At 40.0% G+C, this 72,089-nt stretch overlaps 1 protein-coding gene across 1 annotated transcript; it reads left to right on the forward strand.

Moving 5' to 3' along the window:
* The first annotated feature begins 23,059 nt into the window (after positions 1-23,059).
* Positions 23,060-60,376, forward strand: LOC126297846 (annexin B9-like). The gene is made up of 9 exons (XM_049989098.1): positions 23,060-23,160; positions 24,397-24,436; positions 24,511-24,687; positions 28,691-28,895; positions 30,608-30,687; positions 34,525-34,597; positions 56,539-56,712; positions 59,676-59,857; positions 59,941-60,376. The coding sequence occupies exons 1-9, from the start codon at positions 23,099-23,101 to the stop codon at positions 59,989-59,991; spliced, it is 1,044 nt and encodes a 347-aa protein (XP_049845055.1). The 5' UTR covers positions 23,060-23,098; the 3' UTR covers positions 59,992-60,376.
* The last annotated feature ends 11,713 nt before the right edge of the window (positions 60,377-72,089 follow it).

Below are 72,089 nucleotides of genomic sequence, written 5' to 3' on the forward strand. Positions count from 1 at the left end.
GTGTGGCACCTGACCAAAGGCCTTTTAGAGATCCAGGAACGCTAGATACAGTGGCTTGGCTCTCTCATGATGTTTCTCGACTAAGAGCCTTGCGACATGAATCGCATCAATTGTGATACAGTTCTTCAAAAATTCAGCTTGGTTTCTGGAAATCTGTGTGATCTCACAGATCCTTTGGTCCAGAACACGCTCAAAGATTCTCATGGCATGGCAGAGAAGTCGAATTGGTCTGTAGTTGGTGCACTCAGTGGGATTTGGCTGGCTCTGAGCTCTGAGCACTATGGGACTTAACATCTATGGTCATCAGTCCCCTAGAACTTAGAACTACTTTAACCTAACTAACCTAAGGACATCACACAACACCCAGTCATCACGAGGCAGAGAAAATCCCGGACCCCGCCGGGAATCGAACCTGGGAACCCGGGCACGGGAAACCGCTACCGCACGACCATGAGCTGCTCAGTGGGGTTTTCCTTCTCATTAAGGATAGGGAATGTGATGCTCTGCTGTCAATCCTCTTGTGTACGTCCCTCGTCAATGATCTTGTTGAAGAGTTCCGTTAACCATGCCATCCAATGATGGGAACACGATAAATCTGCTGGAAGGTCATCTGGGCCAGTGGCTTTCCCAGGCTTCATTTTCCTCAAAGGAGTCTTGAACTTTTCGACTGCAGGCCTTTCAACATCACGCATATTCACCACGAAGAGAAAGTTCGAGAAATTAGAGTCAATACAGCAGCTTACCGACAATGATTCTTCCCATGCACTATTCGCAATTGGAGCAGGGCTGGAAGGATTAGATAGTGGTACCGAAAGTACTCTCCACCACACACCCTTAGCTGGCTTGTGGAGTATGATGTAGATGTAAATGAACTGTGTTGCAATTAGCAGTTAATGGACATATTCCATTAAGAAGCTTGTCTTATATTGTCTTGCCAGGAACAATAAAAAATAAGAAAGGTTATATAAATGTGAATGATAACGGTCAAATACATTTTCTATGGGCTATGAAATTTGCTTTGTTCCCACACATATCAAAATGCGAATAGCGTTATAAGATAAAAAAGAGATGTTGGTCTTAATTAATCAGAAACTAGAAAGTTTTGAATTCATTTTGTGATTGATAATATGCCTAACATTGAGATTAAAAGTAATGTAACTATTAATGTTTATTCATTTGCTGAAAAATATCAAGTTTATCCATTAAGAGAAGAAAGAGAATCATTATAATTGGCTTTATTTCAAACATGGTGAAAAATCACACCATTGTCATACAAAAAAATTATCTAGGCTTTTTTGAGTCATATTACATGAAGAAATACAATATATTTCTGACACGTCTTTACACCACCTCAACAGTAAGGAACAATTAAATACTCACACAACAAACTGCTTAGTCAACAAAATATTAAAAGTAGACTTACCAGACAAAGGTTCCTATGAAAATTTTAAAAATTATCAACATACACAGAAAGTTCCATTCATTATTTATGCAGATGTTAAGAGCTTTCTATTAAAAATGTCTGTCAACCAAATTAAAAAACGACCAAGATATTTAAATTAATTAAAAAATATCCTATATTAACAAAGTATGATTTTCATAAATGTTTATATAAGGAAAGACAGATATAAATCTAGGAATGGAAAGATAAATCCAATAGAATTAAAATTAAATGATGAATCATATATTATGAAATATCGAAAACATGAAGCAAGTGGTTATTGTTACCATATCAGGGACATCAATGGGGACTATAAAGATCCAGTCATACTCTTAGGACCAAATTGTCTTGATAAATTCATTGAATATATGATAAATAAGGTTGAATGTATTGGAAGAATTTATTCTGAAACTGAAGACATGAGACCTTTCATAACTGAAGAAAAATCTATACATTCACTGACAAATGTGTATGTCCATTGTGTAATAGATGTAATTTACAACTGAAGTTGCCAAATTTAGTGCCAATTTATTCACAGAATCTCTCAGAATATAATTCCTATTTGATCACAAAAGAACATGGTTATGATAATGAAGTAATAGATTTGATACCCAACAATGAAGAAAGACATATTAGTTTTGGCAAGATTACAGAATATTTAAAGAGGTGGTTTATTGGTACTTTTACATTCATGGTTTCAGGCCTTGACAAATTTTCATAAAATTTGAAAAAGGATCAAATGACCAACAATAAAAAGTTTTTTCTCGAAAATGTAGTCAATATAGTGATCAACAAAGGCATCCATCTCTATTGTTATTTGGATAGTTGGAAGAAATGTGAAGAATCGGAGCTTCACCTGAGACAATAATTTTACATTAAACTGAACGTCTGTAAAATAACTGATGGAGATTACAACAATGCAAAATTAGTTTGGGAAAATTAAATATCTAAAATCTTTCTGAATATTGTGGAGTGAACCTTAAAACTGGTGTTTTTCAGTTGGCTGATATTTTTGAAAATTTGAGAAAAACTTGCATGAAAGCATACGATTTTTATCCATCTTGGTATCTTAAGTCACCTGATTTATCTTTGGATGGAATTCTAAAAATGACTGGACAGCCACTAGAATTATTAGATGATTACAATACGATTATAAACATAGAAAAAGGAATAAGAGGTGGTATATTTCAATGTTGTAAAAGATATATGAAAGCAAATAATAAATATATGAAATATTATGATGTGAAAAAGATATCAAATTATTTATCAGATTTAGCTGCAAACAGTCTGTGTAATCAATCTATGAGTCAATATTTACCACATGACGGATTGGCATGGGATGCCCTAGATCCATTTGATTCTAAAAAATGTGGGATATCACACACTTTTAAAATTGCATATATACTTGAAGTAGATCTAGTATATACTAGAGAATTACATGATTCATATAAAGACATGCAGTTAGCTGCTAAAAATAAAATTGTGTCTGAAAGTAAAGAAACTAAGTTGTCAAATACTCTGGATGATAAAAAAATTATATAGTTCACTATGGATATCTTAAACAGTATCTGTCTATAGAAATGAAAACAACAAAAACACACAGAGCTTTAAAATCTAACCAATTTGATTGGTTGAAAAAGATATAAATTTGAAAATCTAACCAATTTGATTGGTGGAAAAACATACAGATTTGAACAGAAAAAATAAGGACAAAAGCAAACAACGATTCTGCAGAAGATTTCTACAAATTGCTGAATAATTCAGTATTTGGAAAAGTGATGGAAACACAGGGTGGATGTAAAACTAGTTTCAGATGGAGATAAATGTAAGAGAATTATGAAAAAGCTAAATTTTTAATGGGAGAACACACTCTAATGGAAATCTTCCTGCAATTCATATGAATAAAACTAAAATTGTGTTTAATAAACCAATATACATTGGTATGAGTATACTTGATTTATCTAAACAACTGATGTGTGATTTTTCACAGCTACAACACACAGAGTGAAGTTTTCTATGAAGACATGAAATCAAAGATTGATAAATTTGATACTAATGACCATCCAAAAGAAAATATCTACAATATTCTACAATTAGACAAAAAGTTTTTAGGAAAGTGAAAAATTAAAATAATGGAATGATAATGGAAGAATTTTGTGGTTTGAGACCAACAATGTATGTTTATTAAGTTGACAGAGGGGAAGAGAAGAATCTAGAGTCAAGAAACGTCTAGTTAAAAATAAAATCAAATTAGCAGATTATAAAGATTGTTTGTTTAATAATATTTGACAAAATAGAACTATAAATTTAATAGAATGTTTTACACACAAACTTTATTCATCTGCGGTAAATAAGTAACCATCATGATAATAACAGGTATGTATTGGAAAATAAAATAGATACATTGCCATGTGGGGATTGTCAGCTAGTGCTGTCATCTTCTTCACCATCGTCAAAATCTTCTTCTTCATCTTTAAGAACTGAATAATGCAATTCAGGTTTATTGCATATCATTTCTGCTCTCTCTTCAACAGTATAGACCCTTACACAGTTTTCTTTGTTGTTGTCCATTTACACAGAAAAAAGTAAAAAATTAATTTAATTTTTATTAATAAAAAATTTTACTGTATAAATAACGCCCCTGCAGAAGAAGCTTAATAATCCAAGCAATTCTAATTTGTTTAAAGAAATTAGTGAGGTAGAGGTAAATGTCATGTACAACATTACTGGATGTAAATATTTTAATGTCAGATCTGTAGAAACCATTTGTGTACAGCTTAATGATGAGTTGAAGATATTTGAAATTAGTAACTAATTGGGATTCACAATTTCTTGGAACAGACTGGTTAAATTGAGGTAAAATGGACTGAAGAAAATGAAAAATAATAATAATGAATTTCATGATATAGAATTTTTAGTGTGAATGCAGTGGGTGCTGAATTCGATTAAAATTTTTACCTCACTTTATCTGAAGAGAAAATCTATTGATTACTACTAATAATATATTTATGCCTTTTTATAAAATTATAATGGTAGGATATTCTCCCTCTGGAATTATCAAAAAGATAAAAAATAAATAAAATAAAGAAAAGTACAACATATATTACACCTTAAATTGGTTATTTCCCAGCTCAAAAAACGTAGACTCACGACAAAAGCTTCTGAGTGCACTCAATATGCCTATTTACTATCGATAAAATAAATAATATATATATATATATATATATATATATATATATATATATATATATATATATATGTGTGTGTGTGTGTGTGTGTGTGTGTGTGTGTGTGTGTGTGTGTGTGTGTGTGTGTGTGTGTGTGTGTGTGTGCGTGTGTGTGTGTGCAAAACCTAAAACTTCATTTTCTGTTCATGTACTTGTTTATTTCTCTTATGATTGAGGTGAACTAGTTGAAAGATGTAGGATAGTAGATAATTTATGTAGATCCTGGGTATTTTTTCTTAAGAAAAAAGGACCTAAATCTAAGGGATTTTGTAATTCATAGAAATTTTTCTCTATGAATAAAACGAACTAGAACCTATATAAATTATCTAATGAAGAAGGTAGCTATAACACATATAAAATCACGTCGGAGGGGTATCTGGGGACAGGCTGGGCGAATATATGGTTCCTGAATTGGGACTCAGCCGTTTCAGTACTTGGAGAGACACCAATTTGGGCAAGTAGCCGATCTGGTCTTTAAAATAAGCCAATATGGCTTTGCTGTGTTAGTACTGTAAATGGCTAAAAGCAAGGAGAGACAGCAGCTTTTATATTTCCCATGAACACACTGGCCTACTTATTTGTTTATGATTATGGCATTTTATTAGGCAAAACATTCCTGTAGAAAAATATTCCTGATTAGGATCTCTAGGTGGGAACTACTCAGTAGGATACTGCCATCAGGAAACATAACAAACCTACATTTATAGTCTTTATATATAGAGAGAAAGCTTTTGAGAATGCTGACCGGAATCCATTCTTTGAACCTCTGAGCATTATAAGGGATAAAATACAGTGAACAAAAGAATCTCTACACTTCTACATAAAACCAGTGCGCAGCTATAAAACTCAAAAGACATGATTGGGAAAGAGTAGTAGAGAAGGGAATGATCAATCTGTACATTAAACACGCAGTAAAGGAAACATTTGAAAATGGGATTAGATGTCAGATAGAAAAAATAAAGCTTTAAAATTTGTCAATTATGTTGCAAGTCTCTCAGAGTTGATGAAGGACGTGTAAGATCAGCTGAATGGAATGGATAGTGCCTTGGAAAGGGGCTATAAGATGAATATAAAACAAAAATAAAACAAGATAAATGGAATGTAGGTGAATTAAACCTGGCTATGTCAAGGTAACAACAGCAGGACATGAGAAACGAATTTGGATAACAAAATTACTGACTATGGCTGAAGTAGAGAGCCTACTATAGGCAGACTGACAATAGATAGAAAAGCGTTTCTGAAAAATAGAAATTTATTGACGTGGAGTAAAAATTTAAGTGACGAAGTATTTACTGTAGGTACTTTACTGGAGTGTAGCCCTGTATAGAAGAGAATTGTGAATTTTTCTTAAACCTAAGCCAGACTTTAGTTATAATATCTTGTTCAAAAACATACTTACTTATCTGTGGGGATTTAAATGTAAGATCAATGAGGCCAGGTGATGTCTGTAATGCCTGCTTAAATATTCTATACAGTTATGGCATGTTTTCACTAGTTAATTGTCCCATTAGGCTAACAAAGCAACCTTCTACATTAATAGACCATGTACATAGCATTATATATATATATATATATGTGTGTGTGTGTGTGTGTGTGTGTGTGTGTGTGTGTGTGTAGAAAACCCACTTAAATTAAATGAATAGAAAATGGTCTTCTCAAAGTCAAATCTGCACCAAATTTTCATTCCAGTTACAATATGAAGTGTGGGAGAGAGGGTATGCTGAAAAAATGTGAACCTAGTGTTTCATAATTTCATATCCATATTTAAATTAAGATTTGAAGAAACATTTTTCAAAACAGTGCATTCCATTACAACTTCAGGAAGAACTATATAGATGACCAGAGGTATCAAGAAAATCCTCTGAAACTCTTAGGTACCTAGCTTTCATGAAGAACTGTCAGTCTGACCAAGTATTTTTGAAATTTTATAAAAACTGTAGGAGAATTTACAGAAAGGTATTTGTAGCTGCTAAGGAACTTCCAAACCATAAAATACTACTGAAGACAAGAAAAAAGCATAGCACCTGTGAATATTATTGAGACAGCAAATGCTAGGCTAAAACACCTAAATCCACAATTTAAAAACAAAGAATGTCAAATAAGCCACCAAAAAGAACCAGCAAACTTTGAAACAGCAAACTTTGTGAATGTTTACTTCAACTACTATTTTAAGAAATAACAACAGAAATTTCCAAACACATATGTCTTACCTACCAGGGTGGGACTACCAAACTAGATGGTAGTGCATCCAGCAACAGAGAGAGAAATGGCTCAAGTTATGTACCAATTAAAAAGTAAAAAATTAATTGGTCTAAAAAATTCCCATGTTGTGTTCTTAATGAATGTTTGAATACCATGAAACCTCCATTGACAAAAATACTGAATGAATCGTTCAAATCTGGCTGTTTTCCCAAGTACTTAAAGAAAGCGGAGGTAACACACACACTTAATAATGGTGATGTGTAAAATATATAGGACTATAGGCTAATCCCTTTTCTGTCCATGAAATCCATGAGTATTGAAACACTAATTAAAAGTAGGTTAATGACACACTTGAATAAGTTTTATCGTCTTTGTAATGAACAATATGGCGCCAGACCCAGAAAAGCTATAGAGTCTGCTACTACACAGTTTCCAAAATCACTCGTAAAGCACTCGGCAAAGGTGATCGTGTGAATGCAACTTACTTGGATTTATCAAAGGTATTTAACACAGTTGACCACAGAATTTTGTTGCATGAATTAAGTTACTATGAATAAGAGGTGTGGCTAAGAAGTGGTTTAAGTCATACCTAGAAAACTCGTTGCAACGAGTTGAGATCTCACGTTCTTCAATAGGATTTATTGTAAAACATTTATTAAACCCAAAATATATAAATACAGATGTCCTGTAGACACGGGTACTAGGCTGAATACTTTTTCTTAATTATATTAATGATTTTCAGCAGAGTGTCACATGTGGAGAACAATATTGTTTCTAATGAAAGCAACACAATGATCTAGCTAAATCTTCAATGAGTTGACAGGAAAGGGTAATGCAGCCCTCATTATGCCTACAACTGGTGTCGCTTAAAACTAAAATACCTTTAACTGTAAAGAATGCTAGTTGCATATACTTCCAATTGAATAAAAACAAATTTATGCTAGGTTAAAATTTTACAGTGATGTATTATAATATTAAAATATTAAAATAATTAGGGCCCAGGAAATGACCTAGGGAGGGTCTCTGCAGACTGGCATAAAATGGGGGTGATACACAATTACAAGAACTCAGCAAGAGAGTTCTCACAGCCTGTGTCACTTGAATTTTCCAAGTTCCTAGGTAGGAGCCCCTGTTAAGCCGAGCAACTCAGCAGAAGGTTGGGTAACCAACCCCAGTGTGAAACTAAATCGGTGAGCAGATAGGAGTTGGAAGACAGTGGAAGGCAATGGGATACCACCACTGAACTATCCCAAGAAAACCCCATGGCTTCACTCAGCTCAAAATGTTCCAGAGTTTCAAGCTCCAAACTCAAATCTCCGGGGGGGGGGGACCAGGTTGAGAGGAGCTTCACGAACAGTAAGATGGTAGATGGTGCAAAGAGAAGCACTGCACAGGAACATGGAATATAAGTGCCATGTATAAAGGAAAACTAGACGTAGTGAAAAGAGAAATGGAGAAAATTAACATCGACATATCGGGAATAAGTGAAATGAGGTGGACTGGTATGGGAGAATTTGCTTCGGATGGCCATATGGTGTATTATTCTGGGCATGATAACAACAGAAGTAATGGAGTAGCCTTCATAGTTAGTGATAAAGTGAGAAAAGCTGTAATGAGATGCAAATATAAAAATGATAGAATGATGTCCATAACACGTCAACTTCAGCCCCTCAACATCACAGTAATTCAAGTTTATGCGGCAACAACCGATGCTGAAAAGGAACTTATAGACCAGATCTATGGAGATTTACAAGAATTACCACTGTCAACACCAAATCGTCTTCATAGTTGGAGATAGGAAAGCAAAATTGGGAAATCAGCTCTTGGAGGTATAACAGAGTAATATGGTCTTGGTACAACAAATGAAGCAAGACAGAGACGCCTAGAATTCCGCCAAGAAAATTCATTGATAATTACTAATACACTGTATCAACTTCCAAAACGACGCCTATATACCTGGACTTCCCCAGATGGCCAACACCGGAACCAAATTCATTACATACATTGCAATCAGAGGTGGAAGAGCGCGGTTCAGTCAGCTACAACAAGACCTGGGGCTGACTATGGATCAGATCACGAGCTCCTGATTGCAAAATTTCGGCCGAAACTTTAGAATGTAGCAAAAAGTATCCCAACTTGCAGATACGACCTTAACTCTATACCCTCCAACTACACTGTAGAGGTGCAAAATAGATTTACTGTATTAGAGCTGGAGGACAAAAGCTCACAAGAGATGTGGACAGAAGTAGCTAATACCGTCAAGGAGGCCATAGAGAAACACATTCCCAAGAAAAGGAACAGCAAGAAGGCTAGATGGCTATCAGTTGAGGCACTGCAAGTTGCAGAAGAACAATATGTTTAAATTAAATAAAGATTTTCAGAAATTAGCTAGAACAGATAAAAATATATTCTTTAATGAACAGTGCAAGGAAGTTGAAGATAGTAACGGAATGGGGAAGACAAGAGATCTTTATAAGAAAATTAAAGAAATTAAAGGAAAACTCCAGGCAAAAATTGGAATGATAAAAGACAGAAACGGAAAAGATCTGAGTGAAGCAGAGGATGTTAAGGAAAGATGGGCAGAATATGTAGAAGACCTATTCAAGAAAAAACTGCACAATGACAGGGCTCCTACTGCTGATGTTAATGTTAATTTAGAACTAGAGCCAGATATTTTGGAGAGCGAAATCCAGTGGGCCCTTGAAAATATGGCTTATAACAAAACTAGTGGACATAATGAAATACCAGAAGAATTGTTTAAAGTCACTGGATAGGATGTAGTGAAAGTACTGCACTCAATATTTCAGAAAATATAGATGACACAGCAGTGGCCACATGACTGGAAATAATCAGCATTCATCCTCATTCCACAGAATAGAAGCTCCAAAAATGCTCAGATTACTGAACAATCGCACTTATCTCATACGCTAGCAAAGTAATGTTGAAAATCTTACAAAATTGATTTCTCCAAAATCTAGATCGAGAGCTACCAGAAGAACAAGCTGGATTTAGGAAAGGAAGAGGAACTAGAGATCAAATTGCTAACATTCGGTGGATTATGGAAAAAGCAAGAGAGTTCCAGAGCGATGTGTACCTCTGCTTTATTGACTGCGCCAAAGCCTTTGTGTCGATCACAACAAATTATGGAACGTACCGAAGAACATGGGTGTACCAGATCACCTCATTCACCTGATATGGAGTTTATACATTGACCAAGAAGCTGTGGTGAGAACTATGTATGGTACAACGAAAAGGATAAAAATTCAGAAAGGGGTCCGGCAAGGCTGCATACTGTCACCATACTTATTCAATCTGTATGCTAGAAAGAAGGTGAAAGACGAAAGTGAAAAGGGTGGTCTTAGGCTGAATGTGAAGGAAACGAAAATTATGGCAACTACACCTACCAATTCGTGGGATATAGCAGGAGAGACCATGGAGGTAGTGACCACATTCAGTTATCTCGGTTCCCAGATCTCTGCTGACGGCGACTGCAGCCATGAAATCCAGAGACGCCTGTTGCTCAGTAGATAGGCAATGTCAAACCTTGACAAGATTATAAGGTCCAGAGATATAACATTAACAGCAAAGATCCGTATGTGAGGGCTATGGTCTTTCCAGATGTGATGTATGAATGTGAGACCTGGATCATTAGAAAGGCTGAACGGCGAAGGATTGTCTCCTTCGAATTGTGGTGCTGGAGGAAACATCTTAGAGTTCCATGGACTGCAAAGAGAACCAACAGATCAGTATTGGAGCCAATAAAACCAGATTTCTCCCTGTAAGACATAATGTTAAAACAAAAGCTGACCTACTTTGGACACACAATGCTAAGGTATGCCTCACTGGAAAAAACATTAATGCTGGGGAAGATTGAAGGAACTAGAAGAAGAAGACGTCAGAGGATGAGATGGCATCACAGAAGCAATGTGTTCCAACGGGAGAAAGTGCAACACATGAAAAAGTGGCGTGATTTGGTTCATGGGGTCACGAAGAGTCGGAACCGACTAAACGAATAGAGAGAGAGAGAGAGAGATTAGAATATGTAACAGATACCAAATTTTTAGGGTTGAATGAAGACAGCCAGTTGAAATGGACAGAACATGTAAATGTTTTGGCAAAAACACACACAGCATGTTATGTTTTGTGAATCCTTGCACCAGTGCACAGTATTTAACACCTCAAAGTGACCCATTATGGATATAAATTCATTGTTCAGTTATGGAATCATGCCCTGGGGAACACATAATTGTCTTATAGGTACAGCAAGGTCTGTATGGGTAGTAATAAATAGTACCAGTATGGACTCATTCTGACTGTCACATGTAAATACATCTTCTATACTATAATTTACAGAACAAAATCTTCATCTGTACACTACAAGCAGTTCACTACACGACCATGAAAGCAGAGCCAGTTGCTACTTTACCTATATAGGAAAAAAACTAGTCAAAACACAGAATAATATGCTTGATATTGGGTCGTTGAAAAAAGAAAAAACACTAAGCTAGCACGTGAATTAGCATCCAGTGTGTGAGGAAATTCTCTGTCAAGTACAATACAAAACTGTGAAAATTATTGTGTGCAAATTTCGACAAAACAAGACAGAACACACTGTGTGGAAAATCTGTAAATAAATATCATTGTAAAACAGTAACGTTCAGGAAAAAGGACAAATGTGAAAGTGATTTCACAGAACAGGATGACAAAAATTAATTTCTTATCACTCATGACTCCATATCGAAAAAAAGGGATGGCATGCACTTTAGTAAACTACTCACAATGATTTTCAGTAAAATGATCATGGACACTTGTAAGTCAATTAAAAATAAGTGAAAATAATACAACTTGTAGCCTAGCAGAACATACAGGTAGTAATGTAACATGATGTAACACGTTAATTGTGGAAATGAAGATAGCATTAACAAAAATTGCATAGGGTAGTTAAAAACTAGGTAAGCCTAGCAGAACATACAGGTAGTAACTTGACATGATGTAACACGTTAATTGTGATAATGAAGACAGCATTAACAAAAATTGTGTAGGATAGTCAGAAACTGGGTAAGCCTATCAGAACATACGCGATTAACGTGTTACACCATGTTAAGTTACTATTTGTATGTTCTGCTAGGCTTATCCAGTTTCTAACTACTCTACGTAATTTCTGTTAATGCTATGTTAATTCAAATTAATCTACTTTAAAGTTTTTAGGCGCTGTTGGCTTCATTGATGCTTAGGCATACTGATATTACAGATCATTCCTGTAAATAGCCACACATACATCTATTAGTTAACCAGATAAAGTTTGAGCAATGTATTCAAAATTGAGAAATAATTTAGCCGAATAATAGCTAGTCTTTCTTATGGGATCCGAATCTGTTACAGAGGGTACCGATCTCTACAGAAGTGAGTACTTTTACATATTATGCCATTAAAGGTTTTAATAGTTATTATAATTCAATTCCTAATGTAAAGGTAGCTATTGTTATGTATCTATATTTCCATGCATGCATGCACATGACCATCAGCAAAGATTGGTACACAACTGCTCACCGCATTTAGTTCTGGCCCAGCACTTGTGGCCTCCCAACCTCGCCCACGCAGTGGAGCCTGCTGTTGCTCGTCAGCCCAAGTAATGTAGACATATGACTGGTTACTACAGTGCAACAGTTTTATACCTGACATGGCCAAACTTTGGCATGCAATAGTTTAGTGACACTGGCTTCTGAAGGAGGCCAAATTATTTTGGCTGTAATCTGGGTAAAGATTGGTTTCTATTTACAACTGAGGCTGGCGTGTTACATGGTTCAATTATCACAGTTGTTGACAGGACTGCACAATGTTAAAAACTCGGAAACTGATACGGTCTGCAGGGAGTGATAGTTCAAAAATATCTTCTGAAAATAAAATATGTGAATATAATTGTAATGATGAAGCACTTAAAATCATTCACAAAGACAACACAAAAAAGGGAATAGAACATGCTAAATGTAGTAATCATAAAGCAACATTTGTTCTTCAGAATATTCAGTATCTAGCAAATGAAGTGCATCAGCTAGAGGTTGAGGTGGAGGATATAGACAGATCTGTTGTTTGTATCACGGAATGTTGGTGCAAAGAATCAGAAGTGAATCATACGGTCTTAAAGTCATACAATTTAGCATGTGCATACAGTAGAACATCTACAAAGTCTGGAGACTGCTGTATTTATGTGAATCAAGGTTATCGATGGATTGTCAGAGGTGATCTATGTACAATCAGTGAATAGAAGCATTTTGAGTTGGCAGCAGTAAAATTAAGGGACCAATTTAAGTGTATAAAATGAACCATTTTATGTTTATACAGATCTACTACTGTAGAGATCAATAGCTTTCTGTGTAAACTAAATCAAAATCTTGGTAGAGGGAAGGAGAGGGAAAGATGAAAGGATGTGGGTTTTAAGGGAGAGGGTAAGGAGTCATTCGAATCCTGGGAGCTGAAAGACTTACATTAGGGGGAAAAAGGTACAGGTATACATGTGCGCACACACACACACATATCCATCTGCACATATACAGACACAAGCAACATATGTAAAGGCAAAGAGTTTGGACAGAGATGTCAGTCTAGGCGGAAGTACAGAGGCAAAGATGTTGTTGAATGACAGGTGAGGTATGACCGGCGGCAACTTGAAATTAGCGGAGGTTGAGGCCTGGTGGGTAGCAGGAAGAGAGGGTATATTGAAGGGCAAGTTCCCATTTCCAGAGTTCTGATACGTTGGTGTTAGTGGGAAGTATCCAGGTGACCCAGATGGTGAACACTGTGTCTGTATATGTGCAGATGGATATGTGTGAGTGTGCGCGTGTATACCTGTCCCTTTTCCCCCCTGAGGTAAGTCTTTCCCGGGATCGGAATGACTCCTTACAATCTCCCTTAAAAGCCACATCCTTTCATCTTTCCCTCTCTTTCCCTCTTTCCTGGTGAAGCAACCATGGGTTGCAAAAGCTTGAATTTTGTGTGTGTGTGTGTGTGTGTGTTTGTTAGTGTCTCTATCAACATACCAGCGCTTTTGTTTGGCAAGCTACGTCATCTTTGTTTTTAGATATATTTTTCCCACGTGGAATGTTTCCCTCTATTATATTCATATCATTAATTTGAACCCAACAATTACGTTTGTTATTGTCACTGTTGCATTTCAAAATCTTTTCCGTCATCTTACTTTCTCTTTTTGTTTGTGCAAGTAGTTTCACTTTGTATTCACCGTCTCCGTTTTAGCGTAATCTACCATACAATTTTATCCTGCCTGTATATACTCAATAATACGTAACCCACTTCCAAACCAGAACCAAAAAAATTTTTCCGCTTTGAAGACTACCGCTGATATAAAATCCACCGTTCCCAGTACACAAACAGTTCCTTTCACCTATTGAACAACCATTTCGGCTAGTTCTAACAACTTTCTCTTTATTTCCATTTCCATTTTTTCCATATCACTGATCATTTTTAGCCGCTTCCCACAGGTTTTAACGTCATTATTTCTTCATCAGACAATTGTTATCCTCATTTTCATAATGTGCCACCACAAAACCACTCCTTTTAATACATTTACACCCAGTTTTTTCGAAATTTTCCTGAATTTCTCCATCCTTTAACGTGTTTTGGAGGCAACACAACTACCTAACCTTGGTGCACATCGTTGTTTACCAACCCAAGTTCACTACAAGATCAACATAGCTCAGCTCTAACCCACACTTTTTCGACTTTTTTCACACCAGATCTCCAGTTCCTTTCTAGATCACCTTTATCTCTCCCCACATATTTTTATTTTCATTTTCATTTTCATTTCAGCCTCATGTTACACTTTCCTCCTTCTAACACCATGTCACCCTCACAACATCCCCACAACGACCCCAATCCACAGTTCTCACCCGCCTAATCCTTCAACTGAGCCAATGAATACACCCGTCACCTCCTATCCTTAATAGAAGTCCTTAATCTTTCCTCTCCCACATCCACACCGGCTATTCAGAGCATCCTCCTACAGGCCAACCGCAAATTAGAACAGCATGCCACCCTCCACCTCAAAAAACTATCCACTCTCCTGGTTTCCCACCTCTGGAAAGGCAACTCAATCACCCTCCACAACCTTTCCAGCAAACCTCAACCTCCTCTCATTGCGCACAGAACAAGTGTCTCCTATCTACTCAGTCTCCCACTTCCAGCTCCACCAAAACCTCAAAATTCTAATCAACACAATCTGGAACCACAACACCCTAATTCAGTAGTTAACCTTTCCTCCAAACCTCTTTCCCAATCCGAAACCTCTGTCCTATCCAAAGGCGTCACCTTCAGCCCTACTCCCAGATTCAACCAAACAGCCCTTGTCAAAGATTTACTGTCCTACACTCGTCCTCTCTGCTGGAAATATCACTTTGCCACGAAGAAAAATAATCCTAATGCTACTCCCAATGATCCAACTCCCCAAGACACTATTCAAATTGAAAAATGCCTGGAACAGTTCCGTCCTCCATCACAGAGGGACCCACCTCCTCTTCCTCAAAATCACCCTCTCCAAACCTTTCAGGAATTTCTCACTTCCACCCTTGCCTCTTAATCCCCCTTGAAAAACCTTAATCCTACTCCCAACATCACCACAGCTGAAGCCCAGGCTATCTGTGATCTGAAGACTGACTGATCCATCATCATTCTTCTGGCAGACAAGGGTTCCACAACCGTGGTACCTGATCATCGGGAGTATGTGGCTGAGGGACTGCGTCAGCTTTCAGACAACACTACATACAAAGTTTGCCAAGGTAACCCCATTCCTGATGTCCAGGCAGAATTTCAAAGGAATCCTCAGAACCTTAGGCCCTCTGCAAAACCTTTCACCTGACTCCATCAACCTCCTGACCCCACCGACACCCCGCACCCCTACCTTCTACCTACTTCCTAAAATTCATGAACCCAATCATCCCAGCCGCCCCATTGTATCTGGTTACCAAGCCCCACAGAACGTATCTCTGCCTACATAGATCAACACCTTTAACCCACTACATGCAATCTCCCATCCTTCATCAAAGACACCAACCACTTTCTCGAATGCCTGAAATCCTTACCCAATCTGTTACCCCCAGAAACCATCCTTGTAACCATTGATTCCACTTCCTTATACACAAATGTTCCGCACGTCCAGGGCCTCGCTGCGATGTAGCACTTCCTTTCACGCCGATCACCTGCCACCCTACCTAAAACCTCTTTCCTCATTACCTTAGCCAGCTTCATCCTGACTCACAACTTCTTCACTTTCGAAGGCCAGACTTACCAACAATTAAAGGGAACATCCATGGGTACCAGGATGGCCCCCTCGTACTCCAACCTATTTATGGGTCACTTAGAGAAAGCCTTCTTGGTTACCCAGGCCTGCCAACCCAATTGGTACAGATTTATTGATGACATCTTCATGATCTGGACTCACAGTGAAGAAGAACTCCAGAATTTCCTCTCCAAACTCAACTCCTTTGGTTCCATCAGATTCACCTGGTCCTACTCAAAATCCCATGCCACTTTCCTTGATGTTGACCTCCATCTGTCCAATGGCCAGCTTCACACATCCGTCCACATCAAACCCACCAACAAGCAACAGTACCTCCATTATGACAGCTGCCACCCATTCCATATCAAATGGTCCCTTCCCTACAGCCTAGGTCTTTGTGGCAAACGAATCTGCTCCAGTCCTGAATCCCTGAACCATTGCACCAACAACCTGAAAACAGCTTTCGCATCCCACAACTACCCTCCCAACCTGGTACAGAAGCAAATAACCAGAGCCACTTCCTCATCCCCTCAAACCCACAATCTCCCACAGAAGAACCCCAAAAGTGCCCCACTTGTGACAGGATACTTTCCAGGACTGGATCAGACTCTGAATGTGGCTCTCCAGCAGGTATACGACTTCCACAAATCCTGCCCTGAAATGAGATCCATCCTTCATGAAATCCTCCCCACTCCACCAAGAGTGTCTTTCCACTGTCCACCTAACCTTCATAACCTCTTGGTTGATTCCTATGAAATCCCCAAACCATCTTCCCTACCCTCTGGCTCCTACCCTTGTAACCAGCTACAGTGTAAAAACTGTCCCATGCACCCTCCCACCACCACCTACTCCAGTCCTGTAACCTGGAAGGTGTACATGATCAAAGGCAGAGCCACGTGTGAAAGCACCCACGTGGTTTACCAACTGACCTGCCTACACTGTCAAGCTTTCTATGTGGGAATGACCAGCAACAAACTGTCCATTCGCATGAATGGATCCAGGCAGACAGTGTTTGTTGGTAATGAGGATCCCCCTGCAGCTAAACATGCCTTGGTGCACGGCCAGCACATCTTGGCACAGTGTAACACCATCCGGGTTACCTGGATACTTCCCACTAACACCAACCTATCAGAACTCCGGAGATGGGAACTTGCCCTTCAATATATCCTCTCTTCCAATTACCCACCAGGCCTGAACCTCAGCTAATTTCAAGTTGCCGCCTCTCATACCTCACCTGTCATTCAACAACATCTTTGTTTCTGTACTTCCTCCTTGACTGACATCTCTGCCCAAACTCTTTGTCTTTACATATGTGGCTTGTGTCTGTGTATGTATGGATGGATATGTGTGTGTGTGCGCACGTGTATACCTGTACCTTTTTCCCCCTAAGGTAAGTCTTTCCGCTCCCGGGATTGGAATGACTCGTTACCCTCTCCCTTAAAATCCACATCCTTTCGTCTTTCCCTCTCCTTCCCTCTTTCCTGTTGAAGCAACCGTGGGTTGCGAAAGCTTGAATTTTGTGTGTGCGTGTTTGTGTTTGTTAGTGTCTCTATCAACATACCAACGCTTTCGTTTGAGCATAGCTCAAAGATCCAATTTAGTGTCAATGGTTTACAGGGCAACAAAAACAACAGACCAGTTAATGACAGATGTTGATCAAGTGTTAATGGATTTGTACAAAGAAAACTGTAGTGTTGGTATAGTAGATCTACAGTTATCTGACCACTTCAGTCAAGCAGTAAATATGACAGAGATTACAACAAAAACAAAGAGAATACACATATACACATGTACAAACGAATATTTTCTAAACAAGATGCATGATTTTGTAAAACAAATAACAAGTCAAACATGGGAAACTGTATACACAGTGGTAGATGCAAATGAAAAAACCCAAAATGTCATTACCCTGTTCAAATTAAAGTTTTAAGAACCTTTTTCCTAAAGTATTATGTCCATTATCAACAGTGAAAGAAAACAAATGGCTGTTAAAAGCATCAAAAAATTATCCCAGACACTAAAATATTTCAGTTTCGTTGAAAGCAGTCACTGTAATCCAGCTTTCTCACACTTATATGAACGGTATATGCAAACATCTAGGGAATGGCTGCTTGCAGTAAAAAGAGCTCATAATTACAAACTTATTCTTTCTACAGAAGACAAAAACAAAGCTTTGTGGAAAACTATAAAATAGGGAACAGTTACCAAAAAGATTAATGAATTAAGCACAAAAATCAAAGACGAGAGATGCTAATAAAATATCCAAAAGATTTGGCAAACTACATAAATGACTAATTTAGCAGTATATGACCAAAATCATAGGAGAAATTTCAAACAGCCCCACATCTATCAACTATTTGAATTAATACAGCCTCCGCTCCAATGACCTGTTCAGTTTCTGGTCAGTAAAAGGCACTGAATCAGCAATGGCATATCTTGCACAACATGTCCTAGAAGCATTCGATAAAGGCAACTATACAACAGGTATATTCCTTGATCTAAAGAAAGCATTCGACACAGCTGGCCACAAAATTTTGTTAATAAGTGAGATGAACTGGGAATAAAGTGGGTAGTGAAAAAGTGGTTCCAGTCATATATAGAAAATAGAGTACAGTTGACTGAAATTACGTATATATCAAGAAACTCTAAATACATTGAAAAATCTACCTATGATCCTAAATATATATAAATATAGGTGTAGTGCAGGGTAGTGTGCTAGGTCCCTGTTCCTAACTTACAGTAACGTTTTCCCACAGAGCATCAAACAATGCCAAACAACAGAATGAGATTTTCACTCTGCAGTGGAGTGTGCACTGATATGAAACTTCCTGGCAGATTACAACTGTGTGCCAGACTGAGACTCGAACTCTCCGCAATATCCTTTCTCTCAAGAGTGTTAGTTCTGTAAGATTCGCAGGAGAGCTTCTGTTAAGTTTGGAAGGTAGGAGACGAGGTACTGGCAGAAGTAAAGCTGTGAGGACGGGGCGTGAATCGTGCTTGGGTAGCTCAGTTGGTAGAGCACTTGCTCGTGAAGGAAAAGGTCCCGAGTTCGAGTCTCAGTCCGGCACACGGTTTTAATCTGCCAGGAAGTTTCAATGCCAAACAACGTTGTTTGAAGATAACTGTAATGTACTGATCACCAACAAGACACCAGAAGCTCTAAGAGAGCAAGCTGAAGAAACATTTAGCAGTACGCATAATTGCGCAGTAAACCGTAAAGCCACACTTAATATACTGGAAACAAGCACTATGAACTTCTACATAAACAAAAAGCAGATTACAATAATCTGAAAACAAATAATAAACTCATACAGTGTGCGGAAATCGCTAAATTTCTGGGAAAATGTAATGAATGGCAAATAAAGTGTGAAGAACATATAAAAATACTTAATAACAGAACGTCTACAGATTACTATGCCCTTTTAATTCTTACAACAGAAGGCTATATTTCATGTATCAGATCACCATATTTTGCTTATATTCATTCAATTATTGGTTATGGCATAATTTTTTGTGGAGAGAATGGGAAAAATATTCCAGCTACATTCAGATCGTAGCAAAGAGCAGTATGTATAATGACCAAGAGTGGCAACACAGCTCACTGCTTCAAACTTTTTAAAATGTCAGGAATCATAACTGCCACCTGTAAATATATTATTCAGAGTGTTATGTATGTAAGAAACATTGACTACTATGTTAAAAAATGTTTAGTCCATGAATATGAAACTATAAACAGCTATAATTTGTATCTGAGCAGGAAAAATAAAGTTAAAATTGTACAGTGCCATCAAATTATATAATAAATTGACACAACATATAAACGACAGACACTATCTGCTCTTTAAAAAAAACTAAAAGATTATTTACAAAATGGAAATTTATATACAGTAATGGAATGCCTGAATTAAAACAGCTTACCTATAATTACTAAGGCTAAAAAACAAATTCAATTAGATTAAAAGCAAATATATTTTCAGCTATTGTGTTGGAAATTAATTTTTCAATTTTGAATGACGAAATCCATACAATGTAAATTGTTTCATGGATTAATAAAGAAATCAGTCATTCAATGAACTACATACCTTTAACCAAAGCCTAAAAAGTATGTTACACTGCAAATTAATATTTCAAACAACTACAGATAGCCACTTCATATTCGTGAATGTCTCATGTATTAAGAAATAGTATATGACATAATTACAAATATTTTAAGACTAATTATAAGAACTATAAAAAATTATTCTGATCCATATATGCTTACTTAACAAGAAACCCTGTGGGACTCTCATTGTAATTTACAGATGATTAGGCATCCCTCTTTGTGTTCTCAAAAAGCCAAGAATAGCTTTCTGCATTCTGCCTCTTAGATAAAAGCTAAACCAGGCATGAATTTAACTATCTATTCTGTTAAAACTTAAAGAGTTATTGATGGTAGGAGAGGAGGTATTCAGTGGGGAATACAAGACAGGCTTGAAGACCTTGACTTTGCTGTCAATATCTGTCTGCTCTCGCAAAGATTGCGTGACATGGAAGAAAAGCTGGAAAGACTGAAAGAGGAAGCAGAAGTTGCAGGACTTAAAATAAATGTTCAGAAAACTAAGGAAATGAGAATTCGATCTGAAAAACAAACGAAGCTAACAGTGCATGGAAAGGAACTGGAACAAGTAGACTCCTTTGTATATCTAGGAAGTACCGTCTGTAAAGATGGAGGGGGCAAGGAGGATGTAAAGAGTTGGATACGGAAGGCAAATCGAGCCTTTGTACAATTATATCCTGTCTGGCGTAATAAGAACATCTCGAGACGAACCAAGCTGCGCTTGTTCAATGGCAACGTAAAGTAAGTCCTCCTGTATAGTTGCAAAACATGGAAGGTAACAAACATGATTATAAACCAGCTGCGAATCTTCATAAGCTGGTGTTTTCGGAAAATTATAAATGTGAGGTGGCCAGATGTTATATCATACGACGAATTGTGGGAGATGACAAACCAGCGACCAATCTGTGAACAAATAAATGAAAGAAAATGGAGGTGGATTGGTCACATAATACGCAAACAACAAGGAGCTGTCGAAAAGGCAGCACTGAATTGGAACTCACAAGGAACACGTAGACGTGGCCGCCCGAAAATGACATGGAAAAGAGCGGTGGAAGAAGAAGCTCTGAAAGCTGGTAAAACATGGAGTGAAGTGAAATGTTTGGCTGCCAACAGAACCAGATGGAAGGTCTTTACTGCTGCCGTATGATCCAGCAGGAACAACAGGAAATAAGCCAAAGTTAAGTCACCAACCTTTTGTTGAAAATGTCATTTTCTTTCAAAATCCCCTAGCCGCACTATTTTCTTTTTCATTTCATCACTTGACTAATAACAAAACGTGTAGCATTGTTAATACCAAAATCAGTCATATATGATGAACTGGTATTCCAAAGACTCATCTGTCAGAAACAAGCTAGAAATGTCGCTCTACTGTTGTACGTGCGCCCACATGGTGAAGTTGTGCTGCAGTGTCACACATTCATTGATTGGCCGCCAAAGTGTTCAGTTTGGCATTTTCTGTCGATACCTGTATGAATATCAATATGTGACCAATTAGCATAACTCGTTCATAGTGCATCGTTTAATTTCTTATTTTTAGAGTGCATTAAACTCGATTTTTTCATGAAGGTGTTTCATTTTCTTGACAGCCCTATGGGCATGTACAAAAAAATATGTTTCTTATTTTGCATTGCACTGAAATATGCTCAAAGACGATCAAATTCGAAATGTGTCTCTTGGATAGGTTTACTTGTAAGATGTGACAAAGGGTGGTAATTATTGACATTTGTGGAGTCATCCTTCCTACCTTCCTGTAAAGAAGTCTATTCAATGGCATATTTTACCAGAATGCTGTCACCTACTTCACACGATTTACGCAAGGTACTCATCTCTAAGCTATTTAACAATGTCCTGAAAACCTGTTTAGGTAGTACCTCTACCTAAACCCAGTAAATATCTCTCCTTCCCACAAAAATATATCGTCAGGTTCTGCGACTGAGGTTTGTGGGTAAGATTCTGTAGTTTATTATCCTAGAAGAAACCTTACAAAATTCGCAAATGACGATATCAGCATCGTTGCTTTGTCGTTTGTGTACACATTCGAAAACTGATCACTCAGCAATTCCTTACCTTGTTCAGCATGCATGTACAATGAGGGATACTAAAATAAACTCTGTAGCCATCTTTCATAACACCATGAAAGGTTTGTTCTACCATGGTGACTCGGTATATATTCTGCATTACAGGACACACGATCTGCATCACTGATTCATTCCTGTCATAGTAACTGCTTGGACTGTGATAACAGTTTGCTATAACGTATGGCGTGTATGACAGCAAGAGCAGACATGCTGCAAATTATTTTACAGATAGGAACCTTTTAAGGAATGTAGATACTGTCAGTATATACATCATTAACCGAACGAAAGAGATGTTGTAATGTCTACTTCAAAGTGAGATTCCCAGGTGTCAGATCTTCATTATCTGAAATAGGATTATGTATTACTTAAGCTTAAAACTGGATATATGATCAACTATTTGCAAATAGTTTAACAGAGCCCAAGTAAAAGTCATAGAACCAGTTACTTCATATTCGCCTATTAAACACAACAGTTTAACAGCAGACATATAATTACATATACACAGAAAATTAATTTTTGTGATTCTTGAGATCTCAGACGCCACTTAATCTATTTGATACAAGAGGTCGATGATTAAAGACATTTTTAACGTATGAAAGCTGCAAAGTTTCCTTTCTATGACAAAAACTTCGTTCAACTCCTGCTGGAAGACAAATATCCAAACATTGTTCAAGAGGGACATTAGACTGAGAAGAGAAATTTTATTTTCTAGTGTTGGATACCTGCGAATGGGCGTAGGTCTTACGTCATAAGGTTGCGGCTTTTATGTTGTCTGTCGAACTCTTATTGACTGCAGTTGACAGTTTGAGAGATTTAGTGTTGAAACTGTGTAAGTTTATTATGTTTTCCTTCCTCTCCTTTAGTATGTAGTAGAGTCTTATGTTCTAGTGTTTCGAATAGTATGTTAATTTTTGTGCTGTGTTTGTGTTGTTTGAAAGTTTTGGCATTGTTAGTAGTGCTAGTAAATAAAACTGACGCATCGTACAAAGTTCATTGGTACGGTTCAGAGAAAGGAAACGTGCAATAATAAATGTATTGGCACGGCTTTCGGCTGTGACTGCCGTAATTAATTTTCTGGTTTCCTGCGTGTTTAAAGTTGCACTGCTTTTTCCAATATCTGTATTGTCTGGAAGACTAGCAATTAGTGTGATAGAATGAAACTGTGCAATAAGCGCAGTTCACATTAGTTACAGAAAAATTCATTTTGTAAATTCCTTGAATTTGTCTTTCTGACGGCTGGTGTTACATTGAAAATTGTGTAATAAGTATCGCATGGATTGAGCGATTCTTTTGTGGAACATGTATCAGAGGATGCAAATACTGTTTATATATATATATATATATATATATATATATATATATATATATATATATCGCAGTTTGCATGAGTTTGTAACTAGTATGTTTCAATAATCGCCAAAGCGAAACAAGAGTTTCTGTAACTTGTAGGAAAACTGTAATCTGACTTATTGGAGAACAGGTGTTTTGTTACAGTATCGAATGTAATAAATTTAGAGAAATATTTTACTTACAAGACTATGTTTTGGCGGTGGTTAAACCTTGCTGACTTTGGATTTGTGACCTGTCAAAAAGACTTGGAGAACAGGAGCAGTTACAAATTCATTTCGTGTTTGTTGACCTTATGTTGCCAAGGTTCTATGAAATATACCTGTTCCTATGAAATTTGTAGCTGTGAGAGTAAATTTCAATAAAGGTCATGCTGCATAGCATAATGTTTTTCTGGAGATAAACTGTTACAGCTAATGAAATGTATATTGATGTCAGTGAGAGCTCTTTCTTTGTCCTGACATCATACTTTGAAACTGTGAATAGACAAAATTTCAGAAGTGGAAATTAGTTGTGTTACTAGTCGGTAAAGTTGTGTTACTGTATGCAAAATTTGAAGTTAGTATATTGAACTACCTGGCACTATTAAAACGTGTTGCTTATTTTGTTTCTCCAATGGAGGTTTTTGTGATTAGAGGTGCTTTAAAATTTACTAATTGTGTAATTTAATGTTGTGTACATAATTTTCTGTACTTACTGTTAAACTTTTGTTGTAGGCAAATTGTCAAAATGAGCAGCCAGTATTACCCTGCACAGGTATGTAAGTAGCTGATCAGTTGGCACGTATGGAAATGCTAGTTCCTTTTCTTATGACACCATGTTTCTTGCAGTGCAAACCTACAGTTTTTCCTGCTCAGCCGTTTGATGCAAAAGCTGATGCAGAAGTGTTAAGAAAAGCAATGAAAGGGTTTGGTACGGATGAACAAGCCATAATAGATGTTCTCGCACATAGGGGAATTGTGCAGCGGCTTGAAATTGCTGAAACCTTCAAAACTCTCTATGGGAAGGTAATGTGCTTTATAATGGTCGGTAGTTCAGAATTATTAAAATGCTGATGGTTAATGGTTGTAATTAAACTTGAAACTAGTTGCGTAGATAACATACTGGATTAGACTAATATTAATTTATATTTCATTGACTCAATCTGATTAGTATGCTGTTTAAATTCCTGTAAAGATTGATCGGCAGAGTGAATGCTTTGTAATATACCGGTAAAGCAGATGAATGTGTCTTGGCAAAATGCATGCATACATAAATCTTCCATAGATCATGTATACATTTCATGATGTGGGATGTTACTTTAACAGAAGCTTTCCTTACACAAAATAATTTTTTTTTTTTTCTTCTCATTTCAAAATTCACCTGACTACGTGTCAATCAGAAATTATTTCATTTTGCTTTTAATTTTGGTTGGCTGTCAGACTTTTAATGCTATATGACAAATTATCCCTTTCTGTGCCAATGTGAGATTTCAACCAGAATAGTGAAGATCGTCCTTTCTTTTATTGTTGCTATCTACTCTGCTGCTATTTTTGAATTGGGATGCGTTATTAACAAATAATTTAAGAAGTGAACATTGGTACTGTGAATAACCCTAGTTCCTTAAACAAATGTCTGCAAAATGATCTTGGGTGGGCTATAGCTATTATTCTCATTACATGCATTTGTGAAACGAATACTTTACCTCTCATAGTGACAAATTGCCCCAAAATATGCCACATGAAAGCTGTGAATGGAAATAGGCACAGTAGGCTAATTTAATGATATGTTCATTACCCAAGTTTTGAATAACCATGATAGTATAAGTAGCTTCCATTCCAATTTTTCATCAATGCACACACAAAGGATTTTGAATATTCTGCCTCGGCAACAGACTTGATTGTATACTATATTTATCAATGGTGGGTGTTATGGCATTTACTTTCCAGAATTGTGTAAACTGTTTCTTCTCAAAATTTAATGAGTCCATTTGCAGAGAACCACATAATTTTCTGAGGGATATTTACGATTTCCTCAACTGATTTCCAACTGATTGTTGGGTGTAATTACTATACTTATATCAGCAAAAAGAACTAGTGTTGCATCTTCATGCATATAGAGTGGCAGCTCATTATGTATCAAGAACAGTGAAGGGCCAAAGACTGAACCCTGTGAGACACCATTCTTGATACCTCCCCAGTTAGGACTCTACTGATGTCTTTGCAGAGTATCTGTACTATTAATTGCAACCTTTTGCAGTCTTGCAGTTAAATATGAATTAAACCATTTATGCACTGTCCCACTCATACCACAATACGTAAACTTATCTAGAATTATTTCATGATTCACACAATCAAAAGCCTTTGAGAGATCACAAAATATCCCAATGGGCGGTGTTTGCATTTTCTGTTGAAAAGCCTTTCTGAAAACTGAATTGATATTCTTAGTGCTTCATTTTTACAAATGTGATAAAATGGAAATAATCGTATGGCATTTATTGGCTGGTATATCCCCTTCGGGGTTGGGCTACTGTATTGATAGTCTTCTTAGCTGACACCATTTCGGCAACTTGTGTGTCAATTATGATGAAAATCATGCACACGAAACACTTAGTCCTTTGCCAGGAATTGAACCCGGACCCCCCTTGCATGGGTAGGCAGTAACGCTACTGCTGCGCTACAGATGTGGACTTACAAATGTGATACTACTCTTGAATATATTACTCCAAGAATGTTGAAGCTGTAAGAAGTGAGATTGGGTGGTAGTTGTTAGCATCAGGCCTAGCTCCTTTTCTATGCAATGGTTTAACAGCATATTCCAGTCTCTGGAAAAATGCTGTGTTTCAGTGAGCTGCTGCACATGTGGCTGAATCTTATTTGTTGGGAGCAAGCTTTAGGACTCTGTTGGAAATATTGGAAATTCCACGTTTCCTCTTACTTTTGACTGAATTTATTTTCATAATTTCAGAAGGAGAGGTGGGTTGAATTGCAATTTTGTCAAATTGCATAGGTATTGCCTCTTCCATATACTGCGTTGAATTTTATAATGAATAGCTGAATCTTTTCCTTTTTGCTCTCCACTGCACATGTGCACTTATTCAGTATATTTTGGAGCAAACTGTCTGAAACTGTCAATATACAGATTTAGCTGTACCTGAAATTTGAAACCATACTCTGTTAAAGGTAAGGTCACCAGCTCAGCTGGAACCTGTGAACAATAAAAAAAAAAAAAAAAAAAGTTCAAATGGTTTGAACATTAGTTCAGGTCCTGGAGGGATGAGAATTTGGTATGCAATGAGGACCACTGTTCTTCTGTCTTAAATCCATTCGAGTTGCTTCCCTGTTCAAAGAAATGTTTCCAGAAACGACAATGTCCATATGGAGTGGGCTAAAGGTAGTGCTCATCCCTTCCAGCACGAGAAGTATGAAAATTTAAACATTTTGACACGAATAAAGCTCTTGCTGCAATAGTTAAAAATTTGAATAATGTTCCTAAACCTGACTTTTCTGCTAAACCACTGCATCTATTGGAAGCAGCAAGATTTCAGTTGGAGGTGGACAGTGTCCTTGCAGCATTACAGTAAAGAATGAATGTTTTTGAGCATAGGAGGCTTTCATCATACTATAGTGCAGCATTTTGATCAAATTACCTTCACTGAGAACCAGCTGCTACTGTGATTGCAAAGACAGGTGATGGGCACTTGGGTTCCACTGCCAAGCATGTCATAAAATATGCTAAGAAAGTTCTCCTTTAGTTTCTCTCCCACAACCAGAAAAATTCCTGGTACAGCCATATTAATTCGTCTCCTGAGAACAAGGAAAAATTGTACGTGACAGCACAGCTGTAATTGCATTGCTCTGACTAGCTATTAAGAAATTATCTTGGAGTATATGGTTAATTGCTTCCCTGTCTAGAGCTTCAAGGAGTTTGTCCCTTTCTCTGAGTTTTCAGATTATTTAACCAAGGATAATGTGACCCTGCTGGAGGTAGGTTTGTCAAGATTAAGGCGAGCACCATGCGGTGATTATTTTAGGTATTTGATTGTAATGGGAGACATGTCATATGATAGTTCCGTACATGAGCTAATGAGGAAACATCCTTTGTTTCTTATGGTGCTTCTCCCCATAGTCTTCATTAGTTTCTGGTACTGAGTCTTTATTATGTAAATAAGCAAATTGTACCTGGTCCTACCTCCCCACAGTGCTACTTCCTCACTGCTACTTCAATATATGCAGACAATGTCCCATCCCTGGTAAGGTGTTGAGTGTCCTCAACTCATGGAATTTTGTTTCCAGCATTACTGAAAAAAAAGTTGGTGTGTGATGATGGGATTTGGTTGTAAATGAGAGCTTTGGATGTCACATTCCAAACTCTGCTCCTCCAAGTAAGATCTCCCTGTTGAAGTGGGAATTAGTGGCTAGAGTTGAGACAAGGTGGAGTGGATATTTAATTGGTGCTCTTTCTTCCAGTCAGTGATGGAACTGAGCTGCAGTTGCAATTTTTTGTGTAGGAATTACCCTTATGATGCTTTCGCAGCCCCATAACATCGTCCATCCACTGTGCAACCACTTTTACACATGTGCTCTCATTATCCATGCAGGAAAGTCGTGTGCACTCACAGCTCTTCAAAGTTGCAGTGTAGGATCATTGGCCCTCCCCCAGATTTCCTTCTCCAGCATTTTTCTCTCAGGTGCTACAGTCTTGAAGTTAGGCAACCTTGTGTGTGGTGGTGGTGGTGGTGGTGGTGGTGGTGGTGTGTGTTATCAAACTTGGATAATGTATTCATATTATTAATTGATCTACATAGTCACAAATTTAAAGTGAGGGTTTTGCCAGAACATCTGGCCCTCATCCAGATGCATTTTCCTGTAATGTATATTTTATTGTTGCTAATTGTTAAAGGGAATGGAAATTTTGGCTCCTTAAAATGCCAGATTTTCATACCCAGTGATTAAGAAAAAGTGCTAGTAAATGCAGAAGTACAATACTCTAAAATTGTACTATTGAAGTAATTAAACAAATGTCTTCCAGGATTTGATAAAGGAATTGAAGAGTGAACTGAGTGGCAAATTTGAGGATGTTATCATTGGGCTGATGACACCGCTTCCTCAGTATTATGCTAAGGAACTACATGATGCCATGGCTGGAATAGGAACTGATGAGGAAGCTATTATTGAGATACTGTGTACCCTGAGCAATTATGGTATCAAGACCATATCAACATTCTATGAAAACTGTGAGTACCATTTTTGTGGAACAATTTGCCTCTGTGCATGTAATGACTCGAACATTAGTGTGTTGGATCTACAGCAAAAAAAATTGCCTTTACAAATGTACTATAATGCCCTATTAATTGCTGTAATAGACATGAGGGCATGATAAATTTGTAGAAAGTTAAGCTTTCCCTTTGCCATAATTACTGAATTAAAAATACCTTCTCAGTGACTGAGGAAACACACATTTCCTACAATAACAATAAGTAACTCGGATAAGAACATCAGGTTTCAAAAGACGTGTCAAAATGTGTCCAAAACCTAATATCTTGATCCAAGAAGGTTCATTCAACATACTGAGTTGCATAAATTACTTGGTTTGTAATGGTATTGAGTTACTCATTGTGGAACAGTAGAGTGCCACATAGAGAACAGATTAGTATTTAGGAATGAGCTTCAAATTTCATCTGGCAATCCCCATCAATTTGGTCATTTCCCTTAACGTATATACTAAGCTGGTAGCTTGTAATGGAAAAAAGAAAACTAAGTGAGGTGCACTGATGTACGAAAGATAAATTTATGATCTCTGCCATGATGATTTTACAGTTTCACAGTTCGTATTTTCAGTCTCTTTTGGTGCAGTTTTATTGGGAAAAAACCCTTGATAATTATAATAAAAGTTCGTGAAGCTCATTTCTCTCTGTAGATAATAAATTTAGATATCTGGCACCTGTGTAGATTGACCTTTAGTTAGTGTGATGTCACAAAGGTAGGACCTTCTGGAATATAACAATGAATTAAAAATGGATTTGCAGTAGTTTCCTTCAATTATTGCATTCTGCATGTTTAATTTGTAGCATTTGTGATACTGTTAATGAATTTGGAACTTAAAGTACAGTTTGTAGCTGCAGAAGGGTGATTTCATAATTCCTGTAATTTTGATTATTATTTGTAGCCAGCCACAGAGCAAATAATGTTTAACACAATTCCATTAGTGATCTGTAATGGCACCTCCACGAATGAAAAACTTGTCCTATAGTTGAAAGTGGTACTGGTAATAGGTGAGTGGGTAGTATCTTGACAAAGAGAATTGTTACAGCAATAGTGACTAGGAAGTTTGCAGCCCCGTTCCAATAGTCTCATTAATGGTAACAACGGTAATTTGTGTAGTAATAATGGTTACACCTTTATCATGGAGTATTTGAGCCTAGATTAATATTCCAGTATCATAGTTGTGTATGAGTGGTATTTAACCACATTTAAAACTTAAAATTTCACTTTTGTTATGTTTTCCAAATAGTATAAATTTTGAAAGCTAAATATTAAGTTTACCATTAATGACCTGTAATAGTCTTACAAAAGATAAAATATTCATATTGATGACTTAGTTTTTGGGTGTTGGTTTTTTTCTCACTCTCCAGTAAACATAAGTTATGTCATACTGTGACTTGTCTTACCTAAGATGTTAGAATGTGTAACATGTTTCCCTTGGCACAGCATGATCATTAAACTGTAATGTCTCTTTGATCTGAATTTAAAAAAAAAAAAAAAAAAAAAAAAAAGTCTGGTCTTAGCAAGTTTTGATTTTGCGTTTTAAACTGATAAATGTGAGTAGTTGCTTGCCATCATGAATTGAGTTTTTGTGGTGAAGGGTACAACAAGTTTTCGAATTGAAGGAGCTTTAATGCAAGATTGATAAAACTGTTTCCTGATCATAAATTTTACTTTGTTAAAGTGTATGGCAAAAGTTTGGAGAGTGATTTGAAAGGAGACACATCAGGCCATTTCAAACGACTCCTTGTTTCTTTGTGCATGGTGAGTAAAGTACCTGTTTTGTACAAAATTGTTGTGGCTGTCTTGGCCACTTCTTTACTTATTGCCTGTTGGTTTTTGTCTTGATCTTTCACCAAAATATAATTTTGTTTGTGTTTTGCTGGTGTGAGCAGCTGACTTCTCAAAGCCTCACCCTCCATTGCTGATGACTGCCAGTGCAGGCAAAACATCGGAAAATTGCTAAATAAATCAATTGAAAGTACTGAGACAGAATAAAACAGGCAATATGTTGGCCTACTTTGCTTAGTAATTTAGATTTTATATGCTTGTGTGCACAATGGGAAAGTTGCATGTTAGTAATGGCCAGTTGCTTGACAAATGTTTGTTCTGTTCAGCATGTTAAATTGGTTTTAGGATGGTTTTTCCTTTCTCTGACACATTCTAAAACTTCATTGTTATGCTTTAGAAAATAAAATTCATCTACTGGACTTCTTAAGTTGTCTTACAGATTGACAAGTTATATTTACCCAGAAAAGCAGACAGCTTTAGCAGTTGTTAGTCTGTGATATCGTTATTATGACTGTCAGGACACACGAAAACTGCTCTCAGATGATGTGGCACTACCTCATTAGACGTACATATGAATTCAGATGGTGGAAAATCTCTTGGTCTTTAATAGTTCTGCTAATCACTTACCGCTATAAACATTGCTGTTAACAATATCAAATGATCATTCCTTTACTTGACAGTCATATACGGAGACTAGATACACAATTCTGCTCCCCTCAGGAACAAAACTACTTTCCTTGGTACAGAAGACCACAGTGGTATCACCAGATTAAATAGGCATATTCACTGAAAATATGACCCAAAGACGTACTTCATTGGCCACTCTGTGGAAGGAAAGGTAATTTGAAAGAAAGTGTAAGAAAGACTCCTATTTGATTGCAAGACATTTTGTTTTTTCTTCTTTCCCCTAAAGTGCATAAAGGACAAATTTGTGAAAGTAACATAAATCAAAAAAATGTGAATAACTCGTATTCCAGTTAATGATGGCTGCTATTGACACAAGCATTGCTCTCCTGTGAGCTATGTAACATCACTTCAACCACCACTCTTCAAAAGTCTGTGATACAAAAGGTTTCAATTTTCATTGCAATCTGACATTGGAGCAACTGAAACACTGTATGCAAACCTGAAACAGAGTATACATTTTTCATTATATCCAAGGGGGGACAAAAGAGAACAGAAGCTACTGATGCTTCTAGTTCGGGTTTTGAAAGAAACATACTACTGGAAAAATAAAAGTAATAAATCGCAGTGAAAAGCTATATGGTGTTCTAAAGGTTTGTGTTGTAGGCACAAATGACTTCTACTGTGAAGGCAGTGGACAGTTGCATCATGAGAACAACGGAACCAACACATTAATGTGTGTAAACTGTGGAGAGCATTCCCCTCTCTTTTGAAATGATCTGTTTAAGGACAGGAATAAAAAGTACAAATTATTGACTACCTCTGTATTTAAAAGCAAAGGAAACAGTGCCTACATCCAGTTCCAAATCCCTGCAAATAGAGTAATTGTCACCTTCCTTAGTACTAGTTAAGACACCCACTTGTCCCTCAATGTCAGACCCTGGTGATGTCCTAAAACATCTTTCATGAGGGGAAAGAGGGGCAACAGAATCCCTTCTTGTTTCCATTTTTACCTGCACTGAGACCTTGGTTCCCTTGCCCTAGCTTGAAATGACTCCTCATGTGGCATCCCACTCGGTGAGTGGTTCTTTCTCTGGGGCTACTTGACGTAACAGTTCTGTGGCCAGATGTCAGCATGTGGTTAAAGGTGGTGCAAATTATGGATGTAGCAATATTAAAATGGTTCTCATCCTCCTGCCAAGATTAACACTTGAATACCCCAGCTCGAGATAAAACTGTGTAAGGATGTAAAAGAACATTAGAGAAAACCAATGGTGTAAGTTGATTCATAAACTCCAGTTGCATCAAAACAGCCACCCCAACACTAGTTTTGAAACTGTCCATGTACAGTCATTATCCACAGAACTGTATGGGTATTTTAAACATCTAGGAAACTTACTATACTTTCATCCTCTAATAAACATAATGTTTCAGGGAATTTGTTTCCTGAAACATTTATTTGTGCTCCATGTAATCACCTTCACTAATTCAGAAGTATTTGGCCCTGAAAGAGCATTAGCTGGTGTTGGTACTTTCTCATTAAAAATGCCTGCAAGTACCAGTCAGTACAGAATTACAGGCTCTGGCTGTCAAGTCACATGTGAGAGATAATTGGGTCTACTGTCTGTAGTGGCCATGTCTCTAGACGAGTCGCAAACGTCTGATAGTTAATGTTAAGTCGCAAAGTTGGAGAGTAAAGGGGCAACAGACTGCAGGATCAATTTCCCTCAATAAATTTTTAGGTTTATGTTTAAACAGCCAACTGATGAAATCAAATGGAACAGATCATCACAAGTCCTTCGGCGATGCATATTGAACACAAATGTCTCCCCCTCAAATTAGTTGTGCCTGTGGCACACTAAATGTATTCAGCCATTGTGCTGTACTTAGTCTCTTCCCCTCAAGCTAATAGATGGCACGAGACATCTGAAGGATAATTGCATCCCTTCCATAGTGAAAATATAAGTGCTCACCACTATGTGCAATTAAAATAGATTGGCATGCTTTCAACACAGCCCTAGCAACTGATGCTGTGCTACTTCCTAAGGATACATCAGTGGCACTACAGGATGAGACTGCCACAGTACTACAAGCAGTGTAATTGACTATCTTCGGGGAAATGAAAGCTTTCACAGTTGAAAATGTCTCACCTTTCCTTGCTAGTGAAGGAAACAAAATGCCCTTTCCATGTGCCCCCACACAGAGGCTCATTGTTTTTCTGGTCACGCAAGGCTTGTAGAGGAAAACAGCGTCTCTGTTGCAAAATGTCTGGAATCGTACATAAGGCCTCTTTCAGTAAATTCCAACTCCTAAACACTTGAACTCGCACAACCTGTAGCCAAGGCATGATATAATCTAGTTAAATTTGATATTTGTCATCTTCAGTTGTATCTGGTATGAGGACAAATTCCCAGTCCAATGGAGGATGCAGAAACTGACCTTTCATTGCAAGAGAATCCCCAGGAGACCTTTTTCTGCATTTGGTCATCCCATGTCCTGCACTTCCACTAAGTTTTGTGGCTGTTTTCCAGTTGCTCTTCCTCTCACCTTGTTTTACGCTTCTGACAAAACTGCTAAGAAATAAAAGTTGTCAACCTTTGTACCCTTAGGAATCATAGGCTTTAATCCCTTCAGGAGAGGACTGTTGAGCTTACGGTTTGGTTCTTTCCAACCCTACTAATCAGTCACTCAGTGCACTCACACTTCAGTATTTCAAAATTGTTAGGTGCTTTTTGACTGCTCTACAAATATGGAAGTCTGTATATACATAAAATTGGAGAAAGGCAACCAGTTAATCATACAGAATTGGTGTGTGGCACACAGAAAAAGTAATGGAAGACATTTAATTACTTTGAGCTCCTTCCTCTTTTTAGTAGACCACCCAGGAGTGTGTCAGTGTTACTTATCAAAGCTGTACTCATTGGAAAGGCTTCTTGAAGAAAAAGTGCAAAATTAACAAAGTAAAATTTTATATTTACAAAAGTAAACACCAAATAAACCTAGACTGACAAACATGTGAAACTCAGATTAATAATGCATAAATGGAACAGTATTTCAAAGTTTCACAATGGTTGCTTTCCTTTGTGAAGTGCTGTTAACAAAAATTTCACTTGAATATTGTAGATTTTTTCTCCTTTTACTGAAGGGCATTAGTAATTGGTGCTAAAACTGAACTGTGATTTTCAGGCCAACAGAGATGAGAACCAAGCAGTTGATCATGCAGCTGCAAGAAGTGATGCTGAGGCACTTTTCAATGCAGGTGAGTGTATATGTGAAACAGTTATTATATTTGATGAGGTTGTGTGTGTTATTACCCACAATGGCCAAGTTAATTTAGACCGTAGCCAGCTGACTTATGTATAATGTATGTGCATGCTGTGGGTGATTCATTTTGAAGAAACATAATTTGGTTCTACCATTCTTTAGCTCTAATTTCAAATTCAAATATATAGTATCTTTCAACCTGTTTAGAAATTTTCATCAAAACTACTATAAAAATAACTCTGTAATATAGAGAAGTTTAGTTTATCATGCTTCTTGCAGATGAACATCATAAAATTTCTATTACCCAGTTTCAGGGCGAACAAACAATATCCTGTAAATTCCAGAATGGACCATGCTCTGCAGTAAATTGTGTGCTGAAGTAAACTTTCTTGGCAAATTTGCTGCACAGTGTGTGAAAACAATTTTACATTTTCCAGGAATACTGTGTTGAAAGTGCTGTTGGTTAATATTCTGAACAGTTCTGGTTCTTTGCGACAAAATATTGTCATGGTAGATGTTGATCTCACCTGTCGGCAGTGCCAGAAAGAAATTGTATGCAAGGTTGTGACTGTTAGTCACTGGCATTAAACACCATTGTTCTGCGTACCACACAATGCATCTTCATAACTCACTTGCAATTAATATCAGTATTTCTGATCAGTGCAAGACCTGAACTTGCGTCATTTTGCTGTCTTTCAGCCTACAAAGACTAAGAAAAGTGAGCACATTACACTGGATACTGGAGTATGTTGGAATGGGAGTACATAATGGAAAAAATAGGGCTGCATTCAGCCCCCATATAAACTTGCTGCTGAGTTAAAAATCTCACATTGTAACGGACTACAGGTGATGCACAGTAATCTGGCAGTCATTAAACTTATTGCATGTGGTGGTGCAATGTACTCTGTTGGACACAAGACTTAAATGCCAGCTAGTCAACATAGACCCCAGTCACTGAAGTGGCCATCCCTCAGATTTAAACCCCCCTCCAAGGGGCCCATGGTTCCTTTGAGTTCGTGCCTGGCCCACACGGGACCCTGAGCTACTGCAGCCAATTCTTCCTTCCTCCTGCCCTCCCTCCCTATCCTTGCCTCTTCCCCCATTGCCACCTCTTTCTCATCTCTGGGTGTTCTGATCTATTTTGACCTGGCTATCCACCTGAATTCCTGTATTGGTTGCAATTTTGTTCCTTCTGGTGTTCAGGTCCCCACTTGAGATTTGACCTCCACTTCAAAATTTACTGTTTTGAGTGTGAGCCATATGGGGAAGAACTCCCTCCCTAGTATATGCAGTGGGAATTCCTCCCCCCATCCCCCCCCCCCCCCTCCACCAACATGGCTAAGCCCCTTCACAACAGAACCACAATACTACTACCTAAGCTGTTCCTTCCCCATGTATGCCAAGCAGTGGTTGCTTATCTTGTAGCATCGGAGCTCCCAGCAACGGCCACTGTGCCAGACAGCCCTTGCTGTGGCTGCGTGGCACCCATGGGGAGAGCCTCTGGTTGGAGTAGGTGGAATCAGGGTGGGTGCTTGGCACAGAAGTGTATCAAGTTGCAAAAATCTCTTTTCTCAAACAGCTATCTCTTGAAATGGTGAATGATCATTGAATGCTGCCTTGTATGACCATGCAACCTCTCCTTCCCTGGCTACACCATGGGAGGAAGGCCAGGCTGGCCATCTTGGGATGAAACCCTTCCTCTGTTACCTCGTTTGTACTAAGACAGATGGGGACACTTTCACCACGACAAAGCCATAGATTTCCATGACAAATATTCAGGACAAGTTTGGTGAACTAGTTTCTTAGTAAGATGTGATTGGGCTCCCTGTTGGTTACAGCTTCTTTTGGCACCCAATCTGCAGGTCTTCATGCCTGTGATAGTCTTCGTAATGTCCTGGTGTCTATTAATCCTCACCAATTTCTGAATATGGTTGAGGGAATCCTTTTTCATAGGGACCTCATCCTGCAAACTGATGGTGAACCTGGGCTAATCGGGAGCAGTGTGGCATTCATTTTGTTCGACATGTGCAGAAGGGCCACAAATGCACAAAACACTGGTGCCTTCATTCTCCCTTCGGAGGGGATGCATTCCCAGAGAAGGTAACGGTTATGTGCTACAGATGCGTTGTGAAGGCATATGTCCCTCCACCTATGTGCTTTCGGTGTTCGTGTTTTGGGCATATGCCTTGCCACTGTATGGTACACACGTTGTGTGGCAACTGTGACTGTCCACTCGATGAGGGAAGCCCGTGTTCTGCCACCTGTGTGTCAATTGTGCTGACTGCCACTACCTTTGCTTGCTGAATTGCCCAGCTTACCAAGTCCCTGGATCACCTGTCTTACGCTGAGGCTCACCCAAAGTATGACACTCCATACAGTGTCACTATCTTCAACTTTTGCATCCTCACCACAGTGCCATCCCTCTCTCCGCTACCCGTCACCTGCAGTTCCCATGACCTCAGGTCAGGGAGCCTCTCTTCCTCCCCGGCTGAAGTGCCTCCATTCTTTGGCATGTGCTGGTGATCGGGCTCCCTCCTTAGACCCCTCTCCCAGGCATCTATCAGGCAAGAAGACTCTTACCACCACTCGGCCTCGAGGTGCACCATCTGTGTGCCCCAAGGTTGCCCGCTCTTTTGGTTCCAGATCTTGCAGAAGCTTGTACTCCCCCTGTGCCCTGCCCTTCTCCACCTCAGAAAGAGGAGGAGTAAGAGTAAGAGTAAGAGATCTCAAGACAATGTGCCCTTGGAGTTGCTATGTCCCGCATCACAACCTGAGGCTGGCATCTTATTTATGGATGTCATCACCATCGTTGTTGGTGACAACTACTGAGCGACCTCAACTCCTCCTCGGCTTCATGTTTATCTTAGACTCTCGCCATGTGATCATCCAATGGAATTGCAATGGATACTACCAGAAATGCAACGTCTTGTTTCCTCCTATTCTGCATTCTGTCTTGTTCTTCAAGAAATGCATTTCCGTGATTACCACACTCAAACATTTTGTGGTTATCGGGCATCCTGTTGGAACCATGCTGGCCCCGACATAGTATTTGGTGGGTCTGCACTTTGGTTTGCTCTGATGTCATTAGTAATTGGACCTGGACCCCCCTCCCCCCCCCCCCCCCCCTCCATGTACCAGCTTGGAAGTGGTAGCGGTTAGAGTGCAAACGACTCCAGCAATCACCCTTTGTAATGTCTCTCTCCCTCCATGTAGGCCACTTTGTTGCTGTCTACCTTAATCCAACAACTCCCGCTCGCATTTCTCCTCCTTTGGGACTTCAATGCCTACCATCCACTGTAAGGGACTGTCACTTCAATGGGTAGGGGTATCCTAATTAAACAATATATCACGGACTAGATTTGTCTCCTCTATGGTGGTTTCTGTACCCACACCAGTGCTGCTCATGGTATCTTCTCTTATCAATCTCACAATCTCCTCCCCTGCCCTCGTGGCTTCCCTACATTCATCATCCCATGATGACCTTTGTGACGGTGACCACTTTTCAGTCGTCATTTACCTTCTGCCACCAGGCAGACAGGCCCCATTTTGGGCATTCTGCATGGCCAATTGCCCTTCATATACATCTGCTGTCCACTTACACGCCTCCCTCTTGAATTCCATTGATGTAGTTGTGCAAGGCATCTCTGCCACTATTTTTCATGCTGCTGGCACTGCTGTCACCTATCGACAGGGCCCCCTCGTCATTGACCATTACCCTGGTGGACCAAGGATGTTGCAGTCACTGTCTAGGACTGCGAACAGGTGCTGCAGCAATTTAAGCGACACCTTTCAGACCAACCTCCGCACTTTTAGGCCGCTCTGTGCTAAGGTTTGTTATCTTATCCAGTGTAGTAAAAAGGAATGCTGGAAGTGCTATGTTTCCTCCTTGGTGACTAATGCCTTTTTATTGCAGGTTTGGTCCAAGCTCGGTAGCCTTGTGGGTCACCAGCGACAATCCACTGTCCAGGTTCTGAGCCTCAAAGGTGCTCTGTGCACTGATCCAATGGTCCTTGCAGAACACCTTGCAACACACTTAGCGATGGCATCTTCATCCTCGTCCTACCCTACTATCTTTCTCCAGCAGAAACACAGTTGAACACAGAACCTCTGTTTCATGCTGCACCAAGTTGAGTCCTATAATGCACCCTTCACTTAAAGGGAATTGGTGCAGGATCTTGTCTCTTCACATGACACAGCCCAGGCCCAGATTCCCCCCATAACTAGATGATCCAACACTTTGCTGTTTCCCAGAGGCAACGGTTTCTCAAGGTCTTCAACCCCATTTGGCTTGAGGATGCTTTTGTCAAGATGCTGAGACAGTATAGTTATCCCCATCCTTAATCCCGGGAAAACCCAACGTCTCTTGACAGCTACCGCCCAGTTAGCCTGATGAATGTACTTCGTAAACTGCTAGGATTGTTAGCTTTAGAGTATGTTGAGTACTCAAACCTTGTGCTGTATGTCCCCGTGTCAGTGTGGCTTCTGGGCAAGGGAATCTCCAACTGACTACTTACTCCAATTGGAATCAACTATCGGACAGACCTTTACTCACCACCAGCACTTTGTTGCAGTCTTCTTTGAACTACATAAGGTGTATGACATGGCTTGATGCCACCACATTTGTTACCCCCTATGACTGGGGCTTCCATGGTACCCTTTAGATTTTCACCAGCAAGTTTTTCTCGCCAGCTCTTCTGGGTTGAAGTTGGAACTTCACTCAGTGCCCCTCAGATTCAGGGGAATGGTATCCCACAGGGTTCTGTATGAAGTGTCACACACTTCCTCATTGCCATCAATGGGCTCACCTCTGTTGGGCCTCTGGTTACCCCGGTGTTGTATATTGACAGATTTTTGCATCTGGTGCAGCTCCCACTCTGTAGCGTCTGAGTGCCAGCTCCAAGGCACCATATGACAGGGCCTCTGTGTGGGCCACTGCCCATGGCCTCCAGTTTTCTTCCTCCAAAACACGGGTTATGCATTTTTGTCATCAACCCCACGGTACACCCCAATCCAGAACTTCATGTAGGCAACCAGCTCCTCGATGTTGTAGCACAGTACCGTTTCTTGGGCCTTATTTTTGATAACAAGCTGAAATGGCTGTCCATTTTCACCACACAGGAAGCTAAATGTTCTAAACCTCCTGGCCCACACATCTTGGAGGTGCAGACTGTTCTACTCTTCTCTATCTTGACTTCGCTCTGGCCTTGTCCAGACTACATTATGGTGGTCAGGTTTAAGCCTCAGCAGCTCCTTCCACTTTGAAACTCCTTGACCCTGTCCATCACTGTGGGGTGCATCTGCCTATTGGTGCCTTTCGCCCTAGTCCTGCTGGTAGTCTCCTCAGAAATGAGGATTCCCCCTCTACACATCAGACGGAGCCAACTCCTTGTTTCTTACGCATTTGCCAATTCCCTGGCCATCCTGTGTACCCTATGCTCTTTGTCAATAAGTGATGTCTCCCTCCTAACATCCGCCCATAGGTGGGATTGCCTGTTGCAGGGTGTAAACGACCCAGGACATCCGGGGAAAAACCTGAGAATTTTTTCATCCATGAGAAAACCGGGAAAAACCTGGGAATCTTTTAGAATTCTGGTTTTTTATTAAATTTTTGTAATTTTGACTGGTGAGAAATAACTCTAACAAAGGACTAAAACATTAAAACATGAATAAAACTTGTTGTGAAGGAAATGCATCATGCACACAACAAAACAGTACTCATACAAGGGTCTGCCAGTAGCAAAATCTGTGAAAGGCTTTAGTAAGACTATGCAATGCTTCATATCATTGGCGCCCCCTGCGGGTTCGGGGGTTAGAATAGGCCCGCGGTATTCCTGCCTGTTGTAAGGGGCGACTAAAAGGAGTCTCAAACTTTTCGGCCTTAAATGATGGTCCCCTGTTGGGTTTGACCCCCATCTCAAAATTTTCCGAAGAGCGAGCCGATTGGGGAAGGGCGCCTTACTTGGTGCATTGTGTCCATCTTGCGATCAGACCTTTCACCAGCTTATACCGTTGAACTGCAGTCCTGTCCGCTCTCCATCTCTTGGGCATGATTCTTTTTCTGCGTGCAGATAACACCTTGCACTGTGCAGTGCCTCTTTCTGCACTGACGGCGACCATGGACCACATGTTACTTAACATCCAGAACGGTAGCCAGTCCGTTGTGGTGGGGCCGCCATGTACCCTGTTGGTTGTAGCCCCCTGACAACACAGGGATCGCTCTACTGATGCCTGCGCCGTTTACTCCCCATGTATGCCAAGGAGTAGATGCCTATCCTCCTGGGATATCGGGACTCCCAGCAATGGCCATCCTGCCAGGTGGCTCTTGTCGTGGCTGTGTGGCGCCCGTGGGGAGGGCCCTTGATCGGAGTAGGTGGCATCAGGGCGGATGACCCACAATGAAGCATGGTACATCGTCTCTCACTGGTGGCCAGCCGCCAGCAGTCTCTAAGCGTTCTCGGGCTCAGTTTAACGCTCAGAAATAAGATCCGAAAACGTTCCCCTCCCTGGCCACACCGTGGGAGGAACGTAAGTCTCAGGATGGCAGTAGCAGTTATTCGCCCCGCTTCTTAGTTTGTACAAGGGTTGATGGGAGTCATTTCTCTCCACAAAGCCTCAGTTCTTCGTCGAGCATTTAGAGGACAAGTTTGGGGAGGTGGAGGGCTTGTCAAAAATGCGCTCTGGGTCAGTCCTGATACAAACGGAATCCTCTGCCCAGTCACGACGGTTACTCACTTGTGACAAGTTGGGCGATGTTGCCGTTATGATCACACCCCATAAGAGTTTAAATATGGTCCAGGGAGTTATTTACCATAGGGATCTTCTTTTGCAGTCTGGTGAAGAGCGCAGAGGTGTACATTTCGTGCGGCGCATTCGTCGGGGTCCGAAGAAAAATAAGATTGCTACCGGTGCCTTCATCTTGGCCTTCGAAGGGGATACATTACCGGAAAAAGTCAAGGTGATGGTCTACCGATGTGATGTTAAGCCCTATATCCCTCCCCCGATGCGGTGCTTTAAGTGCTGGAAGTTCGGCCATATGTCTTCTCGCTGCACTTCCAGCCTCACATGTCGAGATTGCGGACGCCCATCACATCCCAATACTCCATGTGCCCCACCTCCCACCTGTGTCAACTGCGGGGAGCACCATTCACCTTGCTCGCCAGACTGCCGAATTTTTCAGAAAGAGCGTGAAATCATGGAATAAAAGACCCTGGACCAACTAACCTATACTGAGGCCAAGAGGAAATACGACCGACTCCATCCTGTGAGAATGAAATCTTCCTACGCTGCTGCTACAACACCTGTGCTAGCCCCGTCTGTTTCTCCAATTGTGGCTGGATCGACGAGTAGTAAAACTCCTCCTGCCCCCTCGCCAGTGGGGGTCTCTACACACCGGGTTGCTCCTGCGCCACCTACCTCAGGAGCAACACCATCCCACCCATCGGGGACGTCCGTCCCCACTTCTAAGCCGGAGAAGTGTCCAACTTCTTCGGCTTCTCACGCTCGCAAGGGGTCCCTTAGGTCCCTCCCTTCCCAGGTTTCTGCCAGCGAGAAGCCTGATGACCGACAATGGCATAAGTGCCTGCAATCAGCTGGTCGTAGGGCTTCACGATCCTCCTCCGTCCCAGAGACTGGATCGGTGAAGCCCTCCCAGCTGGTGCGACCCAAGCAACGGCGTGAGAAACCCAAGAAGAGCTCTCAGCCCAAGGAACTCATGGTGGCAGCCATCCCACCGCAACCTTCCAGCTCTGCGTTCGAGGATGCGGTGGAGATTCTGGCGTCCACTGAGGACCTCGATCTCGCCGGTCCATCAGACGCCATGGAAAGCACTATCACAGGTGCTAAATCGGAGGCAGCAGGTGACCCAGCGGCGTAATCTCCCTTCCCAGTCCCATCAAGCCTTTCTCAGCCATGGACAACACCATCCTCCAGTGGAACTGCAGTGGTTTTTTCCACCATCTAGCTGAGCTCCGCCTACTTATCAGCCTTCACCCTTTCCTCTGCATTGCTCTGCAGGAAACTTGGTTTCTGGCAATGCGAACCCGCGCCCTCCGTGGCTATCGGGGTTATTATAGGAACTGGGCGGCTTATGAAAGGGTGTCTGGTGGCGTTTGCATCTATGTCCTGAACTCTCTTCACAGCGAGTCTGTACCTCTCCACACACCTATAGAGGCTGTCGCTGTTCGGGTGTGGACGCCACAGGCTGTTACCGTCTGCAGTCTTTACCTTCCACCGGATGGTGATGTCGCGCAGCATGCCCTGGCTACTCTGATAGCCCAATTGCCTCCACCTTTCCTGTTAATGGGCGACTTTAACACCCGTAACCATCTGTGGGGTGGGTCAGTGGCAACAGGTCGAGGCGCCATCGTTGAGCATTTATTGGCGCAGCTCAATCTCTCGATCTTAAATGATGGTGCCTTCACACACTTCAGTGTGGCGCATGGCACATACTCCGCCATTGACCTTTCCATCTGTAGACCTAGCCTCTTGCCGTCTGTCCAATGGAGAGTGCATGACGACCTGTGTGGTAGTGACCACTTTCCGATCTTTCTGTCACTGCCACAGCGTCAGTGTTCTGGGCGCCCTAGCAGATGGGCTTTGAATCAGGTTGACTGGGACTTGTTCTCCTCCACTGCTGCTATTGAGCCTCTCTGACGACGCCATTGATGCAGTGGTTCAATCGGTCACCACCGGCATCATTACTGCCGCCGAATCTGCCATTCCCTGTTCTTCTGGGTTCCCTCGGCGGCGGACTGTGTCTTGGTGGTAGCCTGAGATCGCTGAAGCGATTAAAGCTCGCCGGCGGGTGCTCCAGTGTCACAAGCGACATCCCTCAATCGACCACCTTATCGCCTTCAAATGGCTGCGTGCGTGAGCCCGCTGCATTATCTGCCAACGCAAGCAGGAGTGCTGGGAGTGGTATGTGTCCACCATTGGCCTCCATGTGACCCCATCACAGGTCTGGGCCAAGATTCCCCACCTCTACGGCTATCGGACCCCTGTCAGTGTCCCTGCGCTCTCACTGAATGGAGCAGTTTGTACTGACTCAGACGTCATTGCAAACCGATTGGCAGAGCACTTTGCTATGACTTCCGCTTCTGCCAACTACCCCTTGGGCTTCCGCTCCATTAAGGAGCGGATACAACATCAGTGTTTCTTTTCGCACTCACCAACCTGAATTGTACAATGTTCCATTCAGTGAGTGGGAATTTCGAAGTGTCCTCACCGCTTGTCCTGATACCGCTCCTGGGCCACATAGCATCCACTCTCAGATGCTGAAACACCTTTCAGTGGACTGCCAGCGACGCCTCCTCGATATTTACAACCGCATTTGGGTTGAGGGTGAGTTTCCGTCGCAATGGCGGAAAAGTCTTGTTGTCCCCATTCTGAAACCGGGGAAGAACCATTTGGAGGTGGACAGCTACCGTCCCATTAGCCTCACCAACGTTCTTTGCAAGTTGCTTGAACGGATGGTGAGCCGGCGCTTGAATTGGGTACTGGAGTCTCGGGGCCTTCTGGCTCCGTCTCAGGGTGGGTTCCGTAAAGGCCGATCCGCCGCCGACTATCTGGTGAGCCTGGAGTCAGCCATCCGCACTGCCTTTGCCCGCCGTCAGCATCTGGTCGCTGTCTTTTTCGACATGCGGAAGGCATATGATACGACATGGCGTCCTCACATCCTTTCTACGCTTCATGGATGAGGCCTTCGGAGCCCTCTGCCGATCTATATCCGCGATTTTCTGTCGTATCGTACCTTCCGCGTGCACGTCTCGGCTTCATATAGTTCCTCCCAAGTCCAGGAGAATGGTGTGCCACAGGGATCTGTTCCAAGTGTCTGTCGGTTTTTAATAGCCATTAACATGCTCGCTGCGGCTGTGGGACAGTCTGTCTCCGCTTCGCTGTATGCTGACAACTTCTGCCTTTACTACAGCTCTATTGGTATTGCAGCTGCTGAATGTCAGCTACAGGGCGCAATCTGCAAGGCGCAGTCTTGGGCTGTAGTGCATGGTTTTCAGTTTTCGGCAGCCAAGACCTGCGTTATGCATTTCTGCCGGCAACGCACTGTTCACCCGGAGCTGCGGCTTTATCTTCACGGCGAGCTTCTTTCAGTGGTGGAATCACATAGGTTTTTGGGGGTGGTTTTTGATGCCCGGTTAACTTGGCTGCCTCACGTTTGGCAGCTTAAACAGGCATGTTGGCGGCATCTAAATGCTCTGCGATGACTAAGCCACACCAGGTGGGGCGCCAACCGATCTACTCTCCTACGGCTTCACCAGGCGTTGATCCAGTCCCGTCTGGATTATGGGAGCCTGGCTTATGGCTCAGCATCCCCATCTGCGTTGCGGCTGCTGGACACAATCCTCCACAGTGGGATATGCCTTGCCACTGGTGCCTTCCGGACCAGCCCTGTGGACAGCATACTTGTGGAGGCAGGTGTCCCTCCACTGCAGTTAAGACGCCAACAATTACTGGCTGCTTATTCTACCCATGTTTTTAGCTCGCCCGGGCATCCAAATTATCGTGTCCTGTTCCCGCAGTCAGTCGTCCGTCTGCCAGAACGTCGGCCCCGGTCGTGTTGTCCGATCGCCGTACGCGTCAAACAGCTTCTCTACGGGCTTGGGTGTTTCCCTGTACCACCTCCTTTCTGGGCCCCTCTGCATACACCCCCATGGTGTGTGCCTCGCCCTTGCCTTTGGCTCGACTTGGCACAGGGCCCGAAGGATTAAGTCCCTCCGGTGGCCTTCCGACGCCGCTTTTACTCCATCCTGACCATGTATCAGGGCTCTGGTGTTGTCTATACCGACGGTTCGATGGTTGCTGATCGTGTCGGTTATGCACTAACTCTAGGGGACCATTCCGAACAATGCTCCTTGCCAGATGGCTGCAGTGTTTACACTGCTGAGCTGGTCGCCATCTTTCGTGCCCTAGAGTATATCCGCTCCTGCTCAGGTTAGTCCTTAGTTATCTGTAGCGATTCCGTGAGCGGTTTACGAGCTCTCGACCAGTGTATCCCTCGAACTCGTCTGGTGATGGCTATCCAGGAGTCCCTGCATACTCTTGCCCGTTGCGGCAGATCTGTGGTCTTCGTTTGGACCCCGGGCCATGTTGGGATACCTGGAAATGAAACTGTTGACGCCACTAGTGCACCATCTCTGGAGATTTGCCTCCCGGCGACTGATTTGTGGGCACTATTACGCCGCGAAGTTTTCGATTTATGGGACACTGATTGGCGCAACCTGCCCGTGCCAAACACTCCGCCGTATCAAGGAGACGACTACTGTGTGGCGGTCATCGATGCAAGCCAAACGCAGGGAATCAGTCGTCCTTTGTCGGCTCCGCATTGGCCACACCCGACTCGCGCACAGTTATTTACTGTGTCGTAAGGATCCCCTGCTTTGTCGTTGTGGGGCGTCCTTGACGGGGTCCATATTCTGTTGGAGTGCGCCCTTTTAACTGTGCTCAGGCAGACTTTTGCACTGCCTGATACGCTCTCTGCGCTTTTATCTGACGACTCTTCCATACCGGACATAGTTCTGCGTTTTATTCGGGCAGGGGGATTTTATCGCTTGATGTAAGTGTGTGTTTTTGTGTTGATTCTGGCCTATGGCCTAAGATTTGTCTCTTTTTTTTTTTAATCCGGTTGGCTTTTCCCTTTTTGTTTGTATGGTCGGCCAGCAACAGTCACACTGTGGGAATTTAGTTCGTCTTGTCTGGTCTTTGTCTCTGTTTCTCTTGTTCTGTGTCATGTCTTATCGTCTGTTGCTCGTTTTTATTCTCTGTGGGTGTTTTTAGTATTTGGAAAAAGGGACCGATGACCGTGGCAGTCTGCTCCCTTTAACCCCCACAAACAAACCAATCATATCAATGGCTTCCAATGAGCATGACACCACAACTGTTTACATTAAATTCATGTGAGCAGTTGCGAGCGGGCCTGTGTGCAAGCGCAGTTGAGTCGTGCATGTACCTTCTCCCGCTTCTGGCTACAAAAGTGTGGCTGTTAGCTGTATAACCAAGCAGCGAGATGCTACTCAGAAAAGCTTTACTGCTGCGCGCAAGCAGCCATGTTCATTGGGGCATCTGCCCTGGGCGGCAATTTCAGTCAAGCGTTAATCACCTTGTGGAACATGAAGATATTTGTCAGTTTGCTAAAAAAAATATGGCTTTATTGATCTTTTCTGCCGAGACGGTCAATTTATTTGAAATGAAGCGTTCAATTAGATGCTATTGGCTAGTTTCAACTGTTAGCTGCATTTAAAAAGAGCACGTTTTCATCTTCTGGCACATACGGCATTATGCCGTGATAAAGAACCAAAAATGATAATACTGTTACTGGTACGCCAAGAAAACTTACAACCGAATCGAGATATACAAATGTGCACTATAAGCCAAATTATGCATTTTAGTATGGTTCATGAAATTCCTCTGATGTCTTGTTTCTTTTGACATAATGTGAGATCTTTCAGTGTTATACACGTACGAACATACGGGATTCCTGCATCATCATAGCTGCGCAAGTGCGGTGATGCTTGTTATCTGGCAATTGCTGAAATTAATCTCTAACAGGTTGCAGGAAAATATTGTGAACGATTGATTGAAAAGTGTTACTTCCAAAGTAAATTTCTTTTTATGCAAAATGAACTAAGTGTGAGAATGTGCGATGAATTTCTTAAATCGGAGCATTTGACTCTCATTTAAAAATGGTCTGTTTGAGAACAACCATTTAGAAAAAGTTTCGAGCCCCAAAGATAAGACATTTATGTTGGTATTACAAATTTTACTGGCATAGTTGTGTGGTGTATTTTAAAAGTGCAACACTTGCAAAAAGGATAAACATTGTACCTGAAAGTTTAGCTTCTCGTGCAGCTTATTAATCGTTGAGAACAATATTATATGTGAAAGCTCTGCTTCTCTTGTAGCAACACTATGTAGATAAATTTACACCATTAACTTTTCCTATTTGTGTGTACACACTACGTAACAGTGATAATGCTGTTGGCTGACTACATCATGTCCTAAGCCCTGAATATCCGCTGTATCGGCTGGCGAGATCATACGACATAAGCTATGACAGGCTTACAAAAGTGCATCGCAAACTAGATTTCAATGCTTTAGAGAGCAACATGCGGTGTTTGGAATTCAAATTTATACTTTCGTAATATGAAAAATCCAGCATACGTGGTCCTTCTCCCCCTCTCTGAGTTCAGTTTTCTAAAGGGCTGAGAAGTTTTACACCTGTGTGTAAAGCCATAACCATTCAAAGGATTCAGAAGTTTTAGTTCCGAGGAAAATTATACTGTCAGTTAACATGAAGTATATTTTCACCTGGGAGAAAATGTCTTTTTAACCAGGAAATCTGGGGAAAATCCAGGATTTTGTTTTACGTGTTCATGTATAAACCTCATGTTGGTGTGAGTCATCCCCGCCCGTCCTGCCTTTCAGATGTCAATCTCCACTCACTGGACTGCACCCCATGTCTTTCCTCCCATTGGATGGTGCCCAGACCAAAGATTAGGACAGATCTATTCCAGGGTCCTAAGATCTATGTTTTTGTGGCATCTTGTAAGAGTTAAAGGGTGCAACCATCTTCCACATTGATGGTTCTAAGACAGTTGATAAGGTGGGGATACACTTTCACATCTCCTGGCTTCGAACACCATTTATTGCCTGGATCATGTAGTGTGTTCACAGCAGAGGTTCTAGCCACTCAAAGGGTGCTCCTTTCTATTTCTCAGACCTGCCTCCAGTATCCTAATTCATTCATTCCATGAGCAGACTGCAGGCTATCAACCAATACTACTCTAGTCACCATATGGTCTCTAACCATAACCTCTTTGCCCTTAAGCGTGCCGCCAGTTCAGTAGTCTTATTCTGGGTCCCAAGTCATGTTAACATCCCAGGGAATGAACTGGCTGTTTGGCTAGAGAAGCAGATACTTAAACCCTCATATTTCCTTTCATGATTCCAGCTGCAGATATGTGGATCTACGTCACCTATCTTTGCCCAAAAGTGGGATGCCATCTGGAGCACTAGTATTCATAGTAATAAACTCCACACAATCAAGGAGTGTACTGCTGTTTGGTGTTCTTCCTGGCACTCCTCTGGGAAGGAATCTACTGTTTTTATGCTGTTTACACAATGGTCATAGCCAGCTCTCCCATTGTTCCCAGCTACGTAAAGACCCACCCCTACAGTGTGGTTGTAGAGCGATACCGCTGCACTGTGGTTCTTCATGGTCTCGAGTACTGAAGACTTAGTCCATTGCCCCCAGTAAATCTGTTTATTATTCAGAAAGGTGTTGATGCAATTGCTAGGCCTGTGAAATCCTTCTGTCATTTACAGAATGACACGTTGCTTTTGGAGACTACTTCTGATTCTCAAGCACGTAAACTTCCTGTTACCTCACTTCTCCACAGCTACCATGTTTGTGTCGAGGACCATAGAACTTTGAATTTTTCCCATGGTTTCATTCACCTAGGCTGCTTGACAGTCTGAGGCTGAAATCAAATCTTACCCCTCTGATCAGGGTGTCATTGCCGTCCATCATGTAATGGAAAAGGTAGTCCTCCTTAGTGCCCACTTGCACCATTTTCCTCACCTTTCATAGGGTGCTACTGCCTTCCAAGCTCAAAGCAGGCTACGACATTATCACAGTCCACCCACACCTTCTGAATCTGAACTGCTACCAGTGTCAGTTTCAACCACACTAGAACAACTTGTTGACACCCAGCCAAATGTGTAACCTGTGGTAGAGATGCGCACGAGGGCGATTGTTCGCCTCCTTATCCTTGCTGTATCAACTGCAATGGTGGCCATGCTGCCTCCTCTTGGGTTTGTCCTGTGTATCTTGATGAGTGGGCAGTCCAGAAAAAGTGCCTGACCCAGTCACACAAGTTATTGACTAGTCGCAAACCCTGTGTTCTCCCATCTGGCACTTAGTTCTGTTCTAGTTACCTCTCACTCCACGAAGGATGTGGATGTGGCCATGTAGGCATGCGACGTCTAATTCAGCTCTGAGGTTGTGAAGTCACCCCCAGCTGTGCAACAAGCCATCAAATTCTTGCCTCAAGTGGTGAAGCCATCAGCCACACAACTGGTAGTCCGGAAAGGACCATAGTATTACTCCCGTGAAGTCTTTCTACGTCCCTCTCCAGCCAAACAACACTGTCTGCCTTTGGTTGATTTCTACGAGCATTTCTGGTTAGAGGAAAACAGTCTTCTCCTTTGCTGTCTTGACGATCTTCTTCGATGGTGTTGCCACATGATACCTTAGTCCGGCCGGCCTCAATGTGCACCACTAACAATTTTTCAGTGTTGGACTGCACAGACTGACAGCACAAGCAAGCCGATGCTTCTGTGGACCTTGTGGAGCAGCTCTCTGGGACCAAGATCCAGTGCCCAATTCCCAGCCTGACAGCAGCAGACAATGTCATCCTGGACCTTACTGCTACATGTAACACTTCGGGTTGCCATTTTGCAGACGTTTTGAGCTCTCCCCACTATCACTCTGCTTTCCTCCATGGGAAATTAGCAGAGGCGGCTTCGGCGATACCCTTCTCCTCTCCGAATCGTGCCGCCTGTACTATGAGGGAGCTAGATCATGCTCTCAGTTCACAGCAATCTTCTGTCCTGGGCCAGATGCCATTCGCATTTACATGATGCACACCTTTCTATTGCGGGCAGGCACTTTCTGCTTAACATGTACAACTGCAACTGGGCAGAGGGCACATTGCCCGGATACTGGCATGAAGCCAGTAATACCCATACCTAAGCCCAGTAAGGACAAAAACCTTCCTTCCAGCTACTGCCCCCTTCTCTGACTAGCTGCGTTTGCAAGATGATCGAACGTATGATTCACACCTTGCTGGAATGGTGGCTCAAGTCTCGGTATTTACTGACGTGCACAGTGTGGATATCGAGCACAGTGCTCTGCAGGTAACAATCTCGTTACTTTGTCAACCCATGTCATGAAGGGTTTTCTACGGAAACCCCAGACTGGCCATGTTTTTAAATTTGGAGAAGGCTCAAGACTCCTTCTGGAGAAAAGGTACCCTCCGTACTCTTTACACATAGGACTTTCATGGGCACCTGCCATATTTCCTTGAGGAATTTTTGAGTTTTCAAGGTGCGTGTTGGTTCTGCCTTGGACACCTTTATCCAGGATAACGGTGTGCCTCAGGGTTCCGTCCTGGGTGTCACCCTCTTTGCTATCTCCATTAATCCCATAATGGCCTGTCTCCCACTGGGCATCTCCTGGTCCATTCTTGTTTAGATTTTGCCATTTTTGCAGTTATTCAGACATCTGACCCCCCCCCCCCCTCTCTCTCTCTCTCTCTCTCTCTCTCTCTCTCTCTCTCTCTCTCTCTCTCTCTAGAGGTCTTGATCGTCTTTACTCCTGGAGCATCAACAGTGGCTTTTGATTTTCCACTGAAAAGTCTGTATGAATTTCTGGCGATGCAAATGGTTTCTCCCACAATCTTTTCGTCTTTGCCCTTTTGCCCTTGCAATAGTTGAATCTATGAAATTCCTGGGGCTTATTCTTGGTAGGAAACTCATGGTCCTCCCATGTCTTACGTGGCAGCCTGTTGAATGCAGTTCCTCAATGGTACTTCTTGGGGTGTTGATCGGACTACCCTCCTCCCTTCTTACTAATCCCTTGTCCATTTGAAACTAGACTGCGGGTGCATTGTGTGTCTGCACGTCCATTCCTCTTACACCATCTCAACATTGTCCACCATCATGACATCCTTTTATCAACTGGTGAAGCCTGGTTGAGTGTCTGTATGCTGAAGCTGCTTAACTACTGCTGTCCTACAGCTGTGACTTTTTCCTCAGTAGGTATGCTTACTCTTGGTGTGCATGGATGGCCACCCATAGTATGCCTCCATCTGTGATTCCTTTGATCGCCAGTATTGGGCACGTCCCATTTGTTACATCCTGGAGTTTGTTTTTGGCACTTCCTTCGCCGGCTTAACTGCATACTACCTGCAACTATACCGGTGGGGTGTAAACCCATCACCCCCTTGGCTTTGTGAAGCAGCCCATGTTAATCTTGGACTGCATTCCCTTCATAAGGACACAACTCCATCCTCGGTCTATCGCCTTCAGTTTCACAACTTTCACATGGAACTTTGCAATTGTACCTTTGTATACACTAATGGCTCTGTGGGGTCAAGTGGGCCTTTGTCATTGGCATCCATGTCTTGATATTGGCTTCAGGTACACTGCTCAGTATTTGCAGCCGAGCCGTAAATACTTCAAGCTCCGGCTTAAGCCCATCCCAGCGGCTTGGATGACCTCTCGGCCCTCCTACCAGGAGGAGGTCATTTTTAACTAGGCTGCGTATTGGACACTGCCTTTTTGGACTTACAATTATTTGATAACTGGCGCTGCCCTACCTCCTTGTACACGTTATGCCCAGGTTTTAACTGTCCACCACTTTATGATAGAATGCTTATTTTTAACCATTTACATTCCCACTTAAGTTTTCCGTCTGAATTGTCAGCCGTTGTAGCAAATGTGTGGGCTGTTGATTGTGTTTTTACTTTTTATCCGCCAAAGCAATATGGTGAAGGCCATTTAATATTTAGTTTTGGACCTCTGTTTCTGCATGGTATCATTTATCCCTTTTTCCTATTTTTTTAGCTGCCATCTGTCAATTGGTATTGAAGTCTAGTAGTTTTAACTTCTGTTTTTGTGTTCTATAGTTTTGACTTGGGCGCGTAGGACTTTTTTTTTTTTTACCTGAAAACCAAACAAAACCGCTAGATCTTATATTATCTCACATGATCTGTGTTGCTGCGTGTCAATTCGGCACCACCAGTCTTCCCTCCATGGGAATAAGCTCCAGGGTATTAAGCCTCTCTGGGGCTTGGACAACCTCTTCTTGGCCCTCTGGCCGTGATATCATTTTAACTAGGTTGCGTATTGGGCACTGTCCTTTTATCCATCGCCATTTAAGTGATGCTCCCCCACCACTTCATGCAAATTGTGCTCAACCTTTGCCTTTTCCTGATGGAATGCATGTTTTTTAAAAAACCACTTACGTTCCGGTTTGTTTGCCATATGAATTGTCGGCTATTTTAGTGAACAAGGTGCTGGCTGTTGACCATGTTTTACTTTTTATTTTTTTTCATCATGTCCTCGCCGTGTCTGGCGACAGCGACTCAGTCAGTTGTTTAGTCCGTATTGTGGTGGGCTAGATGTGGCTTGCAAAACCAGATCTTGTCACAAAAGTACAATGCAGTTGCGCAGTGGAGTTACATATACAGATGTAATTAGACTTCGGCTTAGATTTGCAGAGCTTTCACTTGTAGTCCAGGTTCTTTAGGTGGATACGCTCACGTACAGTTGAGCACCACTCTCATCAGTGCAATGCAAGCTCCTCCCAACATTTGCTTGGAATACCACAGACACTGAGGCGACATTTGATGGTGTCTTTATATTGCGGGTGTTGGCGACCTTGCCACTGCTTTCCACATGTGAACTCTGAGTAGAACACCACTTTGGGAAGGCTATTGTCATCCATGCATATGATATGGCCGTTCCATCTCAGTTGGTGTTTCAATAAGAGAGCTTCAATGCTGGGCAGTTTCAGGCGACACAATCTCCTTGTTTGGAATAAGGTCTTCCCATCTCGTGCGGAGAATTGATCTCGGACAGCAAAGATGGAAAGGTGTCTAGCCTCCTACTGTCAGCTTTATAACAGCATCAGGTTTCCGAAGTGTAAAGTTGGTAATATTATTGCTTTGTAGACCGCAATTTTGGTTTGTAGTCAGAGATCATGTGATTTCCATACTCGTTGATTGTTTGCTAAAAACTGAGGCTGCATTGGCTATACGAGCTGCAACTTCTGTTGTCAAGCTGTTTTCACTTCTAATTTGGCTGTTGTAACAATGTAGCGAAAGCCATTTAATTTTTAGTTCTGGACCTGTTTATCTTTGTGTTTTGTAGATGTTTCACCACATCCCTGTTTTAGCTGTTATTTCTTCTGTCAGTTGGGATTGATGTGTAGTCATGTTTAACTCCTCTTTCTTTTTGTGTTCTACAGTTTTGACATCTATGACCCTAAAACCAAACAAAACATTCTCTGTACACCATGTCAATCTGGTCTTAGCACAGTCTTTAAGTTCCAATAAGAGTTTTTGCAAGTGGTTGTTCTATCCAAATGATTCTTTTGTTTTTGCTTTATGTCCAGTTATGGCAACGAATTTGTTCATTCTGCTACATTCTTATATAATTTCATGCATCAAAAAGGTGAAACGTGTTGTTGGTATTAATAAACTTTGCAGCTAAGACTGTCTTTTATTTAAAAATTAGTGAAGTTTGGCAGTCTGTTTCAGGTGATCATGAAAAGCCTGTTTTATTTACACAGCACTGAAATGCAAACTTGGTTTCTTAGGCTTCTGTTAAGTTTGTTGTAGTCATTCTAGATTACTGTAGAGAGAGAGAGAGAGAGAGAGAGAGAGAGAGAGAGAGAGAGAGAGAGAGAGAGAGAAATCATGTGACTTTAAATGTACTTTCAAGTAAGTTTCGAATCTGTAGCAAGCATTACTGTAGCACACAACTGATATCAAAAATTTGAACATTCACTTACTGCTATAGTAGTTACTGAGGCAGTGTCAGATTGCTCACAAATTCTGAATTTATTATAAACTTATAAATTACTTTCATACTGTAGGAAAATTGTTTTTACCAAATATCTCTTGGTATGCAAGAATTGTTCATAGAAATTAAGATTTAATTATACTGCTGCTAATGATACAAAAATAACAGGTCATTGTTGTAATTGCATTACGTCTGCAGATAATTTCATTACAAATATCACTGTAGTCATTACACAGGTTCTGTATGTGGCAGTTAGTTAAATCATCAGCACACTGCATTCCTACTTCCATTGTTATTAAATCAATTTGATGGTGGGTAAGCAGAAAACAGGTGCTGCCCTCTAACGTGTAGGTGACATATGGTGATAGCATCGCAAAGCAATGAGTAAAGTAATGGTCATAAAGGATCCAGAAAGTGTTTGGCATTTTGGTAATACTTGGACCTCCAGGACTGTAACTGAAATACACTATTTTCACTGTGTATTTACTTGCAATGTTGATTAAATATTCTGAATAATTGTTGTGTAAGTGGCAGTGAGGTAGGACGGTTAATTCCTTTTACTAAAAGGTGGTTGCATAATCAGGAACTTTATATTTGTCTTGTACTTCGTAAGAAACAACCTTTTTCCTGCATTTGCCACTACTACAGCCATGGCAGAAAATTCACATTGCTTCCTTGCTAGCTGTGTGCTGTTGCAACTGTCGCCATAGATTAAATGTAATTTTCTAGTGAGATTTTTGTTGGACATTTTTCGTCCTCAACTGTAATTTGAAAAAGACACGATGACGAGGACAACAACAAAGTTAACTGTCCTAAGGAATAACTTGAGTTGGCCCTTCAGTGCTGTGTATGTTGAGGTTTTCATAATCGTCAGGTGATCGCAGTACTTCCCCCGAACTTCACTAATAATTACATGAGGTGTGTTCAAAAAGTAAGGTGATTTTATATTTTTGTGAAACAATATTTCTTTATTCATCAATATTCGTGTTGTCCCCTTCAAAGTAATCCCACCCTCACATACAGTACACTTGTGCCAGCACTTCCTATAAGCACTTTTTGGTACAGTCTTGAGTGCTTCCAGCAATGTAATTTTTATTTCCTCAGTCATTGAAAAGTCGACGTCCTTTCATAGGTCTCTTCAGTTTTTTGCCAAAAAATCTCACAAGGAATGATAGAGCAGGTCCATTGTCGTGATGCAAAAACCATGAATTGTTTCTCCACAATTCCAGATATTTCTTGCATATTGCTTGTCGCAAATGGCGCATAACGTCAACCGTATGTGCTTCAAGAGAACTTACTATGCACTATGCCATGGTAATTAAAAACACACAGTGAGCAAAACTTTGACATTTGATTGAACTTTGTGTGGTTCCCCCCCCTTCCTTCTTGGCTCTGAGATGGTTCTATTCGGACAATTGGGCTTCAGTTTCATCATCATAACCGTAAACACATGCTTTCACCAGTTATTATGACCCCCTTGAGCAAATCAGGATCCTCATTGTCATAAAGAGCTCCTGAGCGATGCTCATGTGACAATTCTTCTGATTGAAATTGCAGAGTTTTGGAACAAACTTTGCTAACACATCATATGCCCAAAACCTCAAAAAAAAAATTGCACTTCCTTTACAGACCATTGTGTTGAAAGGTTCTGCACTGTATTCATTTTGAATGCCTAAAGGCCAAATTGTTCTTTTGGAGATAGTTATGTATTATGAGTGAACAGTCTTAAGTTCATTCAAAAATGGCAGTTAACAATTGTCTCTTACTTCGTAGGGTACCTACAAGCCACAATTTTAAGAAATCCGCTGGTGATGTTGACTGAAGACCTCTTCCTGAATGCACACAATGTTTTGTGAAACAATAGTAGCTGAATGTTTGACGTAACGGCTATGCAAATTGGACAGGTGGAGGAAGCTCTTCTTGCCACAGGGTGTTTGTGTGCATGCAGTCTAAGCTTCTAAAGACACTTAAATGCCCATTCGGAGACTGTACAGTGTAAACCAGATGCATTGTCCTGGTCACAACTTGAGACAGTGTGCTCAACTGAAATGTGCTGAAAAGGAATGTGGTCGTACATAGCCGTCTTTGTCACAAGGTTTGTGAAAGAGGTGTTAGATACAGAAAACAAACTACTCAAGGCATGATGCTTCTCAACTTTTCTTCCCCTAAGCAGATTGTCCTAAAAATCCTTGCATTGTTTCTGGCCAAGTACTTCATCATTCGATTCTCCCGCAGTCACTTGAAAATGCTTGGTTTGGCTCTCATAATATTAAAAAATAAGGTGTAATTCACAGAAGTATTGCAACAGATCTCTGTATATTTACTTTCTCTTAACAGGTGTTAAAGAATGGGGGACAGATGAATCTGTATTCAACTCTATATTGGTAACAAGAAACTATATGCAGCTGAGACAGATATTTGTGGAGTATGAGAAGCTTGCTGGTCACGATATCGAGTCAGCTATCAAGAAAGAATTTTCAGGCAGTATAGAGAAGGGTTTACTGGCTATTGGTAAGTAAAATGATTTTTAAAAGTGTGTGTGTGTGTGTGTGTGTGTGTGTGTGTGTGTGTGTGTGTGTGTGTGTGTGTGTGTGTGTGTGTGCTAATTTGAAATATTATTCAAATCTGTTTGAGACCTTGTTTCTTGTATTAAAGGACAGGGGTGTGAAAGATGAGTTCACAAGTTGGCCCTTGTATTTTGCATCAGTTCTAGAGATACACTGGTCTTCCATCCAAGTCTTGTGTGAATTATTCCCGCATTAATTACATAATCAAGGTCTTGTGTAAAATTGTGTTCCTCATGCTTGTGTAGTTCATTGGCCAGCCAGTGATAACGTCATAATTGCTGAAATGATTCATTCAGCAACAGTACAAAATGGTCAGTTATAGAGAGAGTATTAGCTATGTTGTAGCACTATTTATGTTAATGCTCCATAAGGTTTTTCGTATTAACCTGAAGAATTTAGAAAAGCTACTAATGAAGCTAAGTAATTCAAATGAAACTGTTCAAACTGTAGTAATGCACAATTATTTTCACAACACACTCAAGTTCAGCTTAGTTACCAATAGCAATTATATTAATTAAAATGAAAGCTGGATATGTAGTCTTCATGGAGTCCAAACTAAGTGGCAGTTCACAATAGTTACTCAAACCATATTTGTGATTTAATGGCATGTAACTGAATCACTCTTGGCAGTGATTAATTTTTAATGTTACACATAAAGTTTTCTTTATGATCAGAAGCAACTAAGAATATACACACATCAAAAATTTCTGCTTCACCCTAGTTCCGAGAACTCCTGAAGATGGACATAGACTGTGGATATTGTATCACACAGTCCCTTTGCCTTTTCAGAGATTGGGGGGGGGGGGGGGGGGGCAGTAACTTTTGGAATTCATTCCAGTGAATGCTGAGCAAAAGAACTCTTATAACCTTAGGTAAATGTTGGATGGCGAACATTCATCACTTAGATACTTAGTAATGATTAAAGGTGAATATATGAATATCACACAATGGAAAGATAAACGAAGAGTGACTGGCACTGTCCACTAAGCCTATTTGAAGACTTTCGTAGGAAATATTTAACCATTTGGCAATGTATCTATTTTAATTACTTACTGGGTTACATTTGTAATTGGCTTTAAGACTGAGGTCTGTTTAAGTAGGTGAAAGCTTAAGTGAACACTTCCCTCGGCTTTATCAGGAAGCCCTTAGAGAATATTCTAGACACAACCCATCAGTTCGTTATTTCATTAACTGCCACATTTTTCTCAGTAATGTTACATAGTTTAGTACACAAAAATAAGGCTAAAAGTTATTTTTTGAATTTTTGATAGGATTACACTTTAAAATTTGAATAATCAAGGTTTCTTAAAACTAAAAACATTTATACTTCATTAATAACAAACTTTTGGAAGATTTGAAAATTTGGAAGATTTGAAAATTTTTCCATAAGAGAACAATGCTTTCAAATGAGGTCGCTCGCAAGATAGTAACAGTAGGGTCAATTTTTATGTACATTTGGTTTAAATAAAGCTGGAATGTTTCGCAGGGGGAAAAAGGAATTCACAATGAAAGCTCACATTCTGTACAGTAGAAATCAAAAAAATTACAGCCTGTAAAAGAACTGACAGCCTACATTTCGATTGGGCAATAAAGATAACAAATAATATTGGTATTGAGAGTAATATAAGAAAGTGCAGCTTTCCCATCTTGCTACACTCAAATGTGTGCCAAGTGCCAGGTCTCGGAACAAGAGTGTGAAGATTAAATTAAAATTTTCTGAATGTGCTGTTCAGTTGCTAATTCTAAAAGGTTTCATGATAGTTTTCATTCACTAGTGAGACATCTATACCCTGACAACTGATCACACAGTGTCTCAAATAACACATTTAGTTTCACGTTAATGAAAATGATGTGTGTTCAGTGATACCAGTTTTGCAGGGATCATACATATGAGCTAAAACAGAAATTTTTGCCTCGCTCTTAACTGTATAAGCAGGTTTTCTCCCCACACATATAACTAAAACATGCTGAGTTACAGCTTCAGCCTGTTGTTCTGTCTTGGAGCCTTAGCCTGTTTGTATGAATTTTAGCATGGGGGAGGGAGAGTGGTTTGCAATGAAAGTAATTTTGTAGACTGAAAACAAAGTAAAATTCAGATATGAGCATTCTCACTTTTAAAAATGGAGCAAAAATTCATTCTGTGAGGTTTCAGGATTACAACTAGTTAACGTTTAGAAGTTCGTTTAATGCCATGGGTCATCATGTTGTGAATGTTAAAGAAATCAGTATCTGTTAATGCTCTTAATTCTCATAAAAGTACTGGCAGCACTTCAGAATCAGTGTATCTGCATCAATTTGTTGAACATTTACAAGGTTTAATAAACTGAAAATTAAAATTATCAGAATTGAAAATGGATGAGCAAGGATTTCCTGCTTCACCAGAACAATTTTCAGCAGCCTTTGAAGAAATTGTCATTTTTTAAACTGGGGTGAAGAAGGAATATGCTTTAACCAATCTTATTTGAATCACCTTGGATTTGAGAATGATAATACTTACAAAGCAAATTACACCTTCCTTGGCTGTATATTTTAATTTCAGCCAGGGTGGTAATTGATGTCTTCTGGTACTATATGCACCTAATATTGTTTGGATGCGCAGGCTTACTTGCTGTGGCAAGTTGATGCAGTTACGTGATTAAGAAAGTATTTTAGCTTTGTAGGAGCTGTGTCTCAAGCAACTGAAGTTGGATTGACAGTGAAGATCTATGCCAAAATGCTAATACACAATTTTGTAAGGAGTAAAATTTACTTCAGTCAACCACTATGTAGCTTAATGAAATGCATGAGAAGTATTGTTAAATACCAAATAGCTTTTGATCTTACATACATACAGATTTTCATGACTTGTATTGTTTGCAGTATATTTTCGTAACAAATTGATATGTAATGACCAAATTGTTGTTCCAGTGAAATGTGCTAAAAGCAAAGTTGGCTATTTTGCTGAAAGATTGCACGACAGCATGGCTGGCTTAGGCACAAAAGACAAAACACTTATTCGAATAATTGTGTCACGTTCAGAGATTGATTTGGGTGACATTAAAGAAGCTTTTGAACAGACGTATGGAAAATCATTGGAGAGTTTCATTTCGGCAAGTAAAAAATTTTACTTTAGTAAAACTATGTTTATATTGCAAAGTGTTGATATTAATGGTTTATTAATTGACTGTTGCAGGGTGATACTTCTGGGGATTACAAAAAAGTGCTTCTGGCATTGGTTTCTTAAGGTATTTCAAAACTGTGCATCTTGGCAAACAAGCACTTCCACAAAAAAAAATCTCTGCCTCAACAAATAAGAATCTCTGCAAATAGAAATCTCAAGCTTCACCTTAAAAGCTGCTGTGCAGTGTGGGAGTGTCACCTGTTCATGGAAGTGATATGGTTCCTCTACCTGTGCTGTACTAAAATATTCAGTGGTTGCTTCAGTAAAAGAATTATGTAGCTCTTTGAATGTAGTAATATACACACATATATAAAAGAATCTCTCTATTAAAGATGTTGTTGGTGTATAGTTATTTTAAAGAAATAATTTGTATGAATTTAAAAATCTATTTTTGTCAAATTTTTATAAACTGTGTACTGTTTCTTCATTAAACTTCTTTAATGCCACTGTTACATGCTTTCAATTAATTCCTAATGAAGACTTTAATTTTATGTTCCTTCATGATGTGAATACACTTGTACATTTGATAAACCAAAAATTTATAAATTATGGAAAAAGGATTATATTAATGATTCATCATAAAGTGACATTTTTTTCATGTCTCATATGGCAAAACCTGGACTAAGACCTGTGTTTTAACCATGGATTTGCTGAATCTTTCTTCTTGCGAACAACCATTGGAGATTGCCATGACTTCTTGCGTGATAAACTCCAATTAAATATTCTGGCAGACAATCTGAAACAATTTTTGTGTACAGTCAGTTTGGCAGATCTGGGTTACACAAATAGCATTAAGAGTGCAAAGAAATAAAATGGCAAATAGGTTGTTGCCTTGCTAGCAGTATTGTGGATTGCTGAAATGAAAGTGGAAAAAGCAGTAGGTATTGTAAACTTGCTACAGCCTCCATTTAACAAGCCACCTCAAAGGCCACAGGTAGCACAAAGCAGAGCTGCGTGCCCACTGGCCTGGCAATGAAGTAGGCACCAATATGTGGCAGCCAAAGTGTTAGACACCATACTGAAGTGTCAAATTGTAAATAACTGCCATCACAAAAGGAGAAAAAAGGGGGGACAGGTGATGGTTTCACATGAGAAACAAACATACTTTGTAGAAAAAGTAGTTAATGTACACACAAACAGAAGCATAGATATCTGAAATAGTGTCTAATTGTGCACTAACATTGCAAATCAGGTACACTAAATTTTTCAACTTCTTAAAAAACCTAAAACAAATAGCAAGTGGAAAATAAATGCTGCCTCCATGACCCCCCTGCCCAATAACTCTTCAGTATAATGTGTCAACTGACCATAACAAATGTACACACATTGTTGGCTACATTGTAAGACATTAACCATTAGTTTTATCAAAAGAATTCTCCAACCATGATTCAGTTAAGACTTTTCTGATGTCAGAAGAAAGTGTCATCTAGAGTGAAGTGTCGGTGTATGTCAACTCTTAAATTTAATTCATTTGGAAATTTCTCTCAACTGTTATCAGCTGTTCACTGTTAGCAACAAAAGCTGTAAAACATGGTAACAATGCAAAAACTCTAGATAGGAATTCACAAATAAGTGTATGATTTGACAAAACAGCACTATTTCAGTTTGAAAAATATCTGAACATGAAAACTGATTGGCAGGGCACAAGGAAATTTGACAAAAAAAATCAGGTGGTACCACAGGCAATTGTCAGTGTTACACAAATAAGTCTAAAAAAAAAAAAAAACACAAATTGTTTGTGGGATCACCACCTGAAGGAAAATTTCCTTAAAGGGAACCATCCCTACATTCACCTCGCACGACTTACAGAAAGGATAAGACTGAAATAGAGGTTACAGGACAGCAATCAAGATCTGTACCCAGTATCAGTGTCTTGCTGTATCCACAGGTGGCCTTGTGGGAGTCAATATGAAACATAACTTTTGCTAGATTCTTTTCCAGTAAGAATAGTCACTGTAAGGTTGGTTTGAGGGATTCGGGCAGATACTAATTACTTAAATGTGTCCCCACCTTCAAAAGGTGCTCCATACGTCAAGAGTACATGACGCAAAGGAAGCAGCTACTCGGGGTAGTAGAGTACTTGTGAAAGACACTTAAGGGTTATTTAGGAGAGGTTTTAGTTTGTAGGCCTCTGCACTTTGTAAATACACTAGTGGGTATTCAGTGTCACTACTTGAAGTAAAGATGCTTCAAATGACAATTAACAGTAAATTTTAGAAATATTTGTAACAAATGTCCTTGTACAAATGATATTACTACACTTGAAGAAATAAATCATTTGATTTGATACACACATAATGTTGATGACATCAGTTGGTTATATTAAGAAATTTGTTAACGAAGTAGGAGTTAGTCACCAATAAATCCTATAGGCTTCCCATATATTGTGCATTGTTAGTGGCTACTGTTTTTATGGCTGCTAGCAAATTAACGATTATGTGCATTCATTTATAACACACCTTTCTGGACCAAAGTGACTTTAAATCTTTATATAGATTATTCTTACAGAAAGAAATATATTAAGATATTTTATGAAGGAATGAATGTAATGGAAAGTAGTATTTAGTATCCATAGTTCATCCAGGCCTCTGAGGATCTCATTGAATTCCCACAACAAACTATTTGTACTACATGCTTTTGTGCTAGGGAAACTTTGGCTTGGCTTGGTGAAGTCCCTCAGAATATCATCCAATATGATGTTACAGAATCAAAGAAAGCAAAATATGCCAGCTTTTTAAAATTTTTATATCACGTGTTCAATAGCATCTGCATTGCAAATAAATGTTTGCTAGGCATTTCAAAGGTTCTGTGGTATGTTCCTCCCAACTGAATTTATTATCAAGTAGTGACAGCAAGAATTTAAATGTTGACTTCTATCAATCTGTTTTAGTATTGAATACAAAGTGCTGGTATTGCTGAAGTTTCCCGAATTCTTTACATTCTGACAGAACTTTCCATATAATGTTTGACATTGTATTTGAGAGATACACAGGTTGGGAACACTTTGCAAGTGGGAACTGTGTGTCTTTAAAGTTTTGTGGCAATTAAATTTTCATAAATATCAATAAGTGTGTTGTAGTAAATTTGTCAACATCCTTCTGTAAAACTATTCTAGAGTTCTTACTTTTCACAATGCTTGTATCTTCTACAAACAAAACTGTCTTAGATCTGTGAATTTTACTGATGATACATGACTAATACTTGCAAGAAAAATGTCCTATGTGGGACACAATGGGTAAGTTCCCAGTTAGATGACTGATGGCTTAATACAGGATTCTTTCCTATTTACACCTTTTATTTACTGTTAAGTAGTTTTGGCTTTAACCATTCTGCAGATGTTTTGGGAACAGCATAATCTGTTGATATAAGTGTAAAACTGTAGCACTGTGAGAGAACAATGTTGTATCATAAAAGGTGTGATGTGATCGACATACGTTGTCAGGAGAGTACAGAATTATTTACTTCGTCTTGAAAGACTTTGAGACTGTACTGACAAGGGACCCGTCCAATCCCCCCCCCCACCCCCCCCCCCCCCCCCTTCCAATTTAGTGGTAAGACAGCCTAGTGGGTAGCCTCTCAAAAACTGAACATTGATCAAGCATGAAAACAAAAAGGAGGTACAGTGAATGGTCCAAACAGAAGATGTACATCATTGAGTGAAGCTGAATAGCCAAGGCGTTGTGGTTACGTGGTCATGGTGTCGAACTGCGAATAGAGAAATCCATGTTCTAATCTAATCTCCCTCATGCCCAAAAAAATATTATTTATTCTCCCCCCTCCCACTAAATTATGAACTGTCTGTCTGGTCATTGACATGTCTATTCACTGTACTCAAATTAGTGTATGCCTCATGGTGTTACATCCATTTGCACCAGCGAGGTGTAAGGAAGGGATCTCCAGATGTACGTACCTCCTATTTATCCTGCAAAATTACCACCGGTTATGACTTGTTCAATTTTGGAAGTTGTGACCCTTGAATTCCTTAGTTGTAACAGAGTTCACACCGATTTATTTGTCGTTTTCATTTCTGAGAGGGGTCTAGGCTTTCATTACATTTACTTGCGATGGTAATATACTCTTACCACATGACTCATTATTGGAAAGATGGTGCTGGTAGGTCAGTGCAGTGCTGCATCAGTCTCGGTAGGAAAGCAATTTTATAACAACTTGTCATGTAAAAAAATGTGAAAAACATGTGATGAAGGGCGTCCTGTGGGTGAAGTGCAACTTCTGGTTACACGAGAGGTGTGTGAACATAAACCTGAAGTTTGTGAATGACGATATTTGCTGGACTTCAGGTGATTGTGTGTGTGTGATGAATGAATGTGGAAAGCTAAAGTTAGTGAACTGGATAACGGAACTTTGTAAGGTGCTGCATAAAACTACGGACCTAATCTTCTTAGATTATAATCAGCAAGATTTTTTAGGCGCAGTTTCAAGCAACACAGTTTTACTGAACTAAACCCCTTGGATTGGAAAGAATCCTGTTCACATGCCGAAGAAACTGACTTGGAAGTGAGTAAATTGTCATTATGGTGCAGTGTTAAAGACTTGTGTAATAATTAGACTGATTCAGAATACCATGTCACAGAGTGTAGTAAAATATCAAAGCCCTAGGATAACACATCTAAATGTGCAGTATCTTAGGAGTAAACTCAATTTGCTGCAAGTATTTGTGGATGAGAATTCACCACACCTGTTAGTAATTACAGAACATGGACTAAAAGACAATGAAACTGACTATTACAAATTAGATGGTTATGTGTTAGCAGATAGTTAGTGCAGGCAACAACACAAAGTGGGTGAGGTGGCAATATCTGTAAATGAAAATCTTCCATTTAAGAAAATCTCATCTGTTGAACAATACTGCAAAGAAGGAACAACTGAAATGGTTGGTGTTGTGGTCCACATAAACACTCATTCAAGCAGGTTAGCTAAACATAAAGTTATTGATATGTACCGGCCACCAAATACAGATGTGTTGTAATATCTTGATAGACTTCACAAGGCAATTAAACAAACAGGCCCCACTGACCTTAGCGTAATTGGAGACTTAAATATTGATGAAAACTCCTGTAGTATATCCTATTTGATAATAACAGATGTATTTAAACTCATATAATCTCACAAATATAGTGAACTCTGACACTACTAGAGTAACAGAGTGAAGCTTCAGTAACATAGATTATGTAATAGTCAACAAAAATGTAAAAGATTGTTAACTTTTGAAGTGTTGATTTTCATTACTCAGATCACTATTGACAAGTGTTAGAATATTTAAGGTTTGCTGCACCAACAGCAACTAAGGTAATTGAGAAGAAGCGGATCCTGAATAGCACCGACAACAGCGCCTTCAAAACTAAGTTAGCAGAGGAGAAGTGGGTCACTATTTACCAAACTAAAGAGTCAGAAAACAAATGGGAAAAATTTTATAGGACAGTGCTGAAGCATTTCAACTGCTGCTGCCCCTTACAGCCAGTCAGTAAGAAGGGAAATGAAAAAGTAGTTTCAAATTGTAGACTGATATCACTAATCCTTACCTTCAGTAAAATATTTGAAACAGTTATCCTGTCACAACTCTCAATATTTTACTCAAGACACAAAATGCTTACCGAATCACAGCATGGGTTTAGAAAAGACCTAAGCATGGCCACTGCTGTTACCAGTTTCTTCCATGAAGTATATAGCAAGACAGAACAGGGTATACACAGAGCTGGAATATTCCTTGACCTGAGCAGCAAAGCTTTTGACTTGGTAAACCGTGAGCTTCTGTTAAAAAAACTGCGGGTGTATGCATCAATGAAACTTCTATCCACCTGTCTTGTGAATCGGAAACAGTGTACCAAACTTATACATCAGATTGACAATCAGATCTTAACTTTTAAATCCACAAGTGAAACAATGACACAGGGAGCCCATCAAGGCTCAACTCTTGGACCTTTCCTCTTTTTAGCATATATTAATGATGTTGTACACACCATTAACTTGCACATTGTAAATTATGCTGATGACACCTCAGTTTTATTTCATGGTAAATATTGTGAGGAACTGAAATTTTCAGCAAGTAATGGGATACTAGAAGGATTAAAGGTCAATATACATAAATCCCAGATGCTAATATTTGCAACTGGCAGTCACACCACTCATGCATAAATGAGGTATGTGGCATAGTGGCAGAGGAAGCAAACGAGTGTAAATTTCTAGGGGTCTATCTGGACTCAAACACCCAATGGATTAGCCACATTAATGCTGTGTGTAAAAAAAAAAAGTCAGCAATGAGCTGTATCTTCTTAGCCAACTGTCCAAAATGGTGTCCACCCACACACTTAATACTGTGTATTATGGGACAATCTATCTCCATCTTTGCTACTGTATAGAAATATGTGGTTGTGCTGCAGACATTCACCTTAACAGAGTACTATTGCTACAAAAAGAGGGTTAAGGACTATACATGGACTAGGCTATAAAGACTGATGTTTTCAGACAACACAAATTCTTCAACATATTGTATTGCATTTGATTGTATGGAACTGGGGACCTAGAAACAACATAGAGGCTTCATTCCTACTGTAGCCCACAGTGGTACACAACCCCACAACAGGCTACAGTAGTCCACTCACCCCAACACTGCCCCACACCAAACCCAGGGTTATTGTGTAGTTCGGCCCCCAGTGGACCCACCCAGGTATGTCTCACACCTGACAACTGTAGCCCCAATGTTTTTGTGGTAGAGTAATTATGGTGTACGCGTACATGGAGAAACTGTTTGCGCAGCAATCGCTGTCACAGTGTAACTGAGGTGGAATAAGGGAAACCAGCCTGTATTCACCGAGGCGGATGGAAAACCGCCTTAAAAACCATCCACAGACTGGCCAGCTCACTGGACCTCGACACTAATTCGCCGGGCGGATTCGTGCTGGGAATCGGCATGCCTTCCCGCCCAGAAAGCAGTGTGTTAGACCGCATGGCTAACCGGGTGGGCCACTTCACCATATACTCTTTGTATCTTTATAAATTAATTACTTTTTTTGTCTGACAGAAAACTGAAGTAACTAAATTTAGTGATTTACATAACCACTACACCAGGGCCAAAGAGTTACTAACGACAAAGAACAAGATTAAAAATGACGGACCAGAGCCCATATACTAATGGACTGATATGGTAACTGCCAGAGTCCATGAAAAACAGTAATAAAAAGTAATTCAAATCAAAACAAAGTATTCTTAATCGAAAAGTGTTGCTATTCACTCAACAAATTTTAAATGGTTAAGTTTAAGAGCTGTAAAATAATGCATAAAACAGTTGGTTGTATTAATATGTGTAAGATGTAATGTATTTTGACAAGCAAGAATTTACTGTTTAATTACTACCTGTAAATGTATTTTAAGTTTGTATCTATACTTGACATTTGCAAAAGCCATCATATTGATGACTCCATGCAAAAACAATCTTAATAAATAAATTATATAAGCAATGTGTAGTATGACAGTTGTCAAGACTACATAAGGCGAACACACACATCGATGACCAAACATCAAGTTCATGATTATGTGAATAAAAAAGAAAGGGGGGGGGGGGGGGAGCACAAGGAAGACTTGAATACAGATCTTCTGCTTTGCAGTCCATCACTGTGACCACACAACCATGACGCCATGATTCTCACAGTTCACTCAATGTTGCACATCTTGAGCTTAAACTGTTCGTTGTTTCTTTTTTTGCTTCTTTTTTTCACAGTTCAGTAAAACTGCTTCCAGTTTTCAAGCTTGACCTGTGCTCACTTTTCGACAGATGCTATAAGAGAAGTAATTATAAATGAAATTTCTACAAAACTGTTTCCTATAAAGGGTCACCAGTTTAAAAACAATTCATTCAGTTCTGGGCAATACATGATAAATACAAGATGATCAATAATACTTGAACATGGTGTAAAGGAAATTTTTAAAACTGAATGTTCAGATTTTATAGGTGTGTGCATTGGCAGGGACTTGTACCAAAACATGCATACAAACAGCTGTACTGTATGTGTGATCACAACTGAGGGGTATCTGTGGAGAATCCAGACAAATGGGTGGTTCCTGAAGAGGGGCAGCAGCCTTTTCAGTGGTTGCAGAGGCAGTAGTTTAGGTGAGTAATTGATCTGGCCTTGTAACATCAGCCAACATGGCCTTGCTGTGCTGGTACTGCAAAACACTGAAAGCAAGAGGAAATTACAGCTGATGTTTTTTCCAAGTGCACGCAGTTCTACAGTATGGTTAAACGATGATATTCTCTTGGGTAAAATATTCTGGAGGTAAATTAGTACCCCATTTGAATCTCCAGATAGGGGTACTCAGGAGGATGTTGTCATCAGGAAAAACAAAACTGGCATCCTACAGATCAGAGCTTGGAATGTTAAATCCCTTAATTGGGCAGACAGTTTAGAAAATTTAAAAAAGGAAATGAATAGGTAGAAGCCAGATGTAGGGGGAATTAGTGAAGTTCACTGTCAGGAGGAACAAGGCTTCTGGTTATGAGAGTATGAGGCTATAAATACATAATTAAATAGGGGTAATTCAGGAGTAGGGCTACTAAGGATTAAAAGAATACAAGCATTGGCAAGCTACTATGATCAGCATAGTGAATGCATTATTGTAGCAAAGACAGACCCAAAGCCAACCCTGACCACGGTCATACAAGATCATATGCCAACTAGCACTGCAGATGATGAAAACATTAAAAGAATATACATTGTGATAAAAGAAATTAAAAGAAATTAATCATATAGTTAAGGGATGGGAAAATTTTATTGCCATGAGGGACTGGAATGAAATAATAGTAAGAGGAAGAGAAGGAAAAATAGAAGAATATGAACTGTGGGGGGAAAGAAATAAAAGAGGAAGTCATCTGGTAGAATTTTGCGCATAGGGTAATTTAATCATACACTTGGTTCACAAATCATGAAAGGAGGTTTTATACACTGAAGAGAGATGGAGACATTGGAAGACAGAGATTTCAGAACCAGATTTTAAAACTGTTAAGACATTTCCAGCGGCAGGTGTGGCGTCGGACCTCAATTTTTTGGTAGAAGATTAAAACTGAAGAAATTGTGAAAAAGATAGGAAATGAAGGAGATGGGACCTGGTAGAAGATTAAAACTGAAGAAATTGCGAAAAAGATAGGAAATTAAGGAGATGGGACCTGGATAAGTTGAAAGAACCAGATGTTGTTGAGAGATTCTAAGGGAGCAACAATGGCCTGAAACAGAAGAAAGGAATACAGTAGAAGAGGAATGGGTAGCTTTGAGAGATGAAACAGTGAAGGAAGCAGAGGATCAAATGGTAAAAAAACAAAGTCTAGTAGAAATCTTTCAATATCACAGGAAAGATAGAATTTAATTGATGAAAGGAGAAAATATAAAAAATGAAGCAGGCAAAAGGGAATATAGATGTTTAAAAAATGAGACTGATAGAAAGTGCAAAACAGCTAAGCAGCAATGGCTTAATGACAAATGCAAAGCTATGGAAACATATATAGCTAGGGAAAAGATAGATACCACCTACATCAAAAATGAAAGAGACCTCTGGAGAAGAGAGAAGCAGCTGTATGAATATCAAGAGCTCATACAGAAAACCAGTGCTAAGCATAGAAGGGAAAGTAGGAAGGGCGAAGGAGTATACAGAGGGGGTATAAAGAGAAATGACGTTGAAAGTATTCTTATAGAAAGGGCAGAGAATGTAAATGAAGATGAGATGGGAGATGTGATAGTGTGGAAAGAATATGACAAAGCACTGAAAGACCTAAATCAAAACAAGGCCCCTGGAGTAGACTACATTCCCTCAGAACTGCTAACATCCTTGGGAGAGCCAGTCATGGCAAAACTATTCCACCTGGTGTGCAAGATGTATGAAATGGGTGAAATATCCTAAGACGTAAGCAAAATGTGATAATTCCAATTCCAATAAAACGGGTGCTGACAGTGTGAGTATTACAGAACACACAGTTTAATAAGACATGGTTGCAAAATACTGACATGACTTATTTACAAAAGAATGGAAATGCTTTTAGAAGCTGGCCTCAACGAAGATCAGTTTGGATTCCAGAGAAATGTAGCAATATGTGAGACAATACTGACTTACAACTTCTCTTAGAAGATTTACATCTGCACCGACATGATTACTTTGCAAATCACAATCGGATGCCTGGCAGAGATTTCATAAACCAGCTTCTACTCCAGGGGCCTTGTTTTGATTTAGGTCTTTCAGTGCTTTGTCATATTCTTTCCACACTATCACATCTCCCATCTCATCTTCATTTACATTCTCTGCCCTTTCTATAAGAATACTTTCAATGTCATTTCTCTTATATTTCCCTACCATTCCACCCTCAAACAGTATACGGGGAAAAACAAACACATAAATCTTTCTGTGTGAGCTCTGATTTCTCTTATTTTAGTGAGGAAGTCATTTCTCCCTGTGTAGGTGGGCACCAACAAAATATTTGGTGATTTAAATCTCATAAGACCCCACCTCAATGTGAAGTACACATGTATCTGACAATTTTCTTTTGCAGTTTCAGTATTCGAGATACACAACTTGAACTTCCCCCAAAAATTATACCATATCTAATAACAGATTCAAAATAACTATCATAAGCAATTTTTGTGCACTGAAGTCAGTGGAATTTGCCAGTATTTGCATTGTAAATGCAAAACTGCGTAGTTCATTTGACAGGAAGTCAATATGTGCATTCCACCTCAATGAAAAGTGCCTTGCTTTAATGATTGCCACCCTAATACACGTATCATGTCTGTGGCACTTTCTCCTCTATTTTGTGATGATAAAAAATGAGCTGCCCTTCTTTGATCTTTCTTGATGTCCTCCATCAGTCCTATCTGGTGTGGATCCCAGACTGAACAATAATACTCCAGAAGAGGGCGGACAAGTGTGGTGTAAGCAGTATCTTTAGTAAACCTGCTGCATTTTGTAACTGTTCTGCCAATAAATCACAATCTTTGGTTGCTGCATCTACAACATTATTTATGTGATAATTCCAATTTTAATTATGTGTAATTATAATCATTCAGTATTTAGTTGAATTTACAGCTGTTAGATTTGTGCAATTTATCATGTAACCAGCATTTAGTAGATTCCTGTTAGTACTCATGATAATAACTTCACATTTTTCAATGTTTAGAGTCATTTCCCCAATTTTTGCACCAGAAAGATAGCTTGTCTAAATCGTTTTGTAATTGATTTTGATCATCTGATGACTTCACAAGACAGTAAATGACAGCATCATGTGCAAACAATCTAACAGATCTGTTCAGATTGTCTCCTAAATCACTTGTACAGATCAGGAACAGCAGAGGGCCTGTAACACTTCCTTGGGGAATCCCAGATGTTAGTTTCAGTCACTTACTATTAACTGTGACTTCTCAGACAGGAAATCACAGATCCTGTTGCACAACTGAGATGATGCTCCGTAACATGCAATATGATTAGGAATGACTTGTGAGGAATGGTGCCAAAAACTTTCTGGAAATCTAAAAGTATGGAATCAGTTTGACATCCCCTGTGGATAGTAATCATTACTTTGTGAGAATAAACAGCTAGTTGTGTTTCACAAGAGTGATAGTGTCTGAATCCATGTTGGCTATTTGTCAATAAATTGTCTTCTTTGAGGTATTTCATAATGTTCAAACACAGTATGTATTCCAAAACCCTACTGCATAACAGCATTAGTGATATGGGTCTGTAATTCATCAGATTACTCCTATTTTCTTTCTTGGGTATTGGTGTAACTAGTGCAACTTTCCAGTATTTAGCTACAGATCTTATGAGTGAGCTGTTGTATATGATTAAAGGAACCTCACTGGCTTACAGTCTGGACCAGAGGACTTGCCTTTACTGTGTGATTTAAGCTGCTTCATTATACAGGACATTGTATTCCTCACTGACCGTATAAATTATTTACTTCACAGTTTCTGAACTGTGCCAGTAATAAGAGAGAATTGAATTAAGCACAAAGAAACTCACAATGGCTGAGATTTGCGAATTTTTTGAATTATTATAGTTGGTCGCCTCCCATAATTACTTCACATTCCATTTATGCACAACATGAAGGTCTTGCAATGACCAGTTGTTTAGCAAAAACTTTAGCTGACATTTTCATGAACACATTA

Source organism: Schistocerca gregaria, chromosome X, assembly GCF_023897955.1.
Source record: "Schistocerca gregaria isolate iqSchGreg1 chromosome X, iqSchGreg1.2, whole genome shotgun sequence".
Classification (NCBI taxonomy): domain Eukaryota; kingdom Metazoa; phylum Arthropoda; class Insecta; order Orthoptera; family Acrididae; genus Schistocerca; species Schistocerca gregaria.

Excerpts from the sequence above, each read along its gene's own strand:
- LOC126297846 (XM_049989098.1), top strand. The coding sequence starts at position 23,099 with ATGTTGTCTGTCGAACTCTTATTGACTGCAGTTGACAGTTTGAGAGAT. Across the intron at positions 34,598-56,538 it reads TGAGGCACTTTTCAATGCAG|GTGTTAAAGAATGGGGGACA; the intron begins GTGAGTGTATAT and ends TTCTCTTAACAG. Across the intron at positions 56,713-59,675 it reads GAAGGGTTTACTGGCTATTG|TGAAATGTGCTAAAAGCAAA; the intron begins GTAAGTAAAATG and ends TTGTTGTTCCAG.